At 37.3% G+C, this 59,949-nt stretch overlaps 1 protein-coding gene across 2 annotated transcripts; it reads right to left on the bottom strand.

The window, feature by feature from the left end:
* Positions 1-263: 263 nt before the first annotated feature.
* On the bottom strand, positions 264-58,938 carry WASHC3 (WASH complex subunit 3). Of its 2 annotated transcripts, none has more exons than XM_061125528.1 (7): positions 58,799-58,938; positions 58,145-58,243; positions 52,981-53,046; positions 50,752-50,859; positions 46,553-46,663; positions 22,674-22,738; positions 264-500 (listed from the first exon to the last, which is right to left on the bottom strand). In XM_061125528.1, the coding sequence occupies exons 1-7, from the start codon at positions 58,847-58,849 to the stop codon at positions 416-418; spliced, it is 585 nt and encodes a 194-aa protein (XP_060981511.1). In that variant the 5' UTR covers positions 58,850-58,938; the 3' UTR covers positions 264-415. The 2 variants fall into 2 exon arrangements, with proteins under 2 accessions (XP_060981511.1, XP_060981512.1); XM_061125529.1 differs by having other exon boundaries at positions 46,553-46,660.
* Positions 58,939-59,949: the final 1,011 nt, after the last annotated feature.

The following is a 59,949-nucleotide window of genomic DNA, read 5'->3' as shown; positions in this document are numbered from 1 at the left end:
ACTTTCTGCCAGAAATTTAACTCTAATGATACAAGTGTACATAATACTTTTCATGCTAAAGTATTCACAAAAATTGAATCATTCACTTTGCCAAATTCATTTTTTTTTTTTTTTTGCACTGAGTCTGTTTTTGATCACTAACCTCACATTGACTTCATTCTACATGCTCCTTACATCTCTGAAATACTCCATCTTAGTACTTTATTTAGCTATTCTATTTCTCAGCAGGGCCCTTTATTTTGGTAACAAGACATACTGCCAGCTTATTATAAATGCTTTATTTTTTAACACAGAGGAAGCTTGGTGGCAGATCTGTAGCCGCTTGATGTCGTTATAACTAACTACAGTTCAGGCTCTCTTACAGAAGGTAAAGGTACACTAACACACATATATGTAATTGTTATGAAAATTAAGCTTAGTCACTAAAAGAAGATTCGTTATCTGAACTTTCTTCTGTGTTTTTTTCACCTTCACCATCAGGCACTGGAGCATCTGGCCTCCTGAAAAAGAAGGGGAAAAAAAAAGAAATTTAACACTTTTTCCAGTTGAAAAAAAAATCACTAACTGTAAATGAGGTTCATCCTAGAATACTGCTGCTAATAAATCTGCCAAGTTCACCTCCTTAACTGAGCGCCTCCTGCTCTCTAGCACGGCACGCTTCTCGCTGGCTTCTCCAGGACCAGGGGGTTCAGGGCTATTCCCGTATAGGCCACAGCGCCGTCCCCTCCCCTCCTTACAGAGTGTGCTGCTTCAGCACTTTGTGCTTCTCATCACCATGGAGACCCAACGACAGACAGAGATGTGATCTGGAGAGGCTGGCATGACCAGTGCTAAATCTTTGCAGCCTCCAAGTGTCCGTAAGATACAGAGAGAGGAAAGCTATAAGTGGAAAGAAAAAGAAAACCTTCAGGTTCAGGAAAGCTGAAGGGAGTAATTTAAAAATGGAAGAGATTTCAAGAATGGGCAGTAAGAAACACAGGCAATATGGAAATCCTGTGGGGGAGGAAAGTGACTGTTCAAAGGTGGTTCTTAATGTCTGCTGAGTGTTTTCACTTTTATGCTTTATCATCAGATAAACATAAGAAGAATGAGTTCATAAAAATAATGTCTTGAAGATTCACTAGGCACAAGATGATGTGAGAATGGTTAAACTGCAGCTTTGTATAGATGTGCTATAAAAAAACCACAGGAAATTTATTGGTGTCATTAAAAAAGTCAACTTGATAGGTTCCATAGTGTTTGTTAGTAAATCATTTGATCAATGTGGCAGCACTATCACTCAGCACCTATTCACTCTTACCAAGAAAGCAAATTAAGCAAAGTCTACCTGGGGGAAACTAAGAGGGAAAGGAAGACTAATATAGCTGCTCTGTTTTAGTAAGTAAAAGCTACAAAACTTATTTTTCCCTCAGGTTCCTTGATTCTTAATAAGATTTAAGATACCAACAAATAAAACTCTTCTTTGCCACTAATATAATAATTATTGCTAAAATAAGAAAATGTATAGTCTCCTACTTACCTGTTATCATGAATTATGTTATTAGTTATTATGGCCGAGTTCTGACTTAGTTTTTAATACCATGTCTTTCATGCTATCAAACAGAAGAAATGCTGGCACTGCTCCCTAGCAATGGGTCAAACATAAACCCCTTTGCTCTGCTGTACAATTTTAGATTATGTGGGGTGGTCCTAAGATGGTGGAGGAATAGGACAGGGAGACTACTTTCTCCCCCACAAATTCATCAGAAGATCATTTGAACGCTGAGAAAATTCCACAAAACAACTTCTGAATACTGGCAGAGGACACCAGGCACCCAGAAAGGCAGCCCATTGTCTTCGAAAGGAGGTAGGACAAAATATAAAAGATAAAAAGAGAGACAAAAGAGTTAGGGATGGAGACCCATCCTGGGGAGGGAGCCCTAAAAGAGGAGAAGTTTCCAAACACCAGGAAACCCTCTCACTGGCGGGTCTGTGGGGAGTTTTGGAATCTCAGAGGGCAACATAACCAGGAGGAAAAATAAATAAACAAATAAAGCCCACAGATCATGTGCCTAATGGCAACTCCCAGCAGAGAAGTAGCCCAGACACTCGCATCTGCCACCAGCAAGTGGGGGCTGAACAGGGAGGCACCGGCTGCACTGTTTAGGGTAGGGACTGTCCTGAATGCCCTGAGGGCAATCTGAGGGAGCTAACGTGAGATGGCAACCCAAACAGTGGGACAGACAGAGGGAGACAGGAGAGAGAGAGAGAGAGAGAGAGAGAGAGAGAGAGAGAGAACTTTCCCGTGAAAAGCTCTAACCTAAGGACTGCCGCCCTGCTCACAGAACAAAGGACTGAGTGAATACCACAGAAGAGCTAGCTGGCTTTGAACCCTGCCAGAGGCAGGGAGGCAGGCGGGCGACAGCCAGAGCCAGAAAGGGGCAATCTCGGCCCCAGAGACGGCATCCTCTACCAAACTGTGAGCAGGCTCCCAGTTGCTAATCAAGTCTTCCTGGGATCCTGGATGGTGCACATCCACCAGGGATCAGTGCCTCAGAGGAGACACACGGCACACCTGAGATGGCACTCCCGCTGCGCACCCAGGAAACTGAGCAGCTGGGACCGGGGAGGTGATAAGACTCACCACCCAACCTGGGAAGAGTGTGCTCACCAAGCACCTGGTCGCCTGGGCGGTGTGGACCTGGGAAAGGCATAAAACGCAGGCCCAACGAGTCTGCGCCTTTGTGTAGTACCCGAGAACCTGAACCCGAGCGGCTTAGACCTGGGAAGTGCATGCAACCCAGGGCCCGCTTTAGACAGTTCCCCTGCACAGCAACCTGGGGCCTGAGCAGTGTAGACGGGGAGAGCAAACACTCCATAAGCGGGGGCAAACCCAGTGGGGCTGAGACACTGCGCGCACTCCCCACACTCGCCAGTGATATTTGCTTGCAGTGTTCCTCCCTCCCCACTGCACGACTGAACAAGTGAGCCTAAATAAGTGACCACCTTCGCCCCCTTGTGTCAGGGCAGAAATTAGACACAGGAGACTTGCAAACAGAAGAAGCCAAAATAAACAGAGGGAACCGCTCTGGAAGTGACAGGTGCAACAGATTAAAACCCTGTAGTTAGCACTGACTACATTGGAAGGGACCTATAGACCTTGAGGAGTATAAGCTGGATCAAGGAACTATCTGAAACTGAACTGACCCCATACTGCCCGCAACAGCTCCAGAGAAATTCCTAGATATATTTTTACTATTATCATTTTTTTAATTAAAAAATTTTTGTAAGTCCTTTATTACTCCTTTAATTTTAATTTTTATAACCTACTATTACCTTGCAAGAAAAAAAGATTCTATTTTTAAAGCAAATTTCATCTATTTTTAAAATAATTTTTGTGATTTTGTTTTTTTAATATTGTATTTTTGAGAGTCTAACCTCTACTCTACATTTTTACTCTTTGGTTTTTGGTATTTGTTATCAATTTTGTACCTTTAAGAATCCAATCTTCAGTACCCATTTTTACTTAGGAGTATGATTACTGGCTTGACTGCCCTCTCCCCCTTTTGACTCTTTTTCTCCCCTAGGTCACCTCTATCTCCTCCCGTCCCCCTTCTCTTCTCTACCCAACTCGGTGAATCTCTTTGGGTGTTCTGGTTTGTGGCAAACACTTAGGGAACTGATAACTGGCTAGATCTGTCTCTCTCATTTTGAGCCCCCCTCTTCTCATCCTGGTCACCTGTATCTCCTTTCTCCCTCTTCTCTTCTCTATGTAACTTCGTCAACCTCTCTGGGTGTTCCAGACAGTGGACAGCACATAGGGATTTGATTACTGGCTAGATTGTGCTTTCCCTTTTTGATTCCCCCTCTCCTCCTCCTGGTCACCTTTATCTCCCTCCTCCCTCTTCTCTTCTCCATGTAACTCAGTGAACCTTTCTGGGTGTCCCTTACCGTGGAGAATCTTTTCTCCATTAACCTAGATGTTTTATCATCAAGTGCTTATGAATGGAGAAGTCTTGAGGCTACTGTAAGAATAAGACTGAAAACCAGAGGCAGGAGGCTTAAATCCAAAACCTGAGAACACCAGACAACTCCTGACTCCAGGGAACATTAATCGATAAGAACTCATCAAAAGCCTCCATACCTTCACTGAAACCAAGTACCACCCAAGGGCCAACAAGTTCCAGAGCAAGACATACCACGCCAATTCTCCAGCAACACAGGAACACAGCCCTGAGCTTTAATATACAGGCTGCCCAAAGCCACACCAAACCCATAGACATCTCAAAACTCATCACTGGACACTTCACTGCACTCTAGAGAGAAGAAATCCAGCTCCACCCACCAGAACACTGACACAAACTTCCCTAACCAGGAAACCTTGACAAGCCACTCGTCCAACCCCACCCACAGGGATAAACCTCCACAATAAAGAAGAACCACAAACTGCCAGAATACAGGAAGGCCACCCCAAACATAGCAATCTAAACAAGATGAAAAGGCAGAGAAATACTCAGCAGGTAAAGGAACATGATAAATGCCCGCCAAATCAAACAAAAGAGGAGGAGATAGGGAGTCTACCTGAAAAAGAATTCAGAATAATGATAGTAAAAATGATCCAAAATCTTGAAAACAAAATGGTGTTACAGATAAACAGCCTGGAGACAAGGACTGAGAAGATGCAAGAAATGTTTAACAAGGACCTAGAAGAAATAAAAAAGAGTCAATCAATAATGAATAATGCAATAAATGAGATAAAAAACACTCTGGAGGGAACCAACAGTAGAATAACTGAGGCAGAAGATAGGTTAAGTGAGGTGGAAGATAGAATGGTGGAAATAAATGAAGCAGAGAGGAAAAAAGAAAAAAGAATTAAAAGAAATGAGGACAACCTCAGAGACCTCTGGGACAATGCTAAACACCCCAACATTTGAATCATAGGAGTCCCAGAAGAAGAAGACAAAAAGAAAGGCCATGAGAAAATACTTGAGGAGATAATAGTTGAAAACTTTCCTAAAATGGGAAAGGAATAACCACCCAAGTCCAAGAAATCCAGAGAGTCCCAGACAGGATAAACCCAAGGCAAAACACCCCCAGACACATATTAATCAAATTAACAAAGATCAAACACAAAGAACAAATATTAAAAGCAGCAAGGGAGAAATAACAAATAACACACAAGGGGATTCCCATGAGGGTAACAGCTGATCTTTCAACAGAAACTCTTCAGGCCAGAAGGGAATGGCAGGACACACTTAAAGTGATGAAAGAGAAAAACCTACAAGCCAGATTACTGTACCCAGCAAGGATCTCATTCAGATATGAAGGAGAATTCAAAAGCTTTACAGACAAGCAAAAGCTGAGAGAATTCGGCACCACCAAACCAGCTCTTCAACAAATGCTAAAGGATCTTCTCTAGACAGGAAACAAAGAAAAGATGTATAAACGCGAACCCAAAACAACAAAGTAAATGGCAATGGGATCATACTTATCAATAATTACCTTTAATGTAAATGGGCTGAATGCCCCAACCAAAAGACAAAGACTGGCTGAATGGATACAAAAACAAGACCCATATATATGCTGTCTACAAGAGATCCACCTCAAAACAAGGGACACATATAGACTGAAAGCGAAGGGCTGGAAAAAGATATTTCACGCAAACGGAGACCAAAAGAAAGCAGGAGTAGCAATATTCATATCAGGTAAAATAGATTTGGAAATAAAGGCTGTGAAAGGAGACAAAGAAGGACACTACATAATGATCAAAGGATCAATCCAAGAAGAAGATATAACAATTATAAATATATATGCCCCCAACATAGGAGAACCACAATTTGTAAGGCAAATGCTAACAAGTATGAAAGGGGAAATTAAGAGTAACACAATAATAGTGGGATACTTTAATACGCCACTCACATCTATGGACAGATCAACTGAACAGAAAATTAGCAAGGAAACACAAACTTTAAATGATACAATGGACCAGTTAGACCTAATTGATATCTATAGGACATTTCACCCCAAAACAATGAATTTCACCTTTTTCTCAAGTGCACATGGAACCTTCTCCAGGACAGATCACATTCTAGGCCATAAATCTAGCCTTGGTAAATTCAAAAAAACTGAAATAATTCCAAGCATCTTTTCTGATCACAATGCAGGAAGATTAGATGTCAACTACAGGGAAAAAACTACTAAAAATCCCAACACATGGAACTAACCAACATGCTTCTGAATAACCAACAAATCACAGAAAAAATAAAAAAAGAAATAAAAATCTGCATAGAAACGAATGAAAATGAAAACACAACAACCCAAAACCTATGGGACTCAGTAAAAGCAATGCTAAGGGGAAGGTTCACAGCAATATGAGTTTACCTCAAGAAACAAGAAAAAAGTCAAATAAATAACGTAACTCTAAAACTAAAGCAACAAGAAAAGGAAGAAATGAAAAACCCCAGGGTTAGTAGAAGGAAAGAAATCATAAAAATCAGGGCAGAAATAAATGCAAAAGAAGCAAAAGAGACCATAGCAAAACCCAACAAAGCCAAAAAATGGTTCTTTGAGAAGATAAATAAAATAGACAAACCATTAGCCAGACTCATCAAGAAACAAAGGGAGATGAATCAAATCAACAAAATTAGAAATGAAAATGGAGAAATCACAACAGACAACACAGAAAGACAAAGGATCATAAGAGACTACTATCAGCAACTACATGCCAATAAAATGGACAACTTGGAAGAAATGGACAAATTCTTAGAAAAGTATAACTTTCCGAAACTGAACCAGGAAGAAATAGAAAATCTTAACAGACCCATCACAAGCACGGAAATTGAAACTGTAATCAGAAATCTTCCAGCAAACAAAAGCCCAGGACCAGATGGCTTCACAGCTGAATTCTACCAAAAATTTACAGAAGAGCTAACACCCATCCTACTCAGACTCTTCCAGAAAATTGCAGAGGAAGGTAAACTTCCAAACTCATTCCGTGAGGCCAGCATCACCCTAATACCAAAACTAGACAAAGATGCCACAAAAAAAGAAATCTATAGGCCACTATCACTGATGAATATAGATGCAAAAATCCTTAACAAAATCTTAGCAAACAGAATTCAACAACATACTAAAAAGATTTTACATCATGACCAAGTGGGCTTTATCCCAGGGATGCAAGGATTCTTTCAATATCCGCAAATCAATCAATGTAATACACCACATTAACAAACTGAAAGATAAAAACCATACGATTATCTCAATAGATGCAGAGAAAGCCTTTGACAAAATTCAACATCCCTTTATGATAAAAACCCTCCGGAAAGCAGGAATAGAAGGAACATACCTCAACATAATAAAAGCTATATATGACAAACCCACAGCAAACATTATCCTCAATGGTGAAAAACTGAAAGCATTTCGACAAGGCAAGGGTGCCCACTCTCACCACTACTATTCAACATAATTTTGGAAGTTTTAGCCATAGCAATCAGAGAAGAAAAAGAAATAAAAGGAACCCAGATTGGAAAAGAAGAAATAAAACTTTCACTGTTTGCAGATGACATGATCCTCTACATAGAAAACCCTAAAGATGCCACCAGAAAATTACTAGAGCTAATCAATGAATATAGGAAAGTTGCAGGATCTAAAATTAACATGCAGAAATCCCTTGCATTCCTATACAGTATCAATGAGAAAACAGAAACTAAGGAAACAATTCCATTCACCATTGCAACGAAAAGAATAAAATACTTAGGAATAAATCTACCTAAAGAAACAAAAGACCTATATATAGAAAACTATAAAACACTGATGAAAGAAATCAAAGATGACACAAATAGATGGAGAAATATACCATGTTAATGGATCAGAAGAATCAATATAGTGAAAATGAGTACACTACCCAAAGCAATCTATATATTCAATGCAATCCCTATCAAGCTACCAACGGTTTTTTTCCACAGAACTAGAACAAATAATTTCACAATTTGTGTGGAAATATGGACCTGGAGGAATCAACCTGCCTGACTTCAGGCTATACTACAAAGCTACAGTCATCAAGACAGTATGGTACTGGCACAAAGACAGAAATATAGATTAATGGAACAAAATAGAAAGCCCAAAGATAAATCCATGCACCTATAGACACCTTATTTTTGACAAAGGAGGCAAGAATCTACAATGGAGAAAAGACAATCTCTTTGACAAGTGGTGGTGGGAAAACTGGTCAACCACTTGTAAAAGAATGAAACTAGAACACCTTCTAATACCATACACAAAAATAAACTCAAAATGGATTAAAGATCTAAATGTAAGACCAGAAACTATAAAACTCCTAGAGGAGAACATAGGCAAAACATTCTCTGACATAAATCACAGCAGGATCCTCTATGACCCACCTCCCAGAATATTGGAAATAAAAACAAAAATACACAAATGGGACCTAATTAAACTTAAAACTCCTAGAGGAAAACATAGGCAAAACACTCTCTGATGTAAATCACAGCAGGATTCTCTGTGACCCACCTCCCAGAGCAATGGAAATAAAAGCAAAAATAAGCAAATGGGACCTAATTAAACTTAAAAGATTTTGCACAATGAAGGAAACTGTAAGCAAGATGAAAAGACAGCCTTCAGAATGGGAGAAAATAATAGCAAATGAAGCAACTGACAAAGAAAGAATCTCAAAAATATACAAGCAGCTCCTGTAGCTCAATTCCAGAAAAATAAATGACCCAATCAAATAATGGGCTAAAGAACCAAACAGACATTTCTCCAAAGAAGACATATAGATGGCTAACAAACACATGAAAAGACGCTCAACATCACTCATTATCAGAGAAATGCAAATCAAAACCACAATGAGGTACCATCTCACTCATGCTGGTCAGAATGGCTGCTATCCAAACGTCTACAAACCATAAATGCTGGAGAGGCTGTGGAGAAAAGGGAACCTTCATACGCTGTTGGTGGGAATGCAAACTAGTACAGCCACTATGGAGAACAGTGTGCAGATTCCTTAAGAAAACTGGAAATAGAACTGCCATACGACCCAGCAATTCCACTGCTGGGCATACACACCGAGGAAACCAGATCTGAAAGAGACACGGGTACCCCAATGTTCATCGCAGCACTGTTTATAACAGCCAGGACATGGAAGCAACCTAGATGTCCATTGGCAGATGAATGGATAAGAAAGTTGTGGTACATATACACAATGGAATATTACTCAGCCATTAAAAAGAATTCATTTGAATCAGTTCTAATGAGGTGGATGAAACTGGAGCCTATCATACAGAGTGAAGTAAGTCAGAAAGAAAAACACCAATACAGTATACTAACGTGCATATATATGGAATTTAGAAAGATGGTAATGATGACCCTATATGCGAGACAGCAAGAGACACAGATGTATAGAACAGTCTTTTGGACTCTGTGGGAGAAGGCGAGGGTGGGATGATTTGAGAGAATAGCACTGAAACATGTATATTACCATATGTGAAACAGATCACCAGTCAATGTTCAATACATGAGACAGGACACTCAGGGCTGGTGCACTGGGATGGCCCTGAGGGATGGGATGGGGATGGAGGTGGGAGGGGGGTTCAGGATGGGGAACACATGTACACCCATGGCTGATTCATGTCAATGTATGGCAAAACCACTGCAATATTGTAAAGTAATTAGCCTCCAATTAAAATAAATAAATAAATAAAAATTTTTAGATTATGCCCATGAGGAATGTACTCAGCATAATAAAGTGTTAGAGCTAAGTACAGCATTTAGTGGTTTTGACTGATGTGCCACTGCCCAAAATGCTAACATGGGAACACAGTCTTCATCATTCTCCACAGAAGCAAGAACTCTATTAGTAGTGGGTATAAATACTGGGTTCAAATCCTAGCCTTGCTATGTAGCTTCTAGAAACTTTGGGGAAGCTATTCAACGACACTGTGAACCCAACTGACTGACTGGATTGTTGTGAATATTAGGATGAATTACTAACAGCAAAAACACTGAATAATATGTGACACATTGTTGTTCAGTCACTCAGTCATGCCCCGACTCTTTCCAACCCCATGAACCATAGCATGCTACACCTCCCTGTCCTTCACCATCTCCCAGAATTTGCTCAAACTCATGTCCATTGAGTTGGTGATGCCATCCAACCATCTCATCCTCTGTTGTCCTCTTCTCCTCTTGCCTTCAGTCTTTCCCAGCATCAGAGGCTTTTCCAATGAATCAGCTCTTTGCATCAGGTGGCCAAAGTATTGGAGCTTCCGCTTCAGCATCAGTCCTTCCATCGAATATTCAGGACTGATTCCCTTTAGGATTGACTGGTTTGATCTCCGTGCAGTTCAAGGGACTCTCAAGAGTCTTCTCCAATACCACAGTTCAAAAGCATCAATTCTTCAGTGCTCGGCCTTTTTTATTGTTCAACTCTCACACCTATACATGACTACTGCAAAAACCAGAGGTTTGACTATACTGACCTTTGTCAGCAGAGTGATGTCTCTGCTTTTTAATATGCTGTCTATGTTTGTCATGTGGCACATAGTAGGTATATTAAATAACGGCTATCATTATGATTATGATTCTCATTGTTATCATGTACCTACTACTTGGCCAAGAAAGTTTTTAGGTGCTTCAGGTATAGAAACAAATAATAAGTAGTTGCTGCTCTGAAGTTGATAATTTAGTGGGGGAGACAGAAAGAAATAAACTATTGTTATATAGTGTGATACACAAAATATAGTTGTACTAACTACACTTGTTTGAAAGGAAAAGGTAATTCATTCTACTAGCGTTAGTCACAGAAAACTCAAGAAAGGTGAAGACGCTTGTGAAGGGTGTTGGGACAGGCATGAATTTGTCAGAACAGAATATGTGGGAATAAGTGGGGATGAGAGCATTCTGAGTAAAGAAAAAAACAGGGATGGTACCGCGCAATGCATTTGGGACCTATAAATCTTTTGGTAGCTAGGGTATGAATAAAGTAACTGGGGTAAAACAGTAGATGAGATTAGGTCATTTGGTAGGGACAATAGGTGGAGAGTGGAGAGAAGTTATATGAAATGTCAGCTTTCAGTGAAATCACACAACTAAGTTTAGGAATTTTAAGAAGTCATTTAAAAAAAAAATCTAAGTATAGCTGGTGTACATAATTATACAAGTCACAGGAGTACAATGCAGTGATTCACAATTTTTAAAGGTAATATTCTATTTACAGTCATTATAAAATACTGGCTATATACTCTGTGCTGTACAATATATCCTTGTAACTTACTTATGTATAAGTTTGAACCTTTTAATCCCCTCTCGATACTGCCCTTCCCCACCTCTCTCTCCCACTGTTAACCACTAGTTTTTCTCTATATCTGTGAGTTTGCATCTTTTTAGTTATACTCACTAGAGTTTGTTGATTTTTTCAGATTCCACACGTATTAGTGGTATCATACAGTATTTGTCTTTCTCTGCCTGACTTGCTTCACTTAGCATAATACCCTCAAAGTTCATCCAAATGGCAAAACTTCATTCTTTTGTATGGTTGAATAATATTCTCTTGGATATATATATACACCAGGTCTTTAACCATTCATCTGTTGATGGACACTTAAGAAGTCATTTATTTTTTTAATTGAGATATAATTCACATACCATAAAACCCACCATTTAAAATTGTACAAATTAGAGTTTTTTTTTAGTATATTCACAAGGTTGTACAACCATTGAAAGTGAAGTCGCTCAGTCATGTCCAACTCTTTGTGACCCCACGGACTGTAGCCTACCAGGTTCCTCCATCCATGGGATTTTCCAGGCAAGAATACTGGAGTGGGTTGCCATTTCCTTCTCCAGATCTTCCCGACCCAGGAACTGAAGCAGGGTCTCCTGCATTGTAGGCAGACGCTTCACCATTACTGCAACCATTACTGCTATCTAATTCTAGAACATTTTCATTATTCCAAAAAGAAACCTAAAACTCATTAGCAGACAAGTTCCCTTTCCTTTCACCCTCATCCTCTTAACGACCATGAATCTACTTTTCTGTATCTATGGATTTGTCTATTCAGGACATTTCATATAAATAGGATCAAGGATATTTAGCTGTTTTGTCAGGATTCTTTCACTTAATAAAATGTTTTCAAGGTTCTTCCATGTTGTAGCATTTATCAGTACCTTATTCCTTTTTATGGCTGAATATTATTCCATTGCATGGATATGCCAATTTGTTTATGAACATTTAGGTTATTTCTACTTTTTGGCTGCTATGAATAATGCTAGTGGAACATTTGTGTACAAGTTAAGCAGAACTGCTGAGTCATGTGGTTAACTCCATGTTTGACTTTTTGAGGACCTGTCAAACTGTTTTCCCCAGTGAATGCATCATTTTACATTTCCACCATCAGAATATGAGAGTTATAATTTCTTCATATCCTTGTCAACACTTGTTATTCTCTGTCTTCATTCATTTCTTTCTTTTCTCATTTCTTTTATTGTGGTACAACATCACTCATTATCAGAGAAATGCAAATCAAAACCACAATGAGGTACCATTACACGCCAGTCAGGATGGCTGCTATCCAAAAGTCTACAAGCAATAAATGCTGGAGAGGGTGTGGAGAAAAGGGAACCCTCTTACACTGTTGGTGGGAATGCAAACTAGTACAGCCACTCTGGAGAACAGTGTGGAGATTTCTTAAAAAACTGGAATTAGAACTGCCATATGACCCAGCAATCCCACTTCTGGGCATACACACGGAGGAAACCAGATCTGAAAGAGACACATGTACCCCAATGTTCATCGCAGAACTGTTTATAACAGCCAGGACATGGAAGCAACCTAGATGCCCATCAGCAGACGAATGGATAAGGAAGCTGTGATACATATACACCATGGAATATTACTCAGCCATTAAAAAGAATTCATTTGAATCAGTTCTAATGAGATGGATGAAACTGGAGCCCATTATACAGAGTGAAGTAAGCCAGAAAGATAAAGACCATTACAGTATAATAACGCATATATACGGAATTTAGAAAGATGGTAACAATAACCCTATATGCAAAACAGAAAAAGAGACACTGATGTACAAAACAGACTTTTGGACTCTGTAGGAGAAGGTAAGGGTGGGATGTTTTGAGAGAACAGCATCGAAACATGTATATTATCTAGGGTGAAACAGATCGCCAGCCCAGGTTGGATGCATGAGACAAGTGCTCGGGCCTGGTGCACTGGGAAGACCCAGAGGAATCGGGTGGAGAGGGAGGTGGGAGGGGGGATCAGGATGGGGAATACATGTAAATCCATGGCTGATGCATGTCAATGTATGACAAAAACCACTACAATATTGTAAAGTAATTAGCCTCCAACTAATAAATAAAAATAAATGGACAAAAAAAGGGGTGTTGAGTACATTCACAGTATTGTGCAATCATCACCACCTAACCAACCTCCAGGATTCTTTTCATGCTGCAAAACTGAAACTCTGTACCACTTAAACAATAACTCCTCATTTCTCTCTCCTTCTAGCCTGTGACAACTACTCCTCTACTTTCTCTGAATTTGTCTACTCTAGGTACCTCATGTAGGTGGAATTATTCAATACCTGTCTTTTTGTGACTGTCTTCTTTCATTTATCATGTCTTCAAGATCCATCCATATTGTACCATGTATCAGAATTTCCTTTCAACTTTAAGATTAATAACACTTCACTGTGTGCAGACAATACATTTTGTTCATCATCCATTCACTTGTGGAGGGGTGTTTGGGTGGTTTCTACTTCTGGACTATTGTGAAAAATGCTGCTATGAACATGAGTGTACAAGCATCTATTTGAATCTCTGCTTTCACTTTGAGTATATGCCCAGAAGTGATTTTTGGAGAAATTGCCATACTGCTTTCCATAGCAATGATATAATTTTACATTCCCACCCAGACTGCACAAGGATTACAATTTCTTCATATTCTTACTGATACTTTTTTGCTTGCCCTCATTCATTTTTAAAATAAATTTAAAGCTACTTTGAATTGTAATTGCTATGAAAACAAAAGAAAAGCTACATACTAGAGTTCCTTTTGTTATGTAAAAAACTCCAAAAATTGTGAAGATCAAATGAGGTTATATACATGAAAACACTTTATAAGTTATAAAGCTTTAAAAATGTTAATGTAATAATAAAACTCTTAACAGCATTTCCAGACTGGATATTCATATTAATATTCTTAGGGGAAACAGTATTTGGCTTTTTAATGATCAGAACTGCTCTGGCTTGATTCTGCGTGTGTGTGGCAGGGGGTGGGGGGTGGGCATGCATACCTTTTAATTTTCTTTCATAGAAAGAAGCTTTAAAGATATGTTTCAAATGGTTGCTACTTTAAACTACTAGTCATACTTCAATACTAAAATGTGGAAATGAAGATTTCACAGTACTCTTAGTATTTTAAACATACACATGAATCACTAAAAACGACTATGTCAGCAAAATGCAGAAAAAAATATGAAGTCATATTCATGATTTATCATGTATATATTTAAAAAATCTAAATCTTTAGTGGTTATATTGGTAGCTATATTTTAATAAGCATATTTATATAATTTGTGGCATTAAGATTATCAATTAAAGTCAGTAAAAGCAACATTTTTATTTTTTATTTTTTTTTTTTTCAAGGTGATTAAGCCATTTGTATTTGTTGATCTTAGTCTCTTAGCCTCTCATACAGATTGGAAGATAGAAACTCTATCTTTCTTGATGATTGCCCTGCAAAGGGACAGCTTTCAGATCCTTGACAAACAACTTCCTGAGTTATAAAACTGTCAGTAAACTTTCAAGAGACAAAATAGATGGACAACTCACAAAGGAATTGCTTAATATATATATATATAAAAGAGATTTACAATGCATGAACAAAAGACTAAGGGCAGTCAATCCAATGGAAAGGTGTGATTCACCCAACAGTTTCATGAATTGAATTAGTGCTCAGCATTAGCACCTTTTTTTTTTTTTTTTTTCATTATTTTTTTTTTTCCAGTGGGTTTTGTCATACATTGATATGAATCAGCCATGGATTTACATGTATTCCCAATCCCGATCCCCCCTCCCAACTCCCTCTCCACCCGATTCCTCTGGGTCTTCCCAGTGCACCAGGCCGGAGCACTTGTCTCGTGCATCCCACCTGGGCTGGTGATCTGTTTCACCATAGATAGTATACATGCTGTTCTTTTGAAATATCCCACCCTCACATTCTCGCACAAAGTTCATAAGTCTGTTCTGTATTTTTAAAGTTTAACTTTAAACTCCTTACTGTTTAATTTCTTTAAAAAGAGATATTTTCAAAGATTATTAGGTTGACCTCAACTAAAACTGAGCCAAAATTTAGAAAGGAAAGGACTAACCACATACAAATTAGTACTTTTTAGCAAACAGGATGCTGTGTGCATGTTATTTCTGTCATCTTTCTCCCATTTACATGAATAAAACCGTCAACCACAATCCCTGCTGTCCTCATCCTTTCCTTATACCGTTCCTTGTTCCAGTCACAGAATCCAGGACTAGCAGGTCAGGAGAACCCTGCCCTGTAAAGAGACCGGGGTAAGGGAGGGCTCATAACCCAAACAGGGACAATCAGAATGCTTCCCTAGAAATAAGCTATGGACTATGGAGAGGGGGTTCTCTTTCCTTTCAGTTGGTGAAACTAGCAATATTATAGCCATTTAAAATATAAAGCAAATATTATTTGCTAATTCCTTGTTTTCCAGGAGGAAGCTCATCAGCAGCAGGAGAAAAGTAGATTATTATGCCACGTTTGATTAAAGGCAGACCGAGGGACAGGTGAGAGAAAATATCAGCAGCCAGCAATAATGGTGCTGTGCCCCTGATTGTGTCCTACTTAGACTTCTTACGGATATGAATCAATAACTTCCCTTTTTACTTTAGCTAGTTTGAGTTACGTTTCTGTGATCCTGTACATAAAGCAGTCTTAAAATATAAATATCATTGATCTGATTTGTTTTCATTTAAAAAGAGATTTACATTTGTGCTTAAAAGCAAAACCACTTTGATGGCAAACATTATATACATTCTTTGGAAAAACATGTATTTATGCACCGATAAATGGTTTAAAGATATTTTTCATTTTCTTTAAATTTAAGACAGTGGAATTTAAAGCAGATGAAGTGCCAAAAACACTGCTAGTGCAAATGCTGCTGAGTAGCAGGGTTGAGGGGAGAGGGTGTGATAGTCATTCAAACAACTTTTCAGTATCAGCTACAGTGCATACAGTCATAACGTCACACGATACCTGTCAACTAGTGTCATTCTCACTGCTGGTCGCTCAGCCGTATCCGACTCTCTGACCCCATGGACTGTAGCCCGCCATGTTCCTCTGTCCATGGGATTCTCCAGGCAATAATACTGGAGTGGGTTGCCATTCCCTGCTCCAGGGGATCTTCCTGACCCAGGGATCGAACTCAGGTCTGCCTGTGCTGCAGACAGATTCTTTACCACCTGAGCCACCTATGCAATGGTAGTAAGTGGTCTTAAACAAACAGCCAAACACTGAATTCCTGAACTAAGATTACATTGACTATATAGACATCTGGGATAGTTAAAAAAAAAAAAGACAATTTTGAGTACAGTAACTAGTAAGACTGATTTCAGCATTATATTTACTCAAACTACACACACTTTGGTCTTTTCTATTTTTTTTTTTTGCATTTCAGTGCTACATTTATTTTCTCAGCTCAAATATATAATTAATAATAATTAATTGGTTCAAAGACAATAAATGAGAATTCAGATAATAACTGAAATTTTGATAAACACAAAAACTTGCAATTGAGAATTTGAATGCCCATCAAGGCAGGTATACCTGTTCTTTGCTATGATAAGCAGATTCCCCAGCCAGAGAAACAATGTAATACCTAATATGATAAAGAAAAAGGAAGCTAACTATCCTAGGTAAGATGGGTTTCTCCTGTTTACCTTGGGGTTCTTTACATCCCAATAGCTCCCCTAACTTCTTGCTTGCTAGAAGGTAGACCCCAACTGTTTTTAACACTATTTCTTCAATATTTTTATTATCTCTTATCTCTTACTGTTGTGAAGCAACAGTTACAACTGGACATGGTCAACAGACTGGTTCCAAATAGGAAAAGGAGTACATCAAGGCTGTATATTGTCACCTTGCTTATTTAACTTATATGCAGAGTACATCATGAGAAATGCTGGGCTGGAAGAAGCACAAGCTGGAATCAAGATTGCTGGGAGAAATATCAATAACCTCAGATATGCAGATGACACCACCCTTATGGCAGAAAGTGAAGAGGAACTAAAGAGCCTCTTGATGAAAGTGACAGAGGAGCGTGAAAAAGTTGGCTTAAAGCTCAACATTCAGAAAACTAAGATCATGGCATCTGGTCCCATCACTTCATGGGAAATAGATGGGGAAACAGTGAAACAGTGGCTGACTTTATTTTTTTGGGCTTCAAAATCACTGCAGATGGTGATTGCCGCATGAAATTAAAAGACGCTTACTTCTTGGAAGGAAAGTTATGACCAACCTAGACAGCACATCAAAAAGCAGAGACATTACTTTGTCCACAAAGGTCCATCTAGTCAAGGCTATGGTTTTTCCAGTGGTCATGTATGGATGTGAGAGTTGGACTATAAGGAAAGGTGAGCACCAAAGAATTGATGCTTTTGAACTGTGGTGTTGGAGAAGACTCTTGAGAGTCCCTTGGACTGCAAGGAGATCCAAACAGTGCATCCTAAAGGAGATTGGTCCTGGGTGTTCATTGGAAGGACGGATGTTGAAGCTCAAACTCCAATACTTTGGCTACCTGATGTGAAGAGCTGACTCATCTGAAAAGACCCTGATGCTGGGAAAGATTGAGGGTAGGAGGAGAAGGGGACAACAGAGGATGAGACGGTTGGATGGCATCACCGACTCAATGGACATGGGTTTGGTTGGACTCTGGGAGTTGGTGATGGACAGGGAGGCCTGGCGTGCTGCAGTTCATGGGGTTGCAAAAAGTTGGACACAACTGAGCAATTGAACTGAACTGAACTGACTCTTGTGATCAAAGTCTCCAACAGTGGACTAATCACAGTTTTCTGACATTGTTTTTTCCTGTCCTATATTTTCCAGCCAGTATGCCAGTCAGTGGTCAAGGACTGGTTGTTGTTGTTCAGTTGCTAAGTCATGTCTGACTCTTTGTGGCCCTATGAACTACAGCACGCCAGGCTTCCCTGTCTTTCACTATCTCCCAGAGTTTGCTCAAACTCATGTCCATTGAATAGGTGATATCATCCAACCATCTCATCCTCTGTTGCCCCTCTGTCTCATCCTCTGTCACCAAGGACTGGTAATTACCTTGAATGGAATACCAGTTCAGCAAGAACTAGAAAAATGGGACAAATAAAAAAACCTGTTTTTGGAATTGTTCAGTTGGGGAACTGAGATCAATTCTATGCTCAACTAGTCAAAATCCAACCTTTAATCCATTATGTTCTTCGGTAGCAGGAGACAGGCAAATCACTGGCAGATAAGGAATGCCCTTAGAGGGCATGAAAGTCTGCTGGATATGCCTTGAATATAATTAAATAAAGTTTTCTTGCTTTCCAGTATCCTTTTGGTTAACACTAATAAATCTCTCATCTCAGTGAGAAGTAGGCTGAGGTGGTTACTTTTATTCCTGGCAACCACAGTCATGGTCACTGCACAGTCTGAGAAAAGGGTATAAATGTCTTTTGAATAGATATATCCAGGACAAATGCCAACTGAGCTGGTTCTGTTTAAAGCCTGCATAACTCAGTTTCTTTAGCCAAATCAGTATGCTGCAAACTGCACTCTCCTACTAACATTAAGAATGTGACCAGTTAAATTTAAATTTCAGAAGTCTGTTCTTTACTACAACGTTGAAAATACAGATTTTTCAGTTTTGGAAAACAGAGAATATAACTCAAAAGGATAATTACTCTGTGTACATTAAATATGTCTGTGTTGAGACCACAATGGTATACAGGCAACTACAGGACTATAAACAAGTTGTGATCTGAGAGCCTGGTAAATCCAATTGTTTAGAACTTGCTACATATTCTTCCATTAAAACATTCATAAATCACAACTAACATTTACTGAACATTTACTGCTTGTCCAGAGCTGTTCTGAGTGCTTGCTTACTCTGTATGAATCTATAAAGGGTGAACTCTTCTATTTCACATTTATGAGGAAACGGATGCACAGATTGATTAGGTAATTAGTTCAGGGTCATACAGCTAGAAAGGGGCAGGGCAGAATCTGGACCTCAGCAAGTAGGCCATTTCTAAAGTCTGCCTTAGACTGAGACTTAACCATCATGAACTTCATCTCTTGCCGGACAGGTTCAGAGGCTAGACTATTTATCTTGGAGTAGTAAAAGTAGTAATTACTAGTAATAGTAACCTTAGTTATGGGACATAAACGAAACCATAGAATAGGATAGGGAGAAACATTTTTCCTTTTCTTGGTAAGAGAATCTAGGCATTGACTGAAAAAATTTATAAGGCATGATTTATCTGCTCTGTATTTCTAAAACAGATCAACCTGAAAATTTTCTATTTTCTTTCCTTTCCATCAACTTGTGTGTATGATGACAAAGGTGACAAAGGTATTATTCACATATCATTTTAATTCATTGAATTTTTTAAAACTAATTTTTACAAGCTAAGAACTAATTTTTACAAGCTAGAACCAAGAACTAAGTCTTGGTTATATAAGCCCTATTGTCATTTTTAAAAACTTAGATTTCTAAGAAGATTAAATAATCACTCAGAAGTAGCAAACAAATACTATTTATTTGGTAATTACTGGCATTTTCTTCAGTTTTATAGACTTTCTAAAATTCAATGATGGTCATTTTTGTAGGAAAATAGCCAGGTTCTCTTCTCCCTTGTCAAGTAAACTGTTTTGGTTCAAAGTTACGTACTCTTAGTTTCCAAACTGTTATAAACACAAGCTAATTGAATAACAGCGTATTTTCTGATCAGTATTTATTCCTATATTAACCTCAGTTTTGCTCTTTGTTCAGACAAAGAACAGTAAATCTAAATATAAATCTGTGCAAACAGATTTAGACTACTTCTTCCTACAGTTACATAAGTCTGTCTCACTACCTAGGGCTAAAAAAAAGTTTATGTTTATACTTTAAAAGAGAAAAGAACCATCTTTACTGAAAGTTCTAGGCTTAGGCTTAATATATACCTAATATTCTAAATAAAAGCAAACTCTTTCCTTGGATGGTGCATTTCTTCTTCATCTCAGGCTTTCTCCTTAAAGCAAGGCTCCTTAACTTTTATGTAAACATGATTCCTAAAGTGAGAGAAGTCCTCTTTAACAAGGTGGTTGATTCCACTTATCATATCTAGCTAAATGTAGTTGCAGCTGGTTTTCTAGTGGTAGTGGTGATAGGTTATAGTGAGTCACCCTACTCCAACCAGCGCCCCTTGTGACCAATGGCATGTACTCATGAGGTAATGGGTCAGAATTCAGGCTCCAGGCTGTGGTTGAGGAGCAGCTTTTCTGTAAGACAACGTCAACTGTTACTGGAATTCTACCCTAAAACTTGGCACCACCTTGCAGCTGAATGTTTCTCAACATTTACAGACAATGACGTGCGCTCAAACTTGCTAAGTGAGATACATCAAGAAAGTACTGGGGGTCCTGGGGGTTCTCCCTTTGGAAGTCATCCACTAACTTCTTAAAAGGGTGATACCTAAATGGGATCTTAAACAACATGAAATCAGCCTGGCCAGTAAGATGGGGGAAGGAAGTTCCATGGGGAAGAATACAAATCTTCAAAGACACCAGGAAAATGGTACCGTCAGAGAACCATGTAAGCAGTCTGCTGCAGCTGCGAGAGGCAGGGATGCACGGATGAGTGGCAAGAAATGAAGCCAGAGCCTCAATGATAAATGCAGTTATTTGCAATTCTAAGATGTCAGGGCGCATGCTAGGGGCAGCAGAGAGTCACAGGAAGACTTGTATGTATCAACAGATGAATTATATGAAGACATCCACTAAGTTTTTAGTGATGGACTGAAAAAGAATAGAAAAACCCCAGAGGAGCAATTAAAATAAATCAAGTGAGAAATGACGAGGGCTTGAACTACACAGCAATGGCATGGAGGCACATGGTCAGACGTGAGACTGAAAATGAGAAAACCACAGTGACTGACATAGTGAGGAGGAGGGCAGAATCAAGGGTGACTTTCAAGTTGCTAGTGTGGGTAGCCAGTTGAAGTAAATGATTGTGAAGGAGTTTTAGGCTGGGCAGGGGATGCAATGCAGCCTGGAGGGGGTTGAGGGAATCGAGAACCAGCATATGCTGATGCTTATAAGGCTTCTATTTCCCCAAATTATTACATTTTCTCTAGAAAGAAAAATGATCATTTTAAAGGTCATTTTAGCTCTCTGTTAGTACAGAAGCTCTACTGTGTATTTCCAGAAGCAAAAAAGAGGTCATGGCCAATGTTAGATATATTTACAATATATATTCCAATGAGTACCAAAATGGATTGGACCCATATGTTCAATTCACATTAAAGTATGTGTCACAATCCATCTGCTTTTAAAGTGTGTCAGAAACAATTTCCAGAACAAATGCCAAATATCCTGGAGATGTTTAGTTCAAATTATCAATCCATACCATAGTACTTGAACTGTTTGCTACTGAAATATACACTAAATGGAGATACGTGCAGGAGATCTGTTCTTCTAGACTTCAAAAAATGTTTTTAAATTTCATATTTTGAAAGATAAAATGAGAAAAAGATTGTATACATGAAAGAAAAAAATGCATACATTTTCTTGAAGGGCTCAGAGCCAAGAAGAAGAATTCCAAAGTATCCTGCTAGTACAGTATGAATGCCTGGAGCTAAATACATAAATGCCTGGAGCTAAATAAATACATTTAGCTAAATACACAGCTAAATACATCGGGGTGAACAAAAACCCTGAAACTGGAAAGATACTTGCAAAAGAGGACAGTTCTGAATAATCCATTAAGATATATCTTATCCAGGATGAGCTGTGTAGCCAGGTTTGCCTGGATGGAATAAATAACTGTCAAATTTCTGAGCCACAACTTTTCAGCATTTTTCAAAAAATTTTTTTTATAAAACTCACACAAACAATATCTAGTTCCATAATAACCATTACTATACACTTAGAGTTACTCTATTTATTTTCCCATCTGGCTCAACCTAGATCATGTAAAGTAAATCTCCTATACACTAATGTCTTATACAGATACATAAAAAGCTGTTGAGTGACTGAACAACAACAAATTAAGAAAAGAGGACGGGGAGGGAGGGAGGGAGGGAGAAAAAAAGCAGCACAGAAAGAAAAGGAACAATGCTTCTTGTGGACACTACTGCAGTGCAACAAAAATGTCATCAATTTCCATCTCTTTTGCATATACAGGTTCATCACCAATTTATTGAAAATACTCCTAAAATGTTTTAAGGCTAATTTTAGTAGTATAGCATAGATTTTTCACTTTTTAAACATAGCAGACACACTATTTGTGGAGGAGGTTTCCTTGACCATAAAACAATGTATAAGAAAAACATATATAGAGCTTGAAATGTTTTTATGATGACTAGTAAATTCAACACCTTGATAGTAATATCATTGTATCAGAAGAACTACTTACTCAAGAAGATCTGGGTCTAGTCCTTCCGATATCATTTTGTTTCTTATTGCCATCACTGGAACACCCTAAGCAAAGAACACAAGATAATTCAATTATTAAACACGCCTCCATCATAAGACATACAAATAAACCAACGGAACAGAACTGAAAGCCCAGAAATAAACCCAAGCAACTAACATTGGACAAGGCAGCCAAGAATACTCAGTGGAGAACAGAGTCTCTTCAATAAATTATGCTTGGAAAATTAGATATACACAGGTAAAAGAATAAAACTTGATCACTATCTTGTACCACCCATAAGAACTAACTTGAAATGGGTTAAAGACTTAAATGTAAGACCCAAAAACCATGAAACTCCCAGAAGAAAACACAGAGAGCTCCTTGACATGGGTCTTAAGTAATGGTTTTACAGAAATCATACCTAAAGATTAAGAGACAATGTAAAAAGTAAACAAGTGAGACTACATCAAACTAAAAAGCTACACAGCAGAAGAAACCATCAGCAAAGTGAAAAGACAACCTATGAAATGGGAAAAGTATTTGTAAATCATATACCTGATAAGAAGTTAATATCTAAAATATATAAAGAATTCATAGAACTCAAGAGCAAAAAAAAAAAAAAATTCAAATAAAAAATGGGCAAAGAACTTGAATAAACATCTTTCCAAAGAAGATATATGAATGGTCAATAGATACATGAAAAGAAGCTCAACACACTAGCCACTAGAGAAATGCAAATTAAAGTCACAATGAGATATCACCTCATGCCTGTTAGAATGGCCATGATTAAAAGAAGGTAACAAATGCTAGTGTGGATACGGAAAAAAGAAAACCCTGCACACTGTTAGTCACACGGTAAACTGGTACACCACTGTGGGAAACAGTATAGTATATAAGTCTAAAAAAAATGAAAAGAACTATCACATGGTCCAGCAATTCCAGTTCTGACAGCATATCCAAAACACCCCCAAAACACCAACTGGAACCGATGTCTGCATCCTCATGTTCACACCAGCACTATTTACAATAGCCAAGACATGGAAGCAACCAACATGGCTACTGAAGGATGGATGGATAAAGAGTGTATATACATATACACACAACGGAATATTACTTAGCCATAAAAACCAACAGGATCCTACCATTTGTGACCACATGGGTGGATTCTGAAAGCATAATGCTAGGTGAAATAAATCAGACAGAGAAAGACAAATACTGTATGATCTCACTAACATGTGGAATCTAAACACAAACAAAAAGCCAAACTCCTAGACAAAGAGACCAGACTTGTGGTCCCCGAGCCAGAGAGGAGGGGCGGGGGAAGTGGAGGAAGACGGTCAAAAGGTACAAACTAGTAAGAGCTATACATAAATATGGACTAGGGGTGTAATGTACGACAGGATGACTACTGGTAATACTCATGTATGATATAATGAGAATGTCAGTCACTCAGTCGTGTCTGACTCTTTGCAACCCCGTGGACTGTAGCCCACCAGGCTCCTCTGTCCATGGAATTCTCAAGGCAAGAGTACTGTAGTGGGTAGTCATTCCCTTCACCAGGGGATCTTCCCAACCCAGGGATCGAACCCAGGTCTCCTGCACTGCAGGCAGATTCTTTACTGTCTCGGCCATCTAACAGTAAATCCTGAGAATTTTCATTACAAGTGAACTTTTTTCTTTCCCTCATATTGCAGCTATATGAGGTTGTGGATATTAACTAAACTTATTGTCGTAATCATTTCAAGATAAAAGTGAACCAAAACATCATACATCTTAAACTTATATAACGATGTATGTCAATTATTTCTCAATAAAACTGGAAAAATATAGAAGCCAGAATAAAGGCCTCCTCTATATGGTTCCTTATTTTAAATAGCTCTTATTTTTGCTTTTATATTAATATGTGCATAGCACTTGAATAATCTAATAAGGTATATATTTTAACTGACTTAATGGAATCAGTGCTATCCAATACCACATAAGCCCAAATTAAATCATTTGAGTTTATCCATTACTGATTCTGCTGGATAGAAGCCAGATATCATATTCTCACTCTTCTTATATCACCAAAAAAAGAGAAAACACTGATAAGTCAAATGATTAAGGCCTTGGCCAGGATGGTGCCATGAACACTTAACGATATGAATAAATGTCTTTTCAAATCAAGATTTCAGGGCCTTCTCCTCTTAAGTATAGCTATGTCAATGTTCCTTTCGTAAGCAAACGGTCCAATTTCATTTGGACACATTACACACAAAGGTCAAACAGAATTCAAGAACTCTTCTGGGGTTACATTATATATCGTCTCGATACCAATACAAACACAATGTAATGATAGTACTAGAAGTGTGTAAGTCACAAAAATATTGAGAACATGTGAATTTCAAAGTTCAGGATAAGAACATCAAAACAGAAGAGGATATGTCAGAAATAAATATAAATTTACTTGAAAAGGGGACTGATTTGATATAAACATTTATTGAAAGCTCACTTATACAACTCCAAGGGGAGCAGATGCAATCAAGTCTCTTTGTCAATTCCCCTGCTTTCCCAACAGATGAGGAAACACTAATCTGATGTGTTAAATCTGAGGACCTGGATTGTATAACCTTCAAAAGTACGTGGGGTCAGCACGCTTTAAAAGGTGGTACCCATGGTTGGGACCCTCTCCCTCATGCTGCTCCACCCCACACGGCAGAGAGGGCGGGCCGAGCCAGGGCCCACAGGGAAAGTCTCGATCGCCTCCCAGTGCTGCTGTGCGCTCTCCTCCCCGGCCCTCCCTTCTCACTGGTCAATTGTGGCCTTCAGTGTTGAGCTTAATGTATAGAAGAGGCCACCCCAGTCAATTTCACGGAGCCTTACCCGCAAGTTTCTGGGCACTAACCTAGATAAGGCTCCCCTGCTTTCTTCTGCAGTTGTTCCTTATGTGTTTTCTGGTCCCAGGGATCTTACAGGGTGAAAATAACTTTACTGGGGTTAGCAGTAGAATTCCGATATCACAATCCCACACCTCAGGGTTTAACACCACAATGGCAACGCAGTGCTTTATGATGAGAAAATAAAGACATAATCAGCCCCTGCCATCAGAGAGTATAGTTTAATAGATGTGTTAAAAAGATGATCACAATACAGTCATAAAATTGGTAACAGAGATCTGCACAACGGGCAAGGTGAGATCCAAGGAAAGGAAGACTAAGAACGAACCAGCAAAAATTCACTGAGGTGAGTCTTAAAGAGGGGACAGGAATAAATTAAAAACAAACAAATAAACACAAAGACTTAGAAATATATATACATTTTCAAATAATCTATTATACATAAGCTTCTTTCAAAAATATTTTAAAGAACAAATATAGGTATTTCTCTCCAAAAGGCTGATTTTATCTTACATTTCACCCAATAAATATATACTGAGATCCAGGCAAGTATATAAAAAATATGAGAGTGAAATGGATTCTAAATTTATTATGCAGAGATTTCAAAGTTAATGACCATATATATATCATGGAAGTGGTACAGTTCAGTTTAGTCACTCAGTCATGTCTGACTCTTTGCGACCCCATGGACTGCAGCACGCCAGGCCTCCCTGTCCATCACCAACTCCTGGACTCTACTTAAACTCATGTCCATTGAGTCGGTGATGCCATCCAACCGTCTCATCCTCTGTTGTTCCCTTCTCCTCCTGCCTCCAATCTTTCCCACCATCAGGGTCTTTTCAGATGAGTCAGTTCTTTGCATCAGGTGGCCAAAGTATTGGAGTTTCAGCTTTAGCATCAGTCCTTCTAATGAACACCCAGGACTGATCTCCTTCAGGATGGACTGGTTGGATCTCCTTGCAGCCCAAGGGACTCTCAAGAGTCTTCTCCAACACCACAGTTCAAAACCATCAATTCTTCAGCACTCAGCTTTCTTTATAGTCCAACTCTCACATCCATATGTGACTACTGGAAAAACCATAGCTTTGACTAGATGAACCTTTGTTGGCAAAGTAATGTCTGCTTTTTAATATGCTGTCTAGGTTGGTCATAACTTTTCTTCCAAGGAGCAAGCGTCTTTTAATTTCATGGCTGCAGTCACCATCTGCAGTGATTTTGGAGCTCCTCCAAAATAAAGTCTGTCAGTATTTCCATTGTTTCCCCATCTAGTTGCCATGAAGTGATGGACCGGATGCCATGATCTTAGTTTTCTGAATGTTCAGTTTTAAGCCAACTTTTTCACTCTCCTCTTTCACTTTCATCAAGAGGCTCTTTAGTTCTTCTTCACTTTCTGCTGTAAGTGTGGTATCATCTGCATATCTGAGGTTAGTAATATTTCTCCTAGCAATCTTGATTCCAGCTTCTGCTTCATCCAGTCCAGTATTTCTCATGATGTACTCTGCATATAAATTAAATAAGCAGGGTGACAATATACAGCTTTGATGTACTCCTTTCCTGATTTGGAACCAGTCCGTTGTTCTATGTCCAGTTCTAACTGTTGCTTCCTGACCCACATATAGATTTCTCAGGAGGCAGGCAGGTGGTCTGGTATTCCTATCTCTTTAAGAATTTTCCAGTTTGTTGTGATCCACACAGTCAAAGGTTTTGGCGTAGTCAATAAAGCAGTAGATGTTTTTCTGGAACTCTCTTGCTTTTTCAATAATCCAATGGATGTTGGCAATTTGATATCTGGTTCCTCTGCCTTTTCTAAATCCAGCTTGAACATCTGGAAGTTCATGGTTCAGTACTGTTGAAGTCTGGCTTGAAGAATTTTGAGCATTACTTTGCTAGCATGTGAGATGAGTGCAATTGTGCGGTAGTTTGAACATTCTTTGGGATTGGAATGAAAACTGACCTTTTCCAGTCCTGGCCACTGCTGGGTTTTCCAAATTTGCTGGCATATTGAGTGTAGCACTTTCACACCATCATCTTTTACAATTTGAAATAGCTCAACTGGAATTCCATCACTTCCACTAGCTTCGTTCATAGTGATGATTCCTTAGGCCCACTTGACTTCACATTCCAGGATATCTGGTTCCAGGTGAGTGATCATACCATTGTGGTTATCTGGGTCATGAAGATCTTTTTTGTATAGTTCTTTTGTGTATTCTTGCCACTTCTTAATATCTTTCACTTCTGTTAGGTCCATACCATTTCTGTCCTTTATTGAGCCCATCTTTGCATGAAATGTTCCCTTGGTATCTGATTTTCTTGAAGAGATCTCTACTCTTTTCATTATAGGGGACTGGAATGCAAAAGTAGAAAGTCAAGAAATACCTGGAGTAACAGGCAAATTTGGCCTTGAAGGACAGAATGAAGCAGGGCAAAGGCTAACAGAATAGAGTTTTGCCATGAGAATGCACTGGTCATAGCAAACATCATCTTCCAACAACACAAGAGAAGACTCTACACATAGACATCACCAGGTGGTCAACACTGAAATCAGACTGATTATATTCTTTGAAGCCAAAAATGGAGAAGCTCTATACAGTCAGCATAAATAAGACCAGGAGCTGACTGTGGCTCAGATCATGAACTCCTTATTGCCAAATTCAGACTTAAATTGAGGAAAGTAGGGAAAACCACTAGATCATTCAGGTACGACCTAAATCAAATCCCTTACGATTATACAGTGGAAGTGAGAAATAGATTCAAGGGATTAGATCTGACAGAGTGCCTGAAGAACTATGGACAGAGGTTTGTGAGACTGTATAGGAGGCAGGGATCAAGACCATCCCCAACAAAAAGAAATGCAAAAAGGCAAAATGGCTGTCTGAGGAGGCCTTAACAAATAGCTGTGAAAAGAAGAGAAGCGAAAGGCATAGGAGAAAAGGAAAGATATACCCATTTGAATGGAGTTCCAAGGAACAGCAAGGAGAGATAAGAAAGCCTTCCTCAGATATCAATGCAAAGAAACAGAGGAAAACAATAGAATGGGAAAGAAGTGGGACAGATCTTGCCAAATTAAGTTCAAATTATTTTTAATTACAATCCTTATTTTTAAAATCAAATAATGTATTAAAAATTTAATCCTTACTTAAAAAGAAAAAAAGCCCAGAAAAGAGAGCTGTAGCAAGAGTCAGAGATGCCTTCTACAACTATAATCTCTTATTTTGGCTATGGAGGAGAAAAAGCTGAGGTCTCTACAGCTTGCTAGGTTAGAGGAGGCTGGGAAAGCAAAGGCTTTCAGATTCACAAGTTACCAGGAAGACTCTCTTGTGGAAGAGGCAAGGCTGCCATTTACAGGCCCATCTACATATTCACCTTCGTAACTGCTATGTTTTATATTATAAATTTGTAAAACTTAATCTATTAAGACTCTGATGGCAACAGATACTTTAATGCATCCTAAATACTAGGTGGATGAAAATAAATAGCATCACTGTAGAATTCTCTTCAAAACCATACTGCTCAAAACAATACTGTTCCATGGGGCAATCTTTAAGGTATTCTGCAAAGTGAAAATATGGTAGGTTTAGAAGACAAAGGAGATAGAAGATAAAATTTTGGATCTTTTGCTAGCTTATAAGGTTTAAGGATAAATGAAAGATAGGGAGAAAAAAGCAATTATTTGCTTTAGGGTATCCAGTGTGAACAGACTCTAACATTTGGAATAAAGTATGCTCAAGATTAAAATTTGCACCACTTTAAAATATACTACCTGGAGCTAAGACTTGAAAGATTTTGAAATAAAATGTACTTCATAATAACTTTTTAATAAAAAATTATTTAACAGTAGAGGAGAAAGCTGGCCACTTGAAAAACAAGTTTGGAAATTTTTACTTGATAATTTAAATGCCACTCAACTCTTTCGTATAACAGGGAAAATTAGGAGTTTGAAACATTGCATAAAAAAACACTGAAGTGCTAGGGAGAAATGGGAAAAGAGCAGAGTTAAGGTCATACTTTAAAAAAACTCTCACAGTTTTTATTAACTATGGTTTGATGGTATAAGGTCTTTGAAACTCAACTACATGATTTATTTATTATAATTTAGCATAATCCACATGATATCATTGGAAAGGTTATATAAACAAGTTATAAAGCCGAGAAAACAGAAGGGAGGAGAAATGAGGATTGAAAAAAAAGTTTCCTAAAATATAGCAGAGAAACTGTGTATGGGATTGGAGAGGGGAGGCAGTGGGTGGAAAGGGAGAACTGGAGAACAGGGAAGTTGGTAAAATTAGAAAAGCTTCCTATTTTAACATTAGTTTCATGGAAATGGTTACAGTATAAGAATAAGAGAAGCCTGAGTCTGTAAGTTCTGTATTTTATCCTTAGTTTCTTAAAACTGGTTACATCAGGAGAATACAGATATTACCAAAATTTGGTGCATCTTGCATCTTTAGTCATTTCTGTGTATGACTATAAAGAAAAATACATATAACTATCTTACCCTATATTAAAGGCTTTACTATTATCATTACCTTAATACAAATCTGATTAAAGCGCAATATAAAAATAATTTGGCCTATGTTCCAAACGATCTATTCCAAAGAGATTTGCTGCTATGTTTCCAGAGATGTTGCTTAGAAAATGTTGTTTTGCTATATTCTTCCTTAGAGCTTAAGAAACTGAGTCTGGCTTGTTAGACATCAAACAGAAGCATCCAATTTCTGATCTCCAAAAGACAAAGCTACTGGTGGTCTAAGGAGGACATGAGAGACCTCAAAACTGAAGTCTACTGAACTGTGGGATTATTTTTGGCAAGTGATAATAGTAGTTTGTCCAACATAAGTAATGAAGAAGAGAGAAGGCAGCCATAAGCCTGAGGTTCCAAAAAATCATGTCTGTATTTGCGTCACTGGAGAAAGTGTGTAAAGAAGCCACACTAATGAAATTATGATGGCAATACTAATAGTTAAACACTACTTTCTTATATCACAAAAACTGTTGGAGGCTTATAGGACTGCCAGTATTTACATCTATTTACTATTATGTTAGTGAAAAACAAGATACTAAATTCCTTTATAAATCCTGTTGAAATTCTCCTATAGTATCAGATTAGAAGAGGGAGGGGGAAAAAACCCTCTTACTCAATCTAACAGAAATAAATGACTTTCCTTTTTAAAAATAATAATATGCATATTTTCAAGTTTTTTCCTCTCAGTTTATGAGCCTGTATCACAATTCAGTTATGAAAGATGGAATATATGCTATCTCCTATTTAGGTAAACAATAAGGATCTATGGAGTTGATAGGTGGATGGTACTTTTTGTTATTGGAAAGAAGAGGGAGTGAGTAGGAAATGAAAACATGCTACGGGTTGGAAAAAAGCAGCCAGTCCTCCAATCAAGCTGTGTTTACTTAAACTTTAATTTAGGTAAATGGACTCAACCATTCCTTTGCCTTCTGATTTTCAACAGTGCTGTATTTAAAATATCTATATTCCACTATATGCAATGTAAGGTATTACATTTAGAATAAAAATTTTAGGTGAAATAGCCTCTATAATAGATAATAAATGTTTACTGAACAAATCATAACATAAAAACAGTTACATGCCCAATTATCTCCTTGTGAAAGCTTTTCATGAAGGGATATAAAACTTATTTAAATAAATCTCTTAATCAGTGTAGAATGGATGATGGCTATTTAAAAAAAAGCAAGCTTCATTTCTAATGACGTACAGATTTAGAAAATGCTGACACTGATTTTAACTCTCATACTGCTGCCACCATGGGTCATTAATTTGAACCTAAAAATGTGGTCAAAAAAGAGGCTCACAAATCTTGACTAGCCCTAAATACAGTGGTTTCTATGGCACTAAAGAGTAATTCCTTTTTCAGTGATTATCTCAAGTGACTATTATCCCAGTGAGAAAGTGTTTCTCACTGACTGCCCACCAGATATCTTTAAAGATGTAAGAACAAATCACATGATAAAATGGACAAAAATGACACCAACCATGATGACCAAGGGCCAGGCAGTTATTATTACTTCATTCATAAAATAAATACGTTCGCAGTTCCATCTATAGCTTTTAGAAATGCGAACTAAAGTTAACCTAAATGCCTATCGAGAAAAACCCTTAAAGAAATTATTTCAAAAATTGAGGGATCTATTATCATAAGATAATTCACAATACAGCTGTATCAATTTCCTCATGTGTTGATTTTCCCCCAGGATATTCCTGTAATATGATAACTATTAGGTGTAATGACCAAAAAAGCACATGGTGTTTTCTTTGTAGTTACTCAAGTAATTGTTGATTTCAGAGTACTCTGTGGAAGACTCATTTTCCCCCCGTCATTATAATGCAATGATAATATCTATCTATAATTTGAAGTCTTGCTTTGTTAGGTCAATTAATGTTATAACTCCATTATAAATATCAGCTACACTACAATCCCTAATTTCACTCAAATGATATTTCTTCTCTGAAATGTGTATTAATAGCATTTTCTAAATTTAATTATACTTTTGCTTTCTAGGAATTAAAAACTTCAAAAGAATTTCTATAGCAAATCATTTTGGAATTTGTTGCTTAAAAGTGTAATAAATTCAGATGGACTCCTGTTCAGTTTTTGAAAACTTATTATTATATATGCCTATTAAAAAGGACTCAATGAAATATCTGCAAATATGGTAACAAAAGCTATACATAGTAGAATTCTTAGTAGTTATAAAAGGATATTCTACTGATCAAAATCACAGAATATTTACTCTCGAATAGTCTGATAGTGGTAATGTGTTTGAATTAGTGTGTCAGGAGTCTTTCATTCAATGCTCCTAGTGATGCAGTCAAAGGAAGATGACAAAGATGAGGCATTCTATGTGGGTTCAGAACCACAATGAAGGGAATTGAATCAATTGGTCATCAAAACATGGTCTAACCAACCAACTGAATGAAAGTCATTTGTGAGCTTGGGCTAGGAAAAGAACAAGAAAAGAGAAGTTAGGATTCTGTCTTATATTATGAAAAACTTTGCTAAAATATATGTACATCTGGAAATTTTTTTTTTAAATTGCAGTATTAAGATAAATACAAAAGAGGTAGATATCTTCAGGTAAAGGAAAAGATAACTTTCATTTTTTCCCCAATAAAATTCAGTATTTTAAAATCTACTTTAACATACAGTTAACATATTAGCATTTTCTCCAAACGGTAGCAATAATACTTACCAAAAACTTAACTCACAAATGATGTGATCAATTCAAGACAAATTATCTTCTATACTAGGACTGACCACCTCCTTGTGAATGCTTATGCTGAGATCCTTGTTAAGAGTATGGTACTAAAAGTGCCTTCCTGGGGCATTTCCCCTGAAATCAGGAACAAGACAAGGGTGCCCACTCTCACCACTACTATTCAACATAGTGTTGGAAGTTCTGGCCACAGCAATCAGAGCAGAAAAAGAAGTAAAAGGAATCCAGATAGGAAAAGAAGAAGTAAAACTCTCACTGTTTGCAGATGACATGATCCTCTACATAGAAAACCCTAAAGACTCTACCAGAAAATTACTAGAGCTAATCAATGAATATAGTAAAGTTGCAGGATATAAAATTAACACACAGAAATCCCTTGCATTCCTATATACTAACAATGAAAAAACAGACAGAGAAATTAAGGAAACAATACCATTCACCATTGCAACAAAAAGAATAAAATACTTAGGAGTATATCTACCTAAAGAAACAAAGGACCTATACATAGAAAACTATAAAACACTGATGAAAGAAATCAAAGAGGACACAAACAGATGGAGAAACATACCGTGTTCATGGATTGGAAGAATTAATATTGTCAAAATGGCTATTCTACCCAAAGCAGTCTATAGATTCAATGCAATCCCTATCAAGCTACCAACGGTATTTTTCACAGAACTAGACCAAAGAATTTCACAATTTGTATGGAAATACAAAAAACCTCAAATAGCCAAAGTAATCTTGAGAAAGAAGAATGGAGCTGGAGGAATCAACCTGCCTGACTTCAGACTCTACTACAAAGCCACAGTCATCAAGACAGTATGGTACTGGCACAAAGACAGAAATATAGATCAATGGAACAGAATAGAAAGCCCAGAGATAAATCCACGAACCTATGGACACCTTATCTTTGACAAAGGAGGCAAGGATATACAATGGAAAAAAGACAACCTCTTTAACAAGTGGTGCTGGGAAAACTGGTCAACCACTTGGAAAAGAATGAAACTAGAACACTTTCTAACACCATACACAAAAATAAACTCAAAATGGATTAAAGATCTAAATGTAAGACCAGAAACTATAAAACTCCTAGAGGAGAACATAGGCAAAACACTCTCCGACATAAATCAAAGCAAGATCCTCTATGACCCACCTCCCAGAATATTGGAAATAAAAGCAAAACTAAACAAATGGGACCTAATGAAACTTAAAAGCTTTTGCACTACAAAGGAAACTATAAGTAAGGTGAAAAGACAGCCCTCAGATTGGGAGAAAATAATAGCAAATGAAGAAACAGACAAAGGATTAATCTCAAAAATATACAAGCAACTCCTGAAGCTCAATTCCAGAAAAATAAATGACCCAATCAAAAAATGGGCCAAAGAACTAAACAGACATTTCTCCAAAGAAGACATACAGATGGCTAACAAACACATGAAAAGATGCTCAACATCACTCATTATTAGAGAAATGCAAATCAAAACCACAATGAGGTACCATTACACGCCAGTCAGGATGGCTGCTATCCAAAAGTCTACAAGCAATAAATGCTGGAGAGGGTGTGGAGAAAAGGGAACCCTCTTACACTGTTGGTGGGAATGCAAACTAGTCCAGCCGCTATGGAAAACAGTGTGGAGATTTCTTAAAAAACTGGAAATAGAACTGCCATATGACCCAGCAATCCCACTTCTGGGCATACACACTGAGGAAACCAGATCTGAAAGAGACACGTGCACCCCAATGTTCATCGCAGCACTGTTTATAATAGCCAGGACATGGAAGCAACCTAGATGCCCATCAGCAGATGAATGGATAAGGAAGCTGTGGTACATATACACCATGGAATATTACTCAGCCGTTAAAAAGAATTCATTTGAACCAGTCCTAATGAGATGGATGAAGCTGGAGCCCCTTATACAGAGTGAAGTAAGCCAGAAAGATAAAGAACATTACAGCATACTGACACATGTATATGGAATTTAGAAAGGTGATAACGATAACCCTATATGCAGAACAGAAAAAGAGACACAGAAATACAGAACAGACTTTTGAACTTTGTGGGAGAATGTGAGGGTGGGATATTTCAAAAGAACAGCATGGTGAAACAGATCACCAGCCCAGGTGGGATGCATGAGACAAGTGCTCCGGCCTGGTGCACTGGGAAGACCCAGAGGAATCGGGTGGAGAGGGAGGTGGGAGGGGGGATCGGGATTGGGAATACATGTAAATCCATGGCTGATTCATAACAATGTATGACAAAACCCACTGGAAAAAAAAAAATAGTAGTAATAAAAAAAATAAATAAATAAATCCACAAATTTTATGCTACCCAAAAAAAAATAAAATAAAATAAAAGTGCCTTCCTGGGACTTCCCTGGTGGTCCAGTGGCTAAGACTCCATTTCCCAGTGCAGTGGGCCTGGGTTTGATTCCAGGTCAGGGAACTAGATCCCACATGCCGCAAATAAAGATCCCATACAGCATGACAAAGACACAGCCAGTAAATAAACTTTAAAAATTAAAAAAAAAAAAAAAGCCTTCCTCAAGTTGATGGTCTCTAAAACCTCTATGACACTTTATCCCACCTGAGGTGAGCCCATTTAGTAACTAAAGCTCATTTGCTTCTCTGGTCTTTACTTTTTCTCCCATTAATTTACACATCTCAGACAGACAACTTCTTTATAGTTAAGGTGAAAATCACAATATTTCTAAAAAGAGTAAGCAACTACTTAACTTACATTACTATTATTTCCTCCTTACCAACCTGTAAAACTTTTATGTGAGGGCCCTTACTTCTGTCAGAGGTGGTCAGCAGGAAAAAACATAGATGGGGAAATCAAAGTTGGGTAACTAAAAAATTACCCAAATTATAGTTGGTTTCAGAGTAAAAGAACCATACCACACAGTTCAGCAAGTATAAAAACTGTCCTTCTTAGTAAATCTTTAAAAGCTTCCTTATGAACTTTAATAGTGGTGTACTGTTCTTTCTGTCACAACTTCTATCGTAAGAGTTAAGGAGTTGTTTACATTAGTTGGAATGAAAGATATGAAGTCAAAAGATAAAAATATTTTTCTGCTAAATCCCCTGGTCTTTAGTGTTTCCCATTTATATGTCGCTTAAAAGAAATCCCTAAAAAATTTTTTAAAGGAAATTCCTACTAAATTTAAAACTACCTTAAGCTTATCCTCTAAAAATTCTCCCCCCGTATTAGATTGCTTGCTTCTACTTCTTTTTCTTCCTTTTGTGCACTATTATGGTGTTACAATGAATGTAAGGCAGATGAAGTAAAGTTATTGGTGCTTAGCAAAATAAATAAACTGAAACAAAGAATTAAATCTGAAAGGACTATTTCAGATAAGCTGTCCCACACATTACCTAAATTATTTTACTTATGAGACTGAAGATACAAAATATGACGTGGAGAATAAATTCTTACAGAAATATAATCTTTTCATATCCAATGTTAAGAAAAACTGATTTGACAAATTTAGCATCCTAAATTTATTACCTTATCAATTATTTTTAAAAGATTATTTTGTGTTCCCAATTCTCTTATGTGGCACTTCTTCTTCCTTTAAAAAGTTTTTATTTACGTTAATTCAAATTATCTGATACATTACTAAAAAACAAAGAATTCATACAGCAGCCAAATACCCCTCTACAACTCTAAAGGAGACAGGTATCTGTATAGATCAGCTTGTTGATCTGTGACCATTCATTAAATATGACTGAGAATTCTAAACCCCCCTCAAGTATACAGTTCAAAATATGTATATATTTCTAGAGACTAGAAGCACCATATAAAAATAGTTATGGTTAAACAACTAGTTCCCATAAAGAAATTATTGAAATCAATCCTTTCATGGCAACTGAAGGCTACACAAGGATAGCTATAATGAAAAAATATGCAAGCATTAACATTCTGAGCTGTATGGTTATGGGCAAAAGTGGTATTAGTGAAGATTATATAAGAAACAGATAAGCATCAGGCCGGTGAATCACCAAATGGATACTGACAACCATTTAACTTAGTACTCTCTGCCCACTACATGCATTCCCTTCAGTGTTCTCAGGAAAACAAATACATAAGGAAAAGCAAGAAATTTCAAACCTGAATTTAGCAGTATTATTGTTTACTGCTCTAACAAAAACATGTAAGAAAATAAAATAGCAAGGAATAAACATAAGAGCAAATACATCATAAAAGCAAAATTTCTTAACGTTAAATGTGTACATGGCAAGACTGGTTCTGACCTTCCAAACTTTTGATGTCAAGACAACATGGGAAGGATTCAAAAGACAGCCAAAATACTGAAAAATCATAATCTGGAAAACTGGCAAGATAATTCTTTACATGTGGTTTCCTTAGAGGCTGCTTCACTGACTTTAGCAGAGAGTAAGTAACTTCAGTAGTGTTTGTTTTTTTTTTTTGCCAAACACAATGAAAAGTACCAGTTTCTAGGTTTTCTAATTACTCAGGCCATGGCAAGCATGGGTTGTTACCTCAGGGGCTCTCCATTGGCAGCTAATTGTCACATCAGCTTAGGGAAAATCTTTATCCAATCTCTCTTATGTTTGATGAAAGACAGAATGTAAAGGAAGCAGGATAACTGTGGTCACCGAGTTCCATAGTGTGTGCCCCGTGCTCAGCTGTGTCTGAATCTTTGCCTATAGATGCCACGGACTATAGTCTGCTAGGCTCCTCTGTCCGTGAGATTTCCCAGGCAAGAACACGGGAGTGGGGTGCCATTTCCTTCTCCAGGGGATCTTCCCGACCCAGGGATCAAACCGTCTCCTGCCCTGGCAGGTGGATTCTTTACCAATGCGCCACCTGGAAAGCCCTGAGTTCCAGTTACGTCAACTCAAAGTTACTACTCATGGGGTTTATTATTCTGCTAACCTTTGCTTCTTTCTTTCAATTACAGTCAAATGGAAATGGAACTGGGAAGGAAAAATATTTTCCCTTTTCCAGTTTCAAAGCTGGCTAAATTACACAATTAAACAGACAAATATGTTCACTTTTATCTTTTCTTTATCTACATTCAAATGTGTGGGTAATCAGTCACTGTCCATGCCAGCTTTTCCCTTCAATGGACAGTGTGATACTAAAACACCAGAGAAAACTGTCTGCCCCTAAGCCTTCATGTAATCAAAAAATATTGACCTTGATACTGATCAGTAAACTTTAGCTATTATAAAGGAAACAAAACACATATTAAAATACCTGCAGAATTAAAAAATTTAAAAAAGTGGCATAGAGTTGTTAAAACTACATCTGCCAACAGTGCTTTCCATACCTCTGACTTCACATGAACCAGCAGCTCCTCCTTTTGACTATTTTGCTAATCAGTGATGAGAAACCTATCCTGGAGAACTCTCTACACCATGGGAAGTCACATGGAGGTCATATCATAAGCGAGGTTTTAAAACCCTGAATCACTCTTAAAAACCTATGCCTTACCTAAAAACCATTCTACTTTATGCTTGATTCGTTTCCCCAGGTCCAAGGTGTATAATTTCTTGATGCACATTTTAAGAATCAGTTGGAGATGCTTTCCTTAGATAATGGAAGTCACATTTCCCCAGGCCAACACCATGCTGGCAACAGATGCATCAGAACCACCAGAACCAAGGAGATTATTCAATTCACATTTTAAGCCAGCCAAAGAAAACAGAGCTTAAAAAAAAAACTAAGTGACCGAAGAGACTGTTTTGGCAAATATGGTTTCAAAAAATACAAGTCATTAGCTTCTTAATGTGGAAGTCGGATTTTCCCAATGAACAATTTATTACTGGCAAAGTATTCACCAAGCTCTGCCAGTAAAAAAGGGGGGAATTGTTGGAAAAGTGATCTAGGCACACAATTCCAGTTAAGTTATAAATGCAATATGTAATTTGGTAAAGACTTGTGCTGCACTATTATGACAACAAACATTGAATCTGAATCAATTATCTGCCACATTTGGAACACAACAGTATTACTCACTGAAAAATCTTGTGCAAAACTTGCTTTAAAAGGAAAAAAAAAATCAGAAAAGGCCAGCAGGTGTTCCAGGAACACTTGTTAATAATGAGATCCAATTTGGAGATCAATTAATGGGTCAAAAATCTAGAAAGAACTTCAGATATTGTTTTATGAATGAAGGGACTGAGATCTTAAGAGGAAATATGGCGAGAATACAGTCACACGGGACTGCATGACAAAGCTAAGCAAGTACAGCGTGATGCATCCAGAAGTAAAGATCTGGGTGTCCTCGGAGGCGTCTGAATGGTCTCAGAGGCAACTGCTTCCTGGAACTGCAGTCATTCTTGTGTCTCACAGAAGGCAGTAATCCAGGGGTGAAAGAAAAAACGAATGAGACTTAAAAGCAAGGTACTGCTTATTTCCCTGTGCATTGGTACTTGTGATTTTTGAAAGACTTTGTTGGCTTCGGTTTTAATTACCTCATCTCTAAAGTGGATTTACAAACACGTGACAAGAGAAGCAAGGCCAATATTAATATAAAAGCAGCACACTCCAGGAGAAATCTAGGACCCAGGAAGAGGAAGTTTTCAGGGCAGCTGGCAAAGAAAGCCAGAAAAGACTGTAGTCCATCTTGATACCCAGAAAGCCTGAAATTGTTTTTAAAAGTTTGTGTTTGTAAGTTATAGGATTTCCTGTGTCTTCCAAGTGGTCACTACACTGGAAGTCAGCAAATTCAAACTTTTATACAAATGAAGAAGCTGAAAGAGCTTGAGAAACACACTCACTGTCTTCTGAGAGAGAATAGCATGGTTCTAAGTAATAACACAGGAAGGAAGGAAAAGGAAAGATTACAAGAGGGTTGAGGGCCTAGTAAGCATTAAGATTTTGGGAAAAGATGAGAAACAGTATATGTGGGATTACAGGTATAAGACACTGCTTATGTACAATGGAGATAAGACAATCTCTTCAACAAGTGGTGCTGAGAAAAATGGTCAATCAGTTGTAAAAGAACGAAACTAGAACACTTTCTAACACCATACACAAAAATAAACTCAAAAGGGATTAAAGATCTAAATGTAAGAAAAGAAACTATAAAATTTCTAGAGGAAAACATAGGCAAAACACTCTGACGTAAATCACAGCAGGATCCTCTATGACCCACCTCCCAGAGTAATGGAAATAAAAGCAAAAATAAACAAATGGGACCTAATTAAACTTAAAAGCTTTTGCACAACAAAGGAAACTATAAGCAAGGTGTAAAGACAGCCTTCAGAATGGGAGAAAATAATAGCAAACGAAGCAACTGACAATTAATCTCAAAATTATACAAGCAGCTCCTGCAGCTCAATTCCAGAAAAATAAACGACCCAATCAAATAATGGGCCAAAGAACTAAACAGACATTTCTCCAAAGAAGACATACAGATGGCTAACAAACACATGAAAAGATGCTCAACATCACTCATTATCAGAGAAATGCAAATCAAAACTACAATGAGGTATCATCTCACACTGGTCAGAATGGCTGCTATCAAAAAGGCTACAAACCATAAATGCTGGAGAGGCTATGGAGAAAAGGGAACGCTCTTACACTGTTAGTGGGAATGCAAACTAGTACAGCCACTATGGAGAACAGTGTGCAGATTCCTTAAAAAACTGGGAATAGAACTGCCATATGACCCAGCAATCCCATTGCTGGGCATACACACTGAGGAAACCAGAATTGAAAGAGACACGTGCACCCCAATGTTCATCACAGCAGTGTTTACAATAGCTAGGACATGGAAGCAACCTAGATGTCCATAGGCAGACAAATGGATAAGAAAGCTGTGGTACATATATACACAATGGAATATTACTCAGCTATTAAAAAGAATGCATTTCAATCAGTTCTAATGAGGTGGATGAAACTGTAGCCTACTAAACAGAGTGAAGTAAGTCAGAAAGAAAAATACCAGTACAGTATATTAACGCATACCTATGGAATTTAGAAAGATGGTAACAATGACCCTATATGCAAGACAGCAAAAGAGACACAGATGTAAAGAACAGACTTTTGGACTCTGTGGGAGAAGGCGAAGGTGGGATGATTTGAGACAATAGCATTGAAACATGTATGTTACCATATGTGAAACAGATCGCCAGTCCAGGTTAGATGCATGAGACAGGGCACTCCAGGCCAGTGCATTCGGATGACCCTGAGGGATGGGATGGTGGGGAGGTGGGAGGGCGGTTCAGGATGGCGGATACATGTACACCCCTGGCTGGTTCATGTGAATGTATGTAATACATTAATGTAATACACAATAATGTAAAGTAATTAGCCTCCATTTAAAATAAATAAATTAATTTACAAAAAAACAAAAAGACACCCCTTACGGCACAGCAGTCAAATTTTAAATGACAAAAATATGAAGACAATTAAAACCGGAAGAAATCACATCACTGCTCTCCGATCAGTGTCCTGGGGCACCGTTAACTCCCTTTTGAGCACAGAATGGTTATTTTGGGGATCTTACAAGTATATTTTTTTTACTGTTGGTATATAGAGATTTTCAGAAAGACAGGCTTTCTGCAGACCATGCTCTCCTTCCCTTTTTTTGACACAAACAATCCCTTAAATTCCAGAATGCAGGCTTCTAAAATTTAGCTTTGATAACATGTAGAAATGTGTATGGTGAGTGACAAAATACTTAAGATCATAACAATAAGACAAAGTAAAACTCATTTGATGAATTATGCTGATATGGTCTTTCTCTATGTTAATAACTAAATTTTTAGTAAGTGGGTAGCAAGAAAATCTTACTCTCAGAAGTTGAGAAAAAAATGGGCATTTTAATGAAAATCTACAATCTTGTTGGGAAAGTGAAACATTTTCCAGTATTGATAAGACGATTTCTAGTAATCTTCTAGAATTAGCTGGGGTTAAGCTCTTACATCAAATTTATTTTTCTTTCTTATATTCCTTGCTCTCAGTCACTGTCAAGGAACTGAATCATCTTGGAAGAATAAACAACTGTTTAGGAAGGTCATTTACTATCTTTGAGTACAGAGATACAAAGCTATCTAGATTATTCCCATGCTAATAACAGAAACTGAAGGGTTCAATGCCTCGGATTGCAAGGGGTCTGTAATGACTCTTCTCCACTTGTGTGAGGTATTTTCTAAAGAAGGGTGGTATTGTACTTCAAAGCTATAGTTTTGTAAAGACAATGATAAAGGAAACACAACTAGCTATGCACATGTTGCTGAATCATATTTTAGGGGATGACTTATGACTCTAGAATGATTATACCCCTGGAAAAGTGTTAAGTAATTTAGAAGAACCAAAATTATGCTTAGCAAGACCCACAGGTATGATCAAGGGGCTTTAAACTGAAATCAAAGGATAAGAAAAGTCCTCAACTAAAACTCTGAGACTATGAACAATAACAACATCATAAGAGAGAAAAATAAAGTAGAACTACCAAGAGATATAAACAAACAGAAAATAAATCCAACCACCTAAAAAGAAGTGTGTGTGTGTGTATTTGTACATAGCAAACTTGAAATTTCAAAGTCAGTAAATTTCAGGGACTAACACTTAGTGGGAAGGAATTCATGAATGGCAACTGACATTTGAAAGGAGTATGTTACAATGTTATATAATGGAAGGCAGAAGATACTTTTAAACCAAAATACCTTTAAACCAATTCATATAAACTACACAGAGATTCTTGAACAAGGGATAAAGGAATCACCAAGCTAAGTTAAAAGGAGGTAAAGGACGTATTACCAGAGGGGATGTACTTTTTGGTCGCCTGATCAGATGGAGGATTTAGGTCAAGTTTTCCTCAAACAGGCTGCAAACAAACACAAGGATAAGACAGAACCATGATGGGCGGGTGACATTAGCTCTTTACATGTACTGGCAGCTTTAAGTTCGTTCAAATCAGAGCATCTGACAGACTCCTAAGTTACCCTGTTGAAAACTGCATCCTTCAGCAAAGGAAGCAATGAGGGGAACTGATTTAACGATTTCGTACTTAAGTTTAAACAATAAGCCAGAACTGAATGATGATGCAGAAGTGACAAGAAATCTAGTGACCATGCCAATGAAAGACAGTTTTGGGCTCTGTCAAACAAGTTGCTACATCTGCAGTTGGATATTTTGAAGGTCACTCATGATAGTCCTAGGAGAAAGGAAAAATAGTGGCTTTATAGATAGCTTAGTAACTGTCATCTGAAGAGTAATGATCAGAAGGTTCACATCAACCTTGAGGGTCTATTTTTGGTTTGGTTCTAATAAAATATTTAAAATCAATAACTTGAAAAAATAGGACATTTATACACTTCCAGGGGATACAAATTGGGAAAGAGTTAATATGCAGGATAGAATAGTACATTCAACAAATACGGGGACTTCTGGGGTGGTCCAGTGGTTAAGACTCCACACTTCCACTTCAGGAGGTGTTGGCTTGATCCCTGACTAGGGAAGTATGATCCCACATGCCACTCAGTGTGGTCAAACAAAAATAAAAAAGAACAACAACAAAAAACAGATATCGACTGAGCAACCTTATAGGCAAGGTGTTAAAGTGAATATGAAGATTGGTCAAGGCATAGGACTCTTGCTCATGATTTTCTTTTCAACACAGTAGATAAAAGCATTTTTAAATTATCAAGGAACAAGATATGCAGTGATTAAAAAAATACGGATAAAGTGGTTGAACAGATAAATGAAGGGAGACATCACCTCCGGCTTTATATGTCAGTGGGTTCAGGATTTGGGGTAATTTAGTTAAAGTGTTCATATGAACGCGTCAGATGAGTAGAATTTGGACAGGTAGTGATCAAGAGGAGGATCGAGATTCAGAGGTGGAAAAGCATGGAGCTTATATTGAGAAAGTTCTGTGGTTTTGTCTGACGAATGAAATGTAGGGCAGGGAGCAATAGGACACAAAAGTTGGGTAATAAGGTTCTGGGATACAGGTTGGCACAATGAACTAAAAACAATAAAATTAAATTTAACTTGGATGAACTTATAATTTCAAAGCAAAGATGTTGGTCCCTGCTTTCTTCTTGAAAATTATTATCCCCAAATACTAAGGCAAAAAAGAAATAACACGAACTCCAATTTTATTGACTAAGAGGCATCCATGAACCACAATAAATGGAAATTAAAAGCAGATAAAAGAATGATGACTTAGCAGAGGAAAGGCAGGCCAACTCCATGTGCCTGAAGAGGAGGATACCACAAAGCAGCAGCACTTCCAGAACCCTGGAAGTGTTTAGGAATTAGAAACACCCATACCAAAGGCAGGAGGAGGCAGAGGACTAAAGTCAAGAATGTTGGGCTGAGAACAGCAAAAGAACTCAGGCAGAAGAAATTAAACTCCTGCTCATGGCCACACCAAACAAAAGGGATGGGCTTGAGCTAAGAGCCAGGTAGCACTATAGAATAAGATAGTTTAAAAAACTATAGTTTTAAAAAATAGTTTAAAAAATAAGAAAAACAACAATTTATTGCTTCGTAAATGTTTTTAGATAAAAATTACTTGAATGATGTTATAAAACAGTGTAAAATATTTTTAAACAGCTCTTAATCAGAAGAGCATTTTCCAAAACACATATGCTCTGGCTCCAAGTCCCAACTGCAGAGATTCTCGTTTAATGGGTGGGAACTAACAACCTCTATCCAGAAAGTTTCTTACTCTAAAGACCACTGAGCTACTGTAAAAAAAAGTAATCTATCACCAAAACCTATCAAAGGTTAAAGCAGCATTTCATTTTCACTCATAGGTAAATCCTATGTACCTGCTGTGGTTCTAGGATCTGGGAATACCAAAGCAAACAAAAAATTTCCCACCCTTGTGGAGTTTATATTCTAGAAGCAGGAGGGACACCAATAATGTGTGTAAAGTATGTAGTATTTTGCCTGTAATTGGATGGTCAAACGAAGAAAAATACAGTTGGGAAGGAGTCAAGGGAGTGGGACCAGAAAGAAGGTAATATTTCTGCAAATATTTGAAGAGAAGGAAAAAATGATAAAGATATTTGGGAAAAGTGTTTCAGGGAGAGAGAACAGATGCAAAGGCCCTGAGTTAGGCAACTGTTCATGGATCTATTTAAGGAATACCAAGGAGGCCCGTGGAGCTGGAGCACAGTGAGTGAAGATAAGAGATTAAAAAGGTAGTAAGGGAGCTGAATTGTATAGGATCTCACAGGCCTGTGAAGGACTTTGGCTGTTATTCCTAGTGAGATGACAAGCTACGTGATTAGAAGAATGAACATGTAAAGAACCCATTACAGATATACATACAAACATATGAGATGCTGAAAAGCAATGAAAATTTTCTAAGTAATTAATAACAAAAATAAAAATGTCAAGTGCTGTCTGGAAACCTTAGCTGGCTAAACAAATCTAGATAATACTTAATATGGTACTTTAGAACAAGTGTTTAATAAATATTTGTGGAATAAATGGACAATGAATTTATACTGAAAAAGGAGAATGAGAGTTTCTCAAGTTCTTGTAAAATCTGAGGCAACGTATTAAGAATATAACAATTACCCTAAGATGTGGTCTTTTATTAAATATTTCAATGTAGTCTTACAGATACAAAGTAGATTTTACTATTTCCTAATTATATCAGTTAGGCAAGAAGAGACTAAATAAAAAGCCTTTCACAGTTACTCTGAAACTTTTCATCTTTTGTTTGAAAGAGTCAAAGACATAGTTTTTAACAGTTCATATTTTAAGCTTAGCTTAAGCTTTCATTGGTTCTAGTTTTAAAAATTCATTCATCATGATTCACACTCAAACTAGTGCCATTTTATTAGTTTAAAAAATGTATATATTTTCACCCCGAAGTCTGCTTTTTTCTCCCCAAAGTCTAAAACCCAGAGTTTTGACTGTCAATGAAGAATTCTGAAAGTGATAAAGTCATTTCTTCTGACATCTAGAAAAAGTGAATGTACCTTCTTCTCTCCATTCTTACCACTGTAGCTTTATTTAGAAGCTTATTTAGAGCCAATCTACTCTTTCTGGTTGTCAGATAGTCTTTGTTTTTAAATTATTTTGGTGATAAATAATGCCAAGGTCAGCAAAACTGTTCTTATTTAACATTAGTATACTTCTTGTGCCTGATAACAAAATTTTACAAAAGCATTAATTTTTTGACCAACTGAAAAAGGACAGTCAGCTCCTTCCACTACTGTAATAGGACTTTCCACAGGAATGAAAAGAAACTAACTTCTGCTGTTACAAAACAGCAAATATTGTATTATATTTTTTTTGCATCATACCATGGTAATGATGATTTCTTAGAAAAATTACCCATTCTCAAGTCATAATATTAAAAGCATTACTTTATATGGCCAAGTAACTTATGCTCTTTTCTGTGAACCAAACTATTGATATGTGAAATTCAGAATAAAAATACACAAAAACCCATGTGTTAGAATATAGGAAATTAAGCTAAAGTTATATGATGTACTAAGTGAATAATTCACTTTCATTCTTCTATCTGATACATCCAAGATTTGCAAAGATTATGAAAGGCAGAAATTTCACATAAATCTATATCAAACTATACTAATTTGAAGTGTGAGATCAGTTTTAATTAGAAAGACTTGACTTTTGCTTACTCTTTATCAGGGCATTCATTAAACATAGGAAAGAAGTAAGAGGACAGAAAACTTGGTCACTTGGTTTAGCAGTTTTCTCAGATTGAAATAACAATGAAACCTCCAGGGTTAAGAATTTCAAAGGAGGCTGCAAGACAGAGAAGACAGACCAAATCAGCTTACCACTTGAACCATTTTGAGATATCTGGCATATCTTGGATCCTTGGCTACAGTTAAGATATTTTCTGGTGTTACTTCACTTTCCTGTGGTCCAGAGTCTTGTAAACTGTTCTGCTGTAGAGAGCATGGTGTATAAATCTTTAGACAATTCACAAAAGGGGTCCATCATGTTACTTAAAAGGGATGTTTCTTTTTATTATTCTAAAGCAAACAATATCAGAAAAAAATCATATTTCTAAATTTAAATACCAATAATTTAATTATAGGATATATATTTTCAAATATTTACAAGTACTTAAATATGATTGCAGAGGAAGTTACATGTAATGTCAACACTATATTGTTCCCGCAAAAGTGCAAATATATTCAAGGCATTAAAAATTAAAATTCTGCTTTACTTGTCCCTTGAGTGTGGATACAAAACATGAATTATTGATGGACCTATTATTTTAATAAAACTTTTAATAAAGCTAGTAAAGCTATTTGACTTGTCAACTGTTCAACTCCAGTGGACAGAAAATCGATTTTCTAGGTTATCTATACCATCTACACAATTATACTTCTCATTCATTGAATAATCTTGTTCTAAGTGGGTATGGCTATTTTAACATCTCTTAAGGCAAGGCCTGGAGAATTTGTGGAAGAGAAGCTCATTTCTCAAACAAAATTATGTTTATATATATTTCAGCTACTGATGGAATTATTAACATTCTCCACAGACTGGTTAAGATTATAAATACTACTTATAATGAAGAATAACGGGGAATGGCCTTTTTGGATAAAAATGATTTCATCATACAGGCAGTTCTCAACTTTGCATGGTACAATGTAAACAGTAACTCGTCCAAGCTAGAATCCTGTCTTCATTTAACTGCAAAGCCAAGACTGTCTGTATATAGTTCTTGATTTTTCTATCAACCTAGACATTTACAGTAAGTCTACTTAGTGACTTACTATATGTTAGCACTAAGGGTAAGTTCCTTGACTGAATGATATCAATTTTATGTCTGCATATCTCTGTTGAAGTGTAAATAAATAAAAAAAATCTTTCAGTATTCATAGTTATTAGAATATAAATTATATATTAAGGTTTTTCCCTAGATAATTCAAATGTAAATTAAATCTCTTTTAAATGCTGAAGTAAAATATCCCCAAATTCTTTAGGTTACTCCAGTTACATGACAGCATCAAGTGTACACAAGTGCACATATGTTGTGTGTAAACATGTATATACATATACACATCCATCTGCAAAATACATTAATTACAAAACGTCCAAAACATTTAATTAAACAAAAAATTTCAACAAGACCCATGTATGCTTTTAAAAAAATAAGGACAATAAACTCATACAATAGCACAATGGAGAAAATGGTAATTACATATAAGACCACTGGATTTTAAAACTCAGCCTTTAACTTCAGCCTAATAACCAAGACCTCAACAAGGTTTAATTATATCAGGTCTTACACCTTTGCTATCTGTATGACCCATTAAATCCTCTATCATATCTCTCAACTGTCCTTCATTTTATTCTCAAATTAATCTCAATCTGTACAATTAGATGTTCTACTGTGAGTAATGATAAGGTCTGAACCATGAAATTAAAGGTGCAGAAAAATCAGTATGCAAACCTTGGGTCTTTGACTCATATATAGATTGGAGATTGCAATGAATGGATGATGTAAAAAAAAGTTCATGATTATCTTTTAACTGATAAGCAAGTTGACTGTAATGTCAATGGAAATTCTGTGTTAAGCAATACTTCAGTCCATTTCAAAATATTTTACATAAAATATACCAATTAAAAACAATGGAGAGAAATAAAAAGTTGATTTCAATATTAAGAACATGCTGAACAGTTACCTTATTGAGCCAATCAATACACAACTTTACCACATTTTTTAAACTCAGGAAGCCAACAGCACTTTATAAATCCTCCAAATGAATTAATAACTATTTTTTAATAAAATTACCAGAATATTAAGTAATTCTGGATTTTAGATAATTCAGTTGTGATTACTCATAATCAATTTTTTGAGACCTTAAATAGGCAAGACCAACACAACTGCACAAGTTTTAAATACATATTATATACGGGCATGCACAGTAACACTTAGAAAAGTTAATACCAAAAGTCAGATATCATTTTATAAATTTATAGAAACATAATAATGGTTAGTATCCACCAAAGAATAACTACGAGGTAGAATGGAAACATGTAATAGTTTTTACATATGCCTTGTTTTAGAAAAAGGATGGCTCATCTTTGATAAAACCTTGTAAAGTTAAACTCATCTAAACATCTGAATTTATTTTTGTATATTATATATATATATATTCCAGTGATCACCACAATGGAATTTGTTCTATTAATTAAATGGATGTTAAATTTTCTAATACCTAATTGTTAAGTGAAGTGAAGTGAAGTGAAAGTCACTCAGTCGTGTCCGACTCTTTGTGACCTCATGGACCTCTCTAGGCCAGAGAATTCCATGGAAATCTCTAGGCCAGAACACTGGAGTGGGTAGCCTTTCCCGTCTCCAGGAGATCCTCCCAACCCAGTAATCAAACCGGGGTCTCCTGCATTGCAGGTGGATTCTTTACAAATGAGCTATCAGAGAAGCCCTAATTGTTAAGTAAACAGTTATCTAATTCATCCGTCAAATATACAATATTTCTAAATATATGGCTCCTCCCACACAGAGCATTAGACCACATGTGCTCAGTTGGGGCCTACTCTTTGTGGCCCCATGGACTGTAGCCCGCCAGACTCCTCTGTTCATGAAATTTTCCATGCAAGAATACTGGGGTGGGTTATGTTTTATGAGTTCAACACAGGTGCTACAGACAGTGCAGTGTAGCAGATAAGAGATAGGATTCTTGACACCAGATTGTTTGGATAAAAATTCTACCTTTTACGTTTATTGTTTGACCTTCAACAAGTTAACCTCTGTGTACCTCATTTGACATATCTGTAAAGTATTAATAGAACTGATCAAAGTATTTACTTTATAGGGCTGTTGTGAGAATTAAATGAGTTAATTTATAAAAAGCATTTAACACACCACACATACAGTCAGAAACCTTTATAAGGGAGGTATTATAATCACGGTCAACATCATTATGATCTAAAAGATATCCCATAAAAAGTACCTCCAGGTACAAATGCAAAATTCCACATACATAGGAAGTCTGCTTGTTTGGTATTACTTGTTAGACCACCATTTTAGTGATTATTTTATTTTGGATTTTAATACCTCACTGAGATACACTAGTGATTATTCTTAAACAACGAAGAATTTTTATTTCTTGAAATAAAAATACACAATTTAAATTTATACAGAGCATAAATGAACGTTAAAACCTAAGAGCCAAACATAGAGTGTGGGCCTTACAAGGACGCTGATTTGAACAAATCAACTCCCCAAACACACTTTTTTAGACAAGTGGTGTTTCTTAGATCAGGAACTCTCAAATTTCAAGAGCCTTCAAATCACATATGGATCTTGTTATAATGAAGATTCTGATTCAGTGGGTCTGGGGTGGAACCTGAGATTCTGTATTTCTAACAAGTCCTCAGGTAGGTTGCTGGCCCATGGAGCAGAGTTTTGGTAACAAAGAGTTAGATATTATCAGGGAATTATTGCTCATTATACTGTATATGATAAAGACATTGTGGTTATACAAGAAAATGTCAGAACTTTTCACAGATGCTCAGGTAATTATACATGGGTGAGAAGACATGATGCCTGGAATTCACTTCAGTGACAAAAAAAGACAGATGAAGCGATTGCAACAAAATCTTAACTGGTGAATCCAGGTAATGGGCACTTGGGTAGTCACCGTACTATTCTATTTTTATTCATCTGTGAAAGTGTCATACTACAACATTTAAAAGACACATTTCTTATAAGAACTAAGAAAAAAATTTCCAGAGTGAATTTGAAGAAAGTAGTTATGTTCAAGATTATTTCTAGCCCTGTATAAGTCAATTTTCATTTTATATAGGCAAGAAAAATATTAACTTCAGGAAACTGTTCAGAATAACAAAATGAAAAGCTAGTAACTTGTTTAAAACTTTATTTTTTATCTTAAATGTTACTAGTCCTTATTTAACTTCTTTATCTGAACCTGCAGATTTGGTCTATCTGGTTCACCCAAGAAGACCTGCTCATGCTTCCTGGGACTTGATTACATACCTGTGATTGCTCTGAAGTGGCTTCAGAGTGTGTTCCATTTGTGATCCTAGTGACATTTACAGGAGATACTTCAAATGTGACATCATCTAGGCCCGGGATAGATGATAACTGAGAGGAGAAAATTAACGTTGGTATATGAGGATAATATTAGAGCTTTAAAGACTAAGTTTCTAAGTGTGTGTGTGTTTTAAATAGTTTTCTTAAGTTTTTAAGCTATAGAAGTGGGTTTATAAAATCTCATCTTTGGTTGAAATTCTCCGTGCCATAAACTGCTTAAAAGTGAAAGGCATTGACAACTAAAATATTTTTGAAGAATTTCTCACTAATCTCATTTAGCTTATCAACAGTCTTTCTCACGAATTATTATTTTTTTAATAAGGAATCCTAGGGTAAGGAATGAGAGCACGGGCTTTGGAGTCAGATTGCCAAGGTTTAAGTCACAAGATATGTAACCCTGTGCAAAACTTCCTAGGCCTCAATTTTTTCACCTGTAAAGTGGGGATGAGAAAACTTATGTCCCAAAGTTGTAAAAATATTTTGATTAAAAATATTTTGTTCCCCTTCAAAATGAGCTCTGTAGCACATTTTAAGTTTGAATAATCTGGGAAATGAGAAAACTCTTGCCACATGTTAACATGTGATGCAGCTTATTCTTTTCTTCTTTCTTTAGTAATACCACTGAATGCTACTACAATGTGTTATTTTCCATACACAAAAAATGAGCATGATGTCAGTGGTTAAGCATTTTAGGTTGGATTTCCAAGACCTATGCAAACATTCTTTTCTGATTTCAGCCTGATATCAGTGACACACATCTGTCAAATGTTTGGCTAACTTTGAGGATTAACTCTATGGTCATGGAAATAATTAAGGTTAACCTGTCCACATGGCAACTTAACTTGTGACCGTGGACTCTAACTTAAGAATTCCACAAACATTAAAATAATACACATATTCATAATAAAGAATAATGAAAAAGCAATGGCAATAAGATCTAAAGCAGCAATATTCATTGAAAACTGTTGACTGATGACAGTATTTAGCACAGTGGCAATGGCCCAAATAGTTTCAAGTGGGTATGGCTGCTAAGAGACTATTTTGAACATGTTCCAGGCCAAATATCCTAAATTACAAGCTAAAGAAATGTTCTGAGGGAAATACAGTAGCTGAAGACCACAGGAAGATGTAGAAAGCCCAAACCAGACATTCTGATCCCTATGCTAGAAGATATTAGTCATTTCACTTCCTCCAGTTCAGCTCAGTTCAGTCACTCAGTCATGTCCAACTCTTGGCAATCCCATGGATTATAAATAGTCAATAAACATTTTTTCAGGTCAATTTTTTTCATAAAAGAACAAAGTCACAAAAATATATTAGCATCTCTATTATTTCATATACAAGAAAAGCACACAAAACCTGCAAGCTTTCAAATCGAAACAACCTTCTATCTTTGCTTTTATGTGACAGTTACCTTTTGTGATTTCTGATCAGAATTGGTACTGTTCGCTAGCATTTAATATATTTACAAATGGAAAATAGCTGAGATTTTCTCCAAATTTTGTTCTGGAGACATGTAAAGTTTTATAGAATTTTTCCTGTGTTATCAATGACTACTATTAAGATAATTGTGAGTTTTCCATTAAATGAAGCAAACTATGTAACGTTCAACTTGTTAACATGTTACTCATTATGTTTTTGATTAAATAATGAAAGAAACCTCGACCCATGTGTATACTTAAACGGACTCAGTTAGTGGTTCATAATGAAGATTATTTCCATTCCGTTCAGTTGCTCAGTCATGTCTGACTCTTTGTGACCCCATGAACCGTGCACGGCACGCCAGGCCTCCCTGTCCATCACCAACTCCTGGAGTCCACCCAAACCCATGTCCATTGAGTCAGTGATGCCATCCAACTATCTCATTCTCTGTCTTCCCCTTCTCCTCCTGCCCTGAATCTTTCCCAGCAGGGTCTTTTCAAATGAGTCAGTTCTTTGCATCAGGTGGCCAAACTATTGGAGTTTCAGCTTCAAAATCAGTCCTACCAATGAACACCCAGGACTGATTTCCTTTGCAATTATAATAAATTAAACCAATGAAAGCACTGCACCACCTCATGGATGCAGGAGCTAAATTGAATTCATTCCTAAATACAATTAAAGTTAAATGCGACTAAGAAGGTTGATATATGTAGAGCAAGTTTATCCTATAAATTATTCAGAAATACAAACCTTTGCATCTAAAATATTGAGAGTTGTTTCAATCTGCTGGATACGAAGAGAAAGGTCTGCTAGTTTCTGAAAAAGAAAGATTAGAAACAAAAGGATAAAGTTAAAAACTATGGTTTAAATATTTGTGATTTTCTAATATACTACTCTCTTATTTACATAAGAACTGAAACTCAAGTATTCAATTAGCATGTTTCATGGTTATTTTATAAAACTGTATTCATAGAGAAGAAGAAGTTACATTTTCAGTCCTATGAAACTCATTATCAGAGCCATAATCAATCACTGGGACCATAATGCAAACTCCTCTGAAGACAGAGTTTTTTACTCGCTGTTACAGCCCTTGTGCCCAGAGCAGTACTTGACACTTAACAGGAGCCCGATAATTACATGTTGCTGAATGAAGGAATTCTTCATAGAACACAGGATTAAAAACTAGCCCCAAACAGAAACGAGCAGGATGTGCCTTTATATATTACTTAAAACACATAATTATATACAATTAGTCCCGAATTCAAACTTTCCGAATTTGAAAAGTTTAAAAAAAGATGAAATTGGAAGATAAGTAGTTAATGTAGGGAAGAATTAAAACAAAGAGAAAAAATAAGAACACTAAAAAAGCAAAAGGAATCAACCAACCATCGAAACCCAAGATAAACCAGAACAAGAGCTTAGCGTGTTTCAGTTATTCTGTGCCACTAAATGAGCCATATATACGTGTTGTGTGTTAGTCGCTCAGTCGTCTATTTGTGACCCCATGGGCTGTAACTTGCTAGGCTCTTCTGTCCATGGGATTCTCCAGGCAAGAATACTGGAGTGGGCTGCCATGTCCTTCTCCATTTTAAAGTATGCACTTGATATCTTTTATAATCCCCAAAATTTTATTTTATGCATTTAAAAACATTTAATTTCATTTCACTAGACTGCCAAAGGACCCGTGGCAAAATTAAGAACCTCTGCTTTTCAAAGATTATTCCACATAATGAATGTTTTTGAGCCTGTTCCCGTGTAATTACTGCTGTAACACACATACATGTGCACTTTCTAAAGAGCCGCCGTCACTTGACAAAATACACCTGGTTTCACTTACGGGCTGCTAAAGCTCACTTCTATGATGTTGATGTCTTCTGCATTTTCCTTCTCAACTCCTAGACCACCAGAAAGCAGGTTTCTCAGTCTTGACTCAGCTCCATTGACTTGGTCTATTTTGGGCTGGGTAATTCTTTGTTGTAAAGGTCTATCCTGTGCACTACAGAATAGTTAGCAGAATCTCTGACCTCTACCCACTAATTGCCACAAAAACTCCCCAATGGCAACAATTAAAAATGTCTCTAGACATTGCCAAATGTTCCCTGGTTGACAACCACTACTCAGACGTGTAGATGACTATGGATATAAGTAACATGATCAAGAACAGTAATTGTCCCCACCTCTGAAAGTTTCAGCAGAGAGGAAACAGAAAGGTACGTCTACTTTCCCATCCATTTAACCATCCATCCTCTTCATAAGGATTTAAAGCAAACCTGAAATATCTTGAGTTGGGACCACAGGGGAATTGACAAGGTTCCTAGTTTGTCAGATAAAGTTGAAGAGTTCTTGATGCACCACCCACCTATTTGCAAGGCAGTGCATTTTACTCAACTGAAATAAAAAAAAGAGGAAGAAATATGGAGCTAATAGTTGAACATGGGAAAAAAAAGTACTGTGGGACTTCAGGTTTGTAAAATATCCAATGTGCAGATCCGGTTCTTTAAAATAGAAACAGTATTTTAAATGAATAGATGTCCTGGTACATCATTTTGGGTTGAGTATGTCCTAGAAGCCAGAGAGGGAAACAACTGATGGTTTTACTAAACTTCATCTGACACTTAAATCCAGCAGTTGTAAAAGTTTTAAAAGCAGTTGTAAAAGCTGTGGCAGTAAACAGGGTTTTCAGCAAAAGCTTACTTGGTTTAAGGTGAAGTCTGATGGTGGGCCTAAAAATTGGACATAGAAGATAAGCACTAAATTTTTTTTTAGGTAATGTGAAAATTCTCAGAGCTTTTGCTTGCATTTGAAGTTTTTTTTTTTTACAGAAATGTTTTAGAATATTTAGAAATGACTAAATCCCAGTGTTCTAGGCATGTTACAAGTCTGAGTCAAATACACCTGACTGCCCTGTTTGCCGAATACCTTTAACTTTAAAATTCACAATAAGGTTAAACTTCTGCTCAGTCGTGTCTGTGCTATGCACAGAACTTGCATTGTTCTCCAAGCACTTCCGACTTAAAATCTGCAATTCCTGTCCCAATGGACTACCACAAGATTGTGATGATTAGGACCAGAACAGAAATGCTTACTGCAGACTTGTGAGGGAAGAGGAGACGACCCTGAGTAACTCTGTAACTTGGGTCAGATTCAACTACTTTCCTTTCTCCATCTTCTAACTTTTCCCCTATCCTGGTTCTAGTCATTAGAAGAGTTACAAAGTAGTTCAGTATCCACAAGGTTTTTTAAAAGCTAAGTTCTTCACTTTTCTCTTTATCAAAGAACTCTAAAACCAGTATTAGTGATGAAGAAAGACCCCTATTGGTTTCAAATTTAATTCCCATTTGAGTTTAGCTGTGACTGAAGTTACTGTTTGGCTTTGGTTCAAAGCAGATTAGGTGAAAAAATTAAAACAAAAAAAAACCCCAACAGCTCTCCCCCACAAAAAAAACCCAAACAAACCAAAACCTACCAGGTTTTCTTTTCCCTCCAGTTCACTTCAAGTTCAAAATTTTTTTTTTTTTTTGGAGGGAAACAGAGTGGTTTTGGTTCTTGTTTAAGGCTTTAACTAAACAAAGACCACAGGTTTAATAGCTGCTATAAACAAATACCAACCCAGTTTGGAAATTGATCTTAACTTGGGAGAAAATGGCCCTTCATGTATGAATATGTACATTATATCCCTGGAGTTTATCACATAAAAGACATTATATTAAATAGAAATGGCATGGTAAAGAAGAGAACACAAATCTAAAAACTAAATTTTGAAATAGTATAAAGAAGACACTGTAATCTCTCACTTGAAAATGATGTAAACATACCTCTTATTCAGATCAGACGGTGCAACAGAACAGAAGACTGCAGCCAGTTAACAGATCAGAATTGGAATCCCAGCTCTTACTTTCTAGCTGTTTGAATGTAGGCAAGTAGCTACTTGCAGCTACTGCACCTATAAACACTATGCCCTCAAATATATGATGAGAGCATGAATAAATGACTAAGCAAATGATTTAAGCCTCTCTACATCTCAGTTTCTGTATTTCTAAAAAAGATAATTGGACCTTTCTTAAAGGTCTGGGCTGTGATAATTAAGTACATGTAAAGCACTTAGCACAATGCCTAGCACAAAATAAGTACACAATAAATACTACTGTCATCACACCAAGTAAAAAGTCTACAATTGACATAAACATCCAAGATGAATGCTACAAGATGAATTCTAAATAATAAGTGACAGTCAATCCTAAATTACCATCCATTAAGGAGAAAAAGGCAATTAGCTACTTTTAAATTTCATGAATTTTTGTCAACAAATTTTTTTCTGGGGTTCAAGGAAGAAGTAGGAAATAGTGATATAGTCAAGTTGGAGGAGGGTAGTTGAGAATGAAGGGAGGAAAGAATGAATCATGAGGCTTTGATAATGGATAAGTAATCAAGAAGACAGTTATTGTTATACTTTATCTGTACGTGTGCTCAGCTGTGTCCAATTCTTTGAGGCCAAACTCTGACAGACCTGATTCTTTGAGACCCTATGGACTGTAGCCCACCAGGCTCCTCTGTCCATGAGATTTTTGGGGCAAGAATACAGGAGTGGGTTGCTATTTTCCTCATCCAGGGGATCTTCCCCAACTAGGGATCAAACCTGTGTCTCCTGCACTACTGGCAGATTCAGCTGAGCCATCAACAATTCTCCACTGAAGGGGTATTTAATTTTAAATGGTCACTGAGCTTTTGTAAAGTAGAATTTGCAAGCTTCTGGAGAAATACTGTCATATCTGTGTAGGAATTTAGTCTATGGACCGAGCACAATGATTTTCTTTAACATATTAAAGTGTATACAAGTGTATCATGTTCCTAACACACAATAATGTACCCAAGGACAACTATATTCCTACACTTTTTAGGCAGCAACCACCCCTCTATGAACAGTCTCATTCAAGGACTGGATCGTTGGGGATACTCAAATGATGAACAGTAATTTCAGCATTCAGGTAGTTCATGACACGAAAGTGGAGCCCTAAGGTTTAACATGATCCTCAAGTAGTAAAGAAAACTGATCAAGAACACCTTTTGGTTTTAGATGACTGTCCCATTTCCTTGTCCCCCTTTTCTCCTTTCTTAATACCAATTTCAAGGCATGCTTCCCATTTTCCTTCCCACTTTCTTCTTTAGTTTTTTGTTAAGACAGGTGTCCCTGGATCTGGTACCTAACCTGTCATTGGGTTGTGTGTGCATGCTCAGTTGTTTTGACCTTTTGCGACCCCATGAACTGTAGCCTGCCAGGCTCCTCTATCCATGGGATTTCCCAGGCAAGAACACTGGAGTGAGTTGCCATATCCTAGTCCAGGGGATCTTCCCTACCCAGGGATCAAGCCCATGTCTCCTGCACTGACAGACTCTTACACCACTGTGCCACCTGGGTCTTTGGGTTACTTAATCCTTAATTCACAAGTCATTTGCAGGAAGTATTTTTATTTCTATCATATTTGATGCCCAAGTTATGTTTCTAGGCTACCTCCCCAATCATCTTTTCCATCAAGCAATGTAACATAATTTTAATAGAAACTGAAACAGTGTATATTTAGAATGCAATTCTTAGCGTAAGAGAAACATAAGGAATTTCAAAATTAAAAAAAAAAATGTTTTTGTGAAATCTTGAAACTGCTTTTGTTCTGTTTAATCACAATAAACCTTACTGAACTATTTCACAAAGCCTCCAGAAAGTTCATTCAGCAGAGATGGGCTGTAGGAACTTGACAGTAATAGAATCAGAGGATTTAAGGTATGTCAACACAATTACTAGGGGACAAGAGGTCATAGTACATGATTGCATGCACCGTAATTCTTGCTTAACTCATGTTACCTTCCTAAGTGCAAGGTGACATTGGGCCACTCATTAAACCGGTATCGAAGGACCTACCTCCTCACAAACTGTAGAAAAGCGGTTGAGGAACTGTACAGTGTGCACCACAAACTGGTTTAGAAATGCCACCGTTCTTTTCTGTTGAATAGCTGGCACCTGTTTTACGTAAAAATAAACATGATCTGTACAGGACGACACGTACACAACGCAATCACCTTGATATTAATAAGGAGGCGTTCTGCTGTTTGATACAGTCACTGGAAGTACTGCGAAGAGTCAATAACTTGTTTTCCTAAACTGTGGGGGTGGGGTGTCCCAAATGACAGAGGCTGCAAAGTTTGAGAACGGGTTCTGGACACACAGATGCGAATTTTCGCAGATAAAGGCCACACACATAAACATACGAAAAACTGAAGGGCCAAACATAGGAGGTTGGGTTAGAGGTCGGAACGGGTAAGAGTTCTCACCCTGGAGGACATGAACTCGTGACTCGGGAAGGGAAGGAGACGAGAGGCACACTACTCCCGCCCCGCCTTAGAAGGCTCGGGAAAGACCCCTTTTTAAGGTGAACTGTGGGACCCTCCCTCCCAAGAGGCGGGGAAGACAAGCACAGGCCAGGGTTGGGCTGAGAGGTGGGGTCTCTTTGGGAATCCTGCGTCCCTTCCCCATCCTCCTCCCAGGTCACCGAAATCCAACTCCATCTTTACAAACCTTAGTCAGGTCTATGCCTGAGCCCATGAGAGGGAGCCCATCCTCATCCATCTCCTCACCAGGCGGGGAACCCAGGGCTCACCCCCAAAACCCCTCCCCAGCCGGACCCGCCCAACCCGGTAATAGCGTCCGAACGCCTCTCCTAGTCCCCGCCTCCCGGTCCGGGGAAACGCCGGAAGGAAACGCCTCCTCCCGCCAATCACTCGGCGCCTTCCAGAGAGCCTGCCCATTCGCACGGCATTCTGGGAATGGTAGTTCCCGCTCCAGATTGTGACGTCGAACAAGGGGGCGTCGGGTGGAGCAAGGCTGTAGTCTAGCAAAATCTTACCTACCTCCAGTCCGCCCCCACTCCAAAAAAAAAAGGTAAACCGTGGGGTCTGTTAGAGTTTATCTCTGCTTAGTTTGGTGTGGTATATATGCAGCTAAGTTATTCGTTAATTTAAAAAAAGAAAAAAAAAAATGTATATATATATTTAAACTTAAGTGCCAGGTACTCTGCTAGGCCTTGTGGTGAATACAAAGGTCGAATGCGGTTTAGCATATGTATCTACCTAGAGAACTATAGAAACATTATCTTAAGTTGGAAGATTGACAAAAATTTTTTTCAAAGTGCTCTTTTAAAAAAGAAAAGAAATATAATGCTATGAGATGTAATTTCTAGTTAACAGAAAAGAGGGAGTGTCTCTCCATCTCCTAGGATCCTTGATGATTAGTTCATCAATCATCCATAGCTCCTGACGGCAGTGCCACTCAAAACTTAACTGAATTTCCAGGGCTGTTAAAAACAGTATCTAGAAGTTCTGGACAACTGCCAGAAATCCTCTCGAATATATAATCGTTTATCTCACTGGATTTCACTTATCGTACTGAATTCTGGAGACAAAGCAAGTAAACTGTAATGAATACTGATTTTAGAAGTCAGACATTTTAAATGCCACCTGCATATATCCATTAAATTAAAAAGTCTTTAAGAATCTTTTAATAGTTATCTTTGTTTTCATAGCAGATAACTAGAAAGTCACTTTTATCGTGAATCAGTTCTTAGGTGGGGGAAATGAGACTGGGTTTCTATTTTTTTGTTTTTCTTTCTGCTCTGCTTCAGGATGAAGTTAGAGGAGTATAGTATTGGTTCAGCATAGTGGGAAAATAAA

The sequence above is a fragment of the Dama dama genome, chromosome 22, assembly GCF_033118175.1.
Source record: "Dama dama isolate Ldn47 chromosome 22, ASM3311817v1, whole genome shotgun sequence".
Classification (NCBI taxonomy): Eukaryota; Metazoa; Chordata; class Mammalia; order Artiodactyla; family Cervidae; genus Dama; species Dama dama.
Note: the sequence above shows the minus strand (reverse complement) of the source record. Positions and strands in the feature narration are given on the sequence as shown.

Coding starts and splice junctions, on each gene's coding strand:
- WASHC3 (XM_061125528.1), bottom strand. CDS start 58,849: ATGGATGAGGATGGGCTCCCTCTCATGGGCTCAGGCATAGACCTGACT. Junction 58,244..58,798: donor CAGGCATAGACCTGACTAAG/GTTTGTAAAGAT, acceptor TACGTAAAACAG/GTGCCAGCTATTCAACAGAA. Junction 46,664..50,751: donor CCACTTCAGAGCAATCACAG/GTATGTAATCAA, acceptor TGCTCTCTACAG/CAGAACAGTTTACAAGACTC.